The sequence below is a fragment of the Canis lupus genome, chromosome 20 (genome assembly GCF_003254725.2).
Source record: "Canis lupus dingo isolate Sandy chromosome 20, ASM325472v2, whole genome shotgun sequence".
Classification (NCBI taxonomy): domain Eukaryota; kingdom Metazoa; phylum Chordata; class Mammalia; order Carnivora; family Canidae; genus Canis; species Canis lupus.
In genome coordinates, this window is record NC_064262.1 from 12,746,755 (window position 1) to 12,818,843 (window position 72,089).

At 43.5% G+C, this 72,089-nt stretch overlaps 1 protein-coding gene across 1 annotated transcript; it reads right to left on the reverse strand.

Annotated features, from left to right (window-relative positions):
* Nucleotides 1-2,000: 2,000 nt before the first annotated feature.
* Nucleotides 2,001-34,298, reverse strand: LOC112662968 (transient receptor potential cation channel subfamily V member 5-like). Its single transcript, XM_049098402.1, has 3 exons — nucleotides 33,942-34,298; nucleotides 27,549-27,658; nucleotides 2,001-2,133 (listed from the first exon to the last, which is right to left on the reverse strand). Exons 1-3 carry the CDS (start codon nucleotides 34,270-34,272, stop codon nucleotides 2,125-2,127), a joined length of 450 nt encoding a protein of 149 aa, XP_048954359.1. The 5' UTR covers nucleotides 34,273-34,298; the 3' UTR covers nucleotides 2,001-2,124.
* Nucleotides 34,299-72,089: the final 37,791 nt, after the last annotated feature.

Consider the following 72,089-nt stretch of genomic DNA (forward strand, 5'->3'; position numbering starts at 1 on the left):
AGTTCGTTTATTATTTTACTGGTTGCTTGGAGGGGAATACAGAAGCAGTTGGGAAAATACATTTTGGTACGAGAGGTATTTTCTATAAAATGATTTGCATAATATACATTAGCAGAAGCATCTGATACGGTGTAAAAGACTTCCACCAGCTCAGGTGTGTGTGAAGTAGAAGATAAAATCACCATCCCCTCCCTCATCCCCACCCCACCCCAGCTTGACTTTCCAGAGGTCATTGCTCTTGACAGTTTGGTTAGTTTTCTTCAGTAACAGTAGTACTAGTTAGTGTCAATAGCAGTAATGATAGTAGTTTTCTTTAGTAATAGTAGTAGCAGCAATAACAAGAGCAAAAAAATGGATCACGGCCTCATTTCTGTGTCAGGCACAAGGTAGATGCTTCATGTAGACTATTTGATTTCACCCCCATATCCTTCCAAGTCGGGGATACTTTTGCCTGCTTTACAAATGTAAAAGCCAAGGGTTAGAGAAAGTAGGTAACTTACCCAAGATTGGGCAGCTTTCTGCATATTTTTATGTGAGTGCATATATATGGGCTTATTATGTATATTTTCTATTAATGAGATTTAGAATGGCATGCTTTTATGAATCTCACCTTTTTGCCCCTGAACATATCCTAGACACTTTTTTAAAAAATGATTTTATTTATCCATTCATGATAGAGAGAGAGAGAGGCAGAGACACAGGCAGAGGGAGAAGCAGGCTCTATGCCGGGAGCCCGACGCAGGACTCGATCCCGGGACTCCAGGATCGCACCCTGGGCCAAAGGCAGGCGCTAAACCGCTGAGCCATCCAGGGATCCGCCATAGACACTTTTAAATCAGGATTTATGACTCTGTCTCCTTCGACTGAGCAAGACAATCTCTCTAAATCTCAGTTTCCCTGTTATTATGAACCCAAAAGTTAACCTATATATGTAAAATACCTGGCTGGCACATAATATGTGCTCAAGCAATTACAACTTATAATGATTCACATTACTAGTTAATGTTTAGGTGAACACCCATTAAAGGAGGTGGTTTTTGTTTGTTTTACTTTAATACAATCATCCTAATGCCACTAAAATCTACTGAATTTAAATGACCTGCCATTTTTTTTAATTTAAAAAAATTTGTTTATTAATGAGAGAGAAGCAGAGACATAGGCAGAGGGGAGTAGAAGGCTCTCTGTGGGGAGCATGATGGGGGGCTCAATCCCAGGACCCTTGGATCACGCCCTGAGCTGAAGGCAGGCACTCAACTGCTAAGCCACCCAGGTGCCCCTGGCCTGCCACTTTTCTCTGGGTGTTTTGTCTTGAGGATTTGGTTGTTGTGGGCTCAGAAAGCAAAGAGGAAAAAAGTAAACAACTAGGAAAGAATAGTTAGGGAACTATTTAATGAGGCTCAGAGAAACAAATGAAAAATGCAAAACAAGCAAAATCCCAAGAAAAAACTCTGACAATAGGAGATTAAGCCTGGTCTTTCCTCTCATCTATAAATCCCTCTGGCCACTTGAGACGAATTCCTGGGTCTAGATGAGGTCTGCCCAGGTCCCATCACCAAGTGAGACTTTAACGGAAGCCTCCTTCAACAGAGCTCAATTACTAATCTAAAATAATGTGGACATGCTTATGTTTTTGTTGTATCTTTAGTATACTATTCCTTCATGAGATAGGAAATTGGCCTCAAGTCAGGGTTGCAAATTACAACCACTGATTTTTAAGTTCCAAAGGTGGTGGGACGCCTGGGTGGCTCAGCGGCTGAGCATCTGCCTTAGGCTCAGGGCATGATCCCGGGGTCCTGGGATTGAGTCTTGCATTGGGCTCCTTGCAGGGAGCCTGCTTCTCCCTCTGCCTGTGTCTCTGCCTCTCTCTCTGTATCTCTCATGAATAAATACATAAAATCTTTAAAAAAAAAAAAAGCTCCAAAGGTGGTTACTACTGTTGCAAGGGGTAGGCATTCTGGATGCTGCTGCTTCCATGTAGGAAATAATTTTGATATCTCCTGCTAATTTCTTCTTGTCTCTGATGAAATAAAACAACAAACTGAGAATCTTTTGAAATTGTAGTTTCATTCAACAAACATTGAGCACCTACCTTATGTTCCAGGCACTGTTCTAGGCAATGTGACATCAGTAAACCTGGAAAAAAAAAAAAACAAACAAACAAACAGAAAAATAGAAAAGAAAACCTAAGAAAGAGTGTCCATTCTAGTGGTCTGAACTTCAAATGGGCAGGGAAAACCACAATTCTTGATGATCTGTTTTCAGTAACAACAATCCGACTGTGGCATACATAGTAATTTAATAAAAACAGTAATTCCTTATGCTGATTTAACCAATATTAATTGCCTCATGATCCCCGGGTTAGTAGTGATTTTATGTCTTTAGTTTTGAAATTGAATTAGATCCAGCTCACAGCCTTGTATGTCAAGATTAAAAGGGAGTCTGGTATCTGTCTCTTAGGGTGTCCTCTCTACCTTGGCATGTCAGGATTCCAGAAGCGACCTCAGAGCTTAAGAAGGAGATCTGTTGGAATTTCAATAGGAAGCATCCTGAATTCTCGGTCCAGAGTTTATCTCAGGGTGCTACTGTTCCACACTACCATTTGATATTATTGTCAGAAATAAGTCATGTGTTACAGACACGACCTAAAATATTAAACCACCTGTAGAGCATGGGCATCAACCAATCAGAAGACAAGCCAACTATATAGTGCCAGTGTAGGGTGCTAGAATGCCCACCATGCCAGGCATTAGCCCTTGAATACTAGATTATGGACACTGGAGGGAGCCATGTGAGAGGGGTCAGGTAGAGGGCATGCTTGAGGGTGGGGTGGGGATGGGGTTGAGGAAAAGGCTACTTAGCGACCATGACAAAAGTATTTCAGTGTGTTGCCCACTTATATAGCCACACCTGTGCATACAGTTAAATAGCCTACTCATGACTTGTTTGTCAAGTGAGGCTGCTTACTGTCAGAGTGGGTTCTTGTTTGCCCAATTTCATGCCCTAGGCAGTGGGTCCTTTGAAGAAATGTGGGTCATGTCTGTTCTTTTCCTTTGATGCCAACCTTGACCCAAGGAGGCCTTTACTACACTCTGCAGTATTTTAACCAAGTTCTTACAACCATCCTCCTCAAAAGCTAATCCCTCCTCAAAAGGGCTGCTTCTGTGGGGGCTCAGCAGGAATTTGTTGATTTTACTCTCTTTTCTTTTTTTTTTTTAAGATTTTATTTATTTATTCATGAGAGACACAGAGAGGGAGAGAGGCAGAGACACAGGCAGAGGGAGAAGAAGCAGGCTCCATGCAGGGAGCCCGACGTGGGATTCGATCCCAGGTCTCCAGGATCAGGCCCTGGGCTGAAGGCAGCGCTAAACCACTGAGCCACCCAGGTTGCCCTTCACTCTCCTTTCTAAGCAATATCATTGGTCCCACCACAGAAACCCTTGACACACAGGTTGTGCATATGCCTTTACACAAGCAAACACACATGCACACGCACACACACCATTGGAAGAAAGCTACCTGTATTACAGGGACTCTCAAACTTCAGTGCACATAAGGAACACTTGAAGAAACTTAAAATGTAGATTTGCAGAAATTTCTCTCCCATATCCCGAGAGTTTCTAGTTAATTAGGTACTGAGTGGGAGAGATTTTCATATTTTAAACAAAATGTCGCAACTTCCCTGACTCGGGCCACCTCTCTGAGTCATGGAACCTCGCCTGGGAGCGCTCCCCATTGAAGCACTCTTGAACCTACAAAAAATAAGTAAATAAATAAATAAATAAATAAATAAATAAATAAATAAACAAACAAAATGTCCTCTGAACAGGTAGATCGGATGCAGATGGTCAGACAGAAAGAAATACCAGTTGGTTATTAGCAAGGACTTCAGTTCCATTTATACATCACTTTGTTTTTTGCAAAGCAATGACAGATGTGTTGCCCTTTCCAAAGCTCTAATGCTGAACACAGAAGTAAATTATAAACTCTGAATTTGGTTCTTAACATTTCATTCTATTAGTCTGTTTCCTTTTAAGTCATCTGTGGAAAATATGCCCAGAAATTTATTTTGAGACTGGAAGTTAGCGCAAGGATACAATGGAACTAGAAGTTGCATGGTATATTTTCCCAGCCATACAACCTCTCTATCTCATATTTTTTTTTTTATCAATATCCATGGAGATGTGAATTTCAGGAGATGAAGTTCAGGAGATGAAGTTCAGGCCATCTCCTGATGGCCTAAGTCAAGTACCTTACATTTATTCATTTAGGATATATATTTCCTATGAAAGAGGTTATGGTTGGCCAACTCTCTACCACATGAAGTAGAATGCTTCTTCTGAACAGTTTCATGCCCCATATAGCCTCAGAGGGTCGAGTTACATATGTTCAGCTTTGGCACCATTTCTGATCCAATGAGACATGGCCTGAGATGGGAGTTCATTTTTCAAATAACATGACAGCTCTTGGAAGAAAGCCTCTCATGGGACTATTTTCCTCAGAAGGGCTAAGAGCAAGGCAGTCTTTTTTTTTTTTTTTAAAGATTATTTATTTATTCAGGAGAGACACAGAGAGAGAGAGAGAGAGAGAGAGAGAGAGAGGCAGAGACACAGGCAGAGGGAGAAGCAGGCTCCATGCAGGGAGCCTGACGTGGGACTCGATCCCAGGTCTCCAGGATCAGACCCTGGGCTGAAGGCAGCGCTTAACTGCTGAGCCATCCGGGCTGCCCAACAAGGCAGCCCTTTGAACGTTTATGAAGGCCTTTTGACTTCCCTGTGTGTTCTCCCATTGACTGGGAGCATGTGGGTATATGCATGCAATGGAATGCTATTCAGCTTTTATTTTTCTAAAGTTTATTTATTTATTTAGGTAATCTCTACACCCAACATGGGGCTAGAACTCATGACCCTGGGATCATGAGTTGCATGCTCTTCTGACTGACCCAGCCAGGTGCCTCCTATTCAACCATTAAAGAGAAGGAAACTCTGCTATATGTGACATGGATATCTGCTATATGGATAAACTCGAGGACATTATACTAAGTGAAATAACCAGTCACAGACAGACAAGTACTACATGATCCTACTTACATGAGGCATCTAAAGCAATCAAATTCAGAAAATCAGAGTCTGGAATAGTGGTTACCAGGGAATGGGGGACAGGGAAATGGGGAATTACTTATTAACAGTCACCAAGTTTCAGTTAAGTAAGTTGAATAAATTCTAAAGATCTTTAGTACAAAATTTTACCAATAGTCAACAATAATACATTGGCTTTTTAAAAAATATTTTATTTATTTATTCATGAGAGACACAGAGAGAGAGAAGCAGAGACACATGGAGAGAGAGAAACAGGCTCCATGTAGGGAGCCTGTGATGTGGGACTCAATCCCGGGACTCCAGAATCACACCCTGGGCCGAAGGCAGATGCTCAACCACTGAGCCACCCAGGCATCCCAATAATAATACATTGTTGACTTAAAATTTACTAAGAGAATAGATCTCATGTTAAATGTTCTTAACAAAATAAAGGTTTTTTTCACACCTGGAACCTTGCTTTCCATCTTGTTGATTGTTCACTTCCCTCAATTCTCAGTTCAGAACTTCGAAATTCATTACTTGTGATTGACCAAAAAGATTCTCTTCATTTTTTTACAGATTTTATTTTATTTATTCATGAGAGATACAGAAAGAGACAGAGAAAGAGAGAGAGAAAGAGAGGCAGAGACACAGGCAGAGGGAGAAGCAAACTCCATGCAGGGAGCCTGATGTGGGACTGGATCCCGGGTCTCCAGGATCAGACCCCGGGCTGAAGGTGGCGCTAAACCGCTGAGCCACCCGGGCTGCCCCAAAGATTCTCTTCATTAAATTATTTCATTCCCCTTCTTCCACTCAGGTTTTTTTGTTCCATTTTGAAAATATACACATGTGGGTGCCCGGGTGGCTCAGTTGTTGAGCATCTGCCTTTGGCCTAGGTTGTGATCCTGGGGTCCTGGGATTGAGTCCCACATCAGGCTCCTTGCAGGGAGCCTGCTTCTCCCTCTGCCTGGGTCTCTTCCTCACTCTGTGTGTGTCTCTCATGAATAAATAAATAAATAAAATTAAAAGAAAAAAAAGAAAATATATGCATGTATGTTTGTGTGTGTACGTGTGTATATGTTACTTTTTCAAGACTTCTGGTCAAGCACAGGATTTGGTCTTGCAAGGCCTACTGAGAAGACAGAAAAGATTCCCTTTTTATACCACTGAAACTATAACTATGGGAGAAAACAAAATAAGGGAACCAGCAGCAAAGCTAAAGTATGGGGGAAATTCTAAAAGGTAGAAAGGAAATGGAATTTGGTGAATGGAGAAAAGAGCAGAGGGAAAGCATCTGAATAAAGAGCAATCTTTCCCAAGGAGAAAGAGAGAAGCTTGAGGGCGGGAGTCTACAAGAAAAGGTAGTTTGGAGGCTATGACTGGGATTAAGAACAGTGGTCCAGGTATCTATGGCTTGTTAGAAACTACCAAAGACTTAAAACAATGTCTATTTGTTTGGCGTACAAATCTGCAGTTTAGGTAGAATTCAGCAGGGACAGCTTGTGTCTGCTCCTCTCAGCACTGGAGCAATTTGAAGGTCAGGGCTGGACCCCCCAAGGTCTTACTGGGCATCTCCATCTCCATGTAGTTTCTCTGCATGGTCCCCCCAGTGTGGTGGCTTTAGGACAGCTGGGCTTATCACATGGCAGCTCGAGGATCCAAAAGGGCATGTCCTGAGAGAGAGCCAGACAGAAAATGTATTGCCTTTATGACTTAGCTTCGGAAGTCATGTAGTATCACTTCCACAGTAGGCAGACCCTCCCCAACTCAAGTGGTGGGAAAATAGATCCCACCTCTTGATGGAACAGTATCAGCATCATGTTATGAGAAGAGTGCTCATGATGGGATATAATTGAGTGGCCATCTTTGAATAATACAAACTGCCACAGATTGTATTTAGGCCAACTGGACCAGGTAATTAAGAAAAACCAGAAACAGTGAAGAGAAGGATCAAGATAGATATACAACTAATCTAAGAAAAAAGAAAAAACAGTACAGGTAACTTTGATTTTTTAATAAGAACTAATTAGCATAATTATATGAGACTATTTTATATTGATAAAATAATTTAAGCTAATATGAAAAAGAAATAAGAAGAATAAAAGAATCTGACCAAAATAGCCAAAATTAAATATTGAATGGTCTGACGGAATACTAGGACAGATGAGATGAGGCTGAGATTTTAACCTAAAAGATAGTCTTCAATAAATCCCCTATGATGTAGAGCAAAAGCAAAGAGGTGAAAAATACTTTTTTATTATTTGTTATTTTTTATTATTTTATCTTATTTTTATTTTTTAAAGATTTTATTTGTTTATAAGAGACACACAGAAAGAGGCAGAGACACAGGCAGAGGAAGAAGCAGGCTCCCTGAAGGAGCCCAATGTGGGACTTGATCACCGGATCCTAGGATCATGTGCTTAGCTGAAGGCAGATGCTCAACCACTGAGCTACCCAGTCATCTCGAAAAATACTTTTTAATAATTAAAGTTGGTATTTGCCCGAAGAAGTTAAAAACTTATACATCCATGGGGCAGCTGGGTGGCTCCTTGGTTGAGCGTCCAACTCCTGATTTTAGCTCAGCTTATGATCTCAGGGTTGTGAGATCGAGTCCTGTGTTGGCCTCAAGCTGGGTGTGGAGACTGCTTAAGATTCTCTTTCTCCCTCTCCCTTTGCCCCTCCCCGTGCTCGTGCTCTCTCTCTCTTTCTTTCTCTCTCAAAAAAGGAATTACATTCTGGTGAGTGATGTTGATAATGGAGGAGGCTGTGTTAAAAAAAAAAAAAAAAGGTAACATGTAATTTAAATCCACTGGGCCCCAACTTCCGTGTAGTAGGAGTATCAGAAACAGCAGAGACAACAGAGAGGAGGAAATCATATCCCCAAATAGAAGAAAATGTCCTCAAGAGGAAGAAAAGTGTGACCCTTTGGAAGTCCAAAAGATCTCTGAGTGCTAAATTGGATGAATAAAAACAGGCTCATGAATAGAAAGATTCCTTTGAATTTTCAGAATTCTCAGGATGAAATGAAAAGAAAAATTATTCAAGAACATCCATGCTCTTTGTACCTGAAAGATTAAATAGGTTACCTACAAAGCAAAGAACCACACTGGTACTAAACTTCTATCCAGCAAATGTGAATTCTAGAAGTCAGTGATGTTTTCTAATCATGAATGAAAAAGTTTTCGACCCTAGGTTTCCATACACGGCCAGCATGAATCAGACAACATGAAGATGTATCCATATATGCTAAGTGCTTATTCTCCCAATTTAAAAGTAAAATTCTAAAAGAAGTATTCAACTATGCTAAGATACTACTGTATGCATCCAGAATGGCTACGATGAAAAAGACTAAAGCTCTCAAGTGTTAGTGAAGATGTGGATTAGTTGGAACTCCGATACATTGCTAATAAGTGTACAGAATAGTACAACCATGACAGAAAAACTACATGGCATCTTTTTTTTAAAAGATTTTATTTATTCATGACAGAGAGAAAGGCAGAGAGAGAAACAGGCTCCATGCAGGGAGTCCGATGTGGGACCCGATCCTGGAACTCCAGGATCACACCCCAGGCCTAAGGCGGCGCTAAACCATTGAGGCACCGGGGCTGCATGGCATCTTTTTCTAAAGTCCAACATGCACTTATTCTATAACCTAACAAATAGCACTCCTAGGTACACACACAAAAGGAATAAAAGTGTAGGTAACCAAAAGATTTCACACAAATGTTTACAGTAGCTTTATTCTTAATAGTCAAAATCTAGGAAAAGGTAAAAAATAAAAAACTCAGCAGAAGAACGGAAAAACAAATTTTGGTGTATTCATGAAACTAATTTGTAGAGAAGAATGAACTACTGATACAACAACATGGATAAATCTTTAAAAAATTATATTGAACAAAAGAAGCCAAACAATAGAGTATACAGGTCTGGCTCCACTTAAATGAAACTCTAGAACAGGCAAAAAATAAACTGTGGTGAATGAAGTCAGAACAGAGGTACCAGGAAGGGGAGGAGGCATAATTGACTAGGAAGGAGGACAAGGAAGCTTTCTAGAGTGATAAGAATGTTGTGCAAGTATACTATATATACATTTTATATATATATATTTAGTTTGACTCTACACCCAGTTTGGGGCCCAGTGCAGGGCTTGAACTCACAACCCTGAAATTAAGACCTGAACTGAGATGGAGAGTCAGACATTTAACCAACTAGTCACCCAGACACCCCAAGAATGTTATACAACTTGATTTTGATGTTGCGTACATCTGTAAAAAGTTAACAAGCTGTACACTTAAGATTTGTGCATATTCCTGTATGTAAACTATATTCGTAGGGGCACCTGGGTGGCTCAGTGGTTGAGCATCTGCCTTCGGCTCAGGGCATGATCCCAGGATCCAGGATCGAGTCCCACATGGGGTTCCCTGCATGGAGCCTGCTTCTCCCTCTGCCTGTGTCTCTGCCTCCCTCTCTCTCTGTGTTTCTCATGAATAATTAAATAACATCTTAAAAAAAAAACAACCTATACTTCCATTAAGTACTGTTAAAAGAAAAAAAACAACAAGTCAGGAGATAAAATTCATTAGTTCTAATGATCGGATGCAAAAAGGGGAGAGAGATGGGAGAACAGAGTTTGACACTCAAAGATGATTCTCAGGAATCTTTGGTGTTGTCAGTTGCGATGGAGAATAAAGGACCGCGAGCAAAAGTCTGAGGGCTGGAGTTCTCAGTCAATGGCACAGGATGTCATGTGGGTTCTGTTACAAGTAATTCCTTCCCACTACCAATAGCTACCAAAGTTTTAAATGGTATGTTTTAATATCCTTAAGTCAGCAATTGTGAATTTTAGATTATTGCTATAATGAGGGTGTTCTTTTTTTTAATTTTTTTATTTATTTATGATAGGCACACAGTGAGAGAGAGAGAGGCAGAGACACAGGCAGAGGGAGAAGCAGGCTCCATGCACCGGGAGCCTGACGTGGGATTCGATCCCGGGTCTCCAGGATCGCGCCCTGGGCCAAAGGCAGGCACTAAACTGCTGCGCCACCCAGGGATCCCTAATGAGGGTGTTCTAACACACATTCTAGTGTATAGTCTCTGATGGGAAGTGAAGGGATGAAATTCAGCCAGCAAAATAGGAATGTGAATCACCTATAGTTTATCTATGCCAATGTGACCTGCTGAAGACATTAGAGTGCTCACATGCTTACAGGACACATTGAGGATTACTATGCAATAAAATAAACCAAAATACACAACAACAAAATAAATAAAAATGAGACATGCAAGCACAATGAGAAATAAACTCAGGCAAGAAGCCAGGGTAAAGATAAAAAAGAAGCAGTGGTGGTTAAATATGTCCCAGAAGAAGAGAAACCTAAAAAGCAATGAAGGGAAATAGCCCTGAACATTGATGCTCAAGCCATCTGCCAAGTAGCTGAAGTTAAGGGCACAGGATTACATTTCCTTCTCTATGGGTCCAATTAGACTAATTAGTTCTGTGGTAAGCAGTAATTACTTATGGTGATATTCTAACAGTTTTCTTCAGTTTAAAATTTTAGAAATGGCCCAGCCAACCAAAGAGGAACGTGAATCCTATTATATATGTGAATGTATATATCATATATATCATATATCCTACAATATAATATATAATATATATCCTATAATATATGTAATAAAAGCATTATAATCTTGCCAGTAAAAAAATTAAAATAATGAAAATTGAAAAGCCTGGTGGAGGTAAGAACTAGACGAAAATGCTAATGTATTACTTTCCACTTCATTCACTGGGGGGTGTCAAGAGATTACTGTCTAAATTTCAAAAATAAACCGAGATTGGATTACATTATTTTAGGTCATAAATATCACCATTGTAGAATTAAAAATAATACTTACGGATCATATATGAGAACTACCTCTTGGAGGGCTTAAAGGGGTTAGGAGCAAATCTGAAAGCTGGCTGCTGCCTTACATCACTATTCCCAACATTCCTTGTCCAGGATGCCAGCTAGGGATCAGCATGAGGCCAGTTTGCATCCCTATCATTGTAAAAAGTTACTTAAATAATTTACAGCTAACAGAAAGTTAATAATAACAAAGACATTAATGCTAGCAAGGAATTTCCACCTGGGTACTGTCCCTCTTGCCTCCTTTCCCCTCCCCAAACACATACATATAGCCCTCTTGTTTCCATAACGGAACTTCCTCTCAAGCAAGGCTGTCAACTCTGAGGGGTCAGGAAGTGCAAGTGGGCACATGGGCAATACTGTGGCTATTTTTTTTTAATTTTTTTAATACTGTGGCTATTAAATAAGTAATCCATAATTCAAGGATATTAAAGATCTTACAATGTATAGGACAGTTCAACCAACAACTGTCCTGCCCAATATACCAGTAGCAACCATTAAGAAGCACTGCACTAGAGTGGCACTCCTACCTCTCTGTCCCATCCTCAGCCCCAGGGAAGGAGTGACTTCCCTAATTGGTGGAATTGGGAGGAGGACTGAGCAGAGTGACTCAGGTCCTGCTGGGATCTATTCTCCTGGGGATCTGCCAGCCTGAAGAGAGGTTGAATTTGGGCCTGTTCTTTACTGGGTGGTAGGCTGTCCAGCAGATACTGGAATCCATTCATATCAAAGTCTGGGTGGGCAAAATCTGTTAATTCCAGCAAAGTATTAGCAAGCCCTTTGGGGCACAGTTCTGAAGTCATGATCTGCCGTCACCCTTATCAGTAATAAAAATGACATTTTAATCTCTATTTATGGAGCGTCTGGGTGGCTCAATCAGTTAAGTGTCCATCTTCAGCTTGAGTCATGATCCTGGGGTCTTGGGATTGAGGCACACTGGACTCCCTGCTCAGGGGGGAGCCTAGCTTCTCCCTCACCCTCTGATGCTCACTCTGCTTGTGTTCTCTCTCTTGCTCACTCTCTCTCAAATAAATAACTAAATTTTTTTTTATATCCCCATTTATCCATCTCTCTTATTTCCTAATTGTTTTGAATTGGGAAGGGAATCAAGGAATGGCATTTATTGGCTTTAAGACTTAAAAAATGAATAGTTTGAGAGACTTAAGAGAAAATACTAAGGGATATAAATGTCAATATTCTTTAGATTTTTCCAGTGATTTTAAATTTAAAAATGTCTATCACTTGGAATGATTTATGTTACTCCTGTGAATTTCAGAATTCCGAAATAGTATTTTTATTTTTAAAGTTACACTCAGCCGAACTCTAAAACAGACTTGAGACTGCTTCCTTTAAAAAAAAAAAAAAAAAGATTTTATTTTAATTTTTTATTTTAGAAGGAGAGAGGCTGACAGGGGGCTCGATCCCAGGACCCTGAGATCATGACCTGAGCCAAAACGAAGAGCCAGATGCTTAACCAACTGAGCAGCCCAGGTGCCCCCAACTTGAGGCTGCTTCTTAAAAAAATGTATACAATTGCACAAGATTTTATTTTGTGCTTAAAAATAAAGTAGGGAAAAATGAGAGTCCAATAACAAGATAAAGCTAATGAAGTGTTAGTACATGTTCTCCAGTGCTATAAAATTATTAAAGGTAGGTAGGTAGGTAAATTAAGTGCTAAACTTCCAAGTAGCCAAAGCGAAAAGGAAAATATGGTTACTTTGAAGACTGACTTTGTCCAGTGAATATAATATTAAACTGTATTTTGACTGACACACGCACTACATATACATATACACATATATACATGCAGTGACTTTGAGGAGAGAGTCAGAATTACTGACATTGGTGTCTGCAAGAACTTTCTTTAGGAGTCCTCTTGAAGGGGGTACTAGCTGATGTAATGGAGATCTCTAACAACTCTAAAGAAAATATAGTCGTGAATTACTCTCAGCTTTTCTATGGTTTCCTTCAGTGCAAGCCATGAGCATTATGCCAAAGCATAATTTAATAAATGGACTCTTTCAGGGACCAAGACAATCCAAGAAAACTGCTCTCTGATGGTCTGGCTTGATGCCCAAACTTACAAGAGATGGATTGTTTCACCACTTATAAGTATTTTTGGATAGTAGTTATTATCTTGTGTATGTGATAAATGTTTGAATTCTATACTGCCAATACCCCATCACCCTCGCGAGGACATAAATCATTCCAAATCTTGGACTTTGTTTTTTATTAAAAAGCACTTGAAAATCTAAATGTTTTTGGCCTAAGATTACACTGCTTGAATTTTTTCCCCAACAGTAATAATTCACTCCTCTGTTATTTTTTTCTTGGTTGTCTCGAATGTCTAGTCTTCAAAGTGTGAAGTCATCACATGGGGTATGGTACAGAAGAATGTTCACTGAGGTGAGACAATAAATCATGATAACTTCCTATTTATATACAGGGAGTGGTGGAGAAAGGAAAAAAGGAAGAAAGAGAAGGAGGGAGGGAGAGGGAATCAATCAGTCAAGCTTCTCCTCACTTGGTATCCAAGTGACGATGTGGAAACATGGTATGAGAGCCACTCTGAGAGAGGTCCACAGTGCTTAGAGGTTGAAAAGGCACTCTTTTGGGGGTTCATCTGCTATGATGGATGCCTCCTATGCACCACTTCAAACCCCCCCCCGGGCCCCCTAATGTGTAAAGAGTGAGCTCTGTTGCTGCGTGGAACCAGTGTCATGCCAGCACTGAGATGGCCTGTGCTCTCTCTTGTTCCTTGGGAGCCTCGCCACAGTCCAGAAGATCATGGATGTTTATGCCCACAAAGCCACTCTTGACCAGTGCAGGACAGGAGCCAATGGCTAGACGTCTGCTTCTCTTTTGTCCTGTAGGCACACAGCTCTGAAGTGCACTCCATAAGGCCTCACAAGGTCCCGGTGAGATGAAGTACCTACCTCCCTTATCCAGAACAGCGAGAGGGGCAATGTCCTAAGAGATTCTCCTACTGGTTTTCCCTCCTTTTTTTCTCCCCCATCCTGCATCACTGTGCCCTGGAACTCCATTCCCAAATGAACTAGCTGCAAGAGAGACTTTGTACCAGGCTCTATTTCTGGGGGTATCCAACTAAGACATCTATCTGCTTCTAGAGCATTTTACAGTGTTCCTACTTATAGGGATTTACAGGTTTTGTCTTTCAACTTTAATAAAATCAACTTCCACGTAATGAATCAATGCTTTTCAGATTGCAGCAAAGCTATTAACTGAAGACAAACCTCTAAGAATGCAAAGATAAGAAAATAAGAAAATATCAAAGCTGAGTCTTCTCTTACCAGATGAATTCCCCATCAGACATAGAGAACAAGAAATAAATTTTTAGCCTTAAGAATAAATTAAAATAAATAATTTGAAATATCCTTATATTTATTTCATTCTTTTAAAATTCCATCTTAGGGCAGCCCCAGTGGCGCAGTGGTTTAGCGCCGCCTGCAGCCCGGGGTTTGATCCTGGGGACCCTGAATCAAGTCCCACGTCGGGCTCCCTGCATGGAGCCTGCTTCTCCCTCTGCCTGTGCCTCTGCCTCTCTCTCTCTCTGCGTCTCTATGAATAAATAAATAAAATCTTTAAAAATAAAAAATAAAAATAAATAAAATTCCATCTTAGTTATATATGGGGTTTTATAAAGTATGTAATATGAGTAGAATGGTCCATGTCTAATTCACAAATAAATGAATGAACATATATTGGGAGCATGTACTCAAATTTTTTTGCTAATAGGGTACAAGATCAAAAAAGTTTGGAGAGCACTGGTCTAAATAAATTCAAATGAGGGGCTCCAGGGTGGCTCAGTCGGTTAAGCATTTGCCTTCAGCTCAGGTCATGATCTCAAGACCCTGGACTGAGCCCCACATCAGGCTCCCTGCTCGGTGGGGAGCCTGCTTCTCCCTCTCCTGCCTGTCACTCCCCTATTTGTGCTCTCTCTGTGTCAAATAAATAAATAAAATCTTAAAAAAAAAATAGATTCAAATGAGCACGCCTTTCCAGTGTTTTAAAAATAAGTTCTGCAGACCTGAGTTATCTGCAAAAGTTTCCCTCAATAACCTATACTGACAATCAGGGGGAAAATCACTGAGAGAAAGGGAGAAAGATGTACTGTACTGGGAATATCCTCATCATTTTATTGAGAATAAATAAATGTTCCCAAATGAACATTGGGACATAAGTGTTGATTCAAAGACATGGTATCACTATTTTCAAATGATCTCTGCTTTTGCAGGTTTCTGGATAGCTGGGAGTTGTTAATCCATGAAGACTATATTAGCTTGGATTAGATCTGAAATTTAAAAAATTAAGTATAAAGGGAAACATGGCCTTTATACCAAGGTTGGTAGAGGAGTTATTTTCAGCTATTAATAAAAGTGCTGATTACTACTTAGATTCACCAAAACCTGAAGCTTCTTGCCTTACACAGTAATTCAACATTTTCCATATTTCATTCATTCGAGTATCATCTTCATGATTTTAGCCAACCTCCATCCATGTATTAAGATTTCCATTCTCACCTTTTTAGCTTTAATACATTTATTTAAGAAAGAAACTTGTCCAATGCTTCCATAAGTGGAAATTAAGTATCACTTACCATAAGATGAAAGTAACCATATATTTTTTTAATTACAACTAAATTTTTAAAAATTGTCCATGTACCTTTAGCATTACCTTTAGTAAGTGAAAGATAAAAGCATAAAACTTTTGGAGGTAAATATAGAAGAATATCTTGAAGACTTGAGATTGGCAAAAGTTTATTAGATCACAGAATGCAAAATCACAAGAGATGATTTTGGTAAGTTGGACCTCCTTAAAATTAAAATTTTCTGCTTGTCAAAAAACATACCTAAGAGAATGCACAAGCAAGCTACAGACTGGGAGAACATCTCTACAAAACATATACCTGACTCGTATGCACAGAAATCCTACAAGACAGGAGACAATGAATCTGGGGCACTTGGCTGACTCAGTGGGTAGAGCACATGACTCGAGCTCAAGGTCATGAGTTTGAGACCCCTGTTGGGTGTAGAGATTAGTTAAAAATAAAATCTTTAAAAAAAGATTTTTACATAAAAATAAAAACCGAAACATTATTTATTTTTTTAAAAGATTTTATTTATTTATTCCTGAGAGACATAGAGAGAGAGAGAAGCAGAGACACAGGCAGAGGGAGAAGCAGTCTCCATGTCGGGAGCCTGATGTGGGACTCCATCCCGGGACTCCAGAATCACGCCCTAGGCCAAAGGCAGGCGCTAAACCACTGAGGCACCCAGGGATCCCCCAAAACATTATTTAAAACAAAGAGAACGAATCCAATTTTAAAAGGGCAAAGGTAACACTTCATAAGAGAAGATATAAGGATGGGCACTAAGTATATGGAAACAGCGAATGGTTTATTCATTCCACAAACATTCACTGAGTATTAAATATGCGCCAGGTGAATAAGACAATGACTGCGCTTCTGAGGGTTTCCCTGTTGGTAGGGGAGGCAATTGAACAGACTCCCCAAATATCATGTGATGAGTGCTGTTAGAGAGGGAAACTACTCTTCAGGTTTTCATGTACACATATAGACACATATCTATATACACATATACATTTATATGAAATGCATATATTATAGGTAATGCCTATATCAAATATCCTATACAAGTGAACATATAGTTGTTCACTGATTTAAATATAGCTTTATATTAATGAAGATTTTTTTTTCTTTTCTTTTTTCTTTTTTTTTTTTTTTCTTTTTTTTTTTGTTTAGAGAGAGCATGCATGTAAGCAGGGGGTGGGGTGGGAAGGGGCAGCAGAGGGAGAGGGAAAGAAAGAACCTCAAACGGGCTCCATGCTCAGGACATAACTTGATATGAGGCTTGATCTCAAGACCCTGAGATCATGCATGACTGAGCTGAAATCAAGAGTCAGATGCTTAACTGACTGAGCCACCCAGGTGCCCCTATGTTTATGAAGATTTTTATGTGCTCCCAAGATTAAGAGCCCTTCATGTGTTTCTTTAAACATTTATTCAACATCTAAGCACATTAATTAAACCCAAATAACTCTGTGCTTTGTCATGATTTTGACTGAGATGAAGCTCAGGGGAAAATTCTTTGGTGTTAGCATGGTCTAAGTATTTTGATTTGGGTGATTATATACGCTGATATTTGTGGTAGTAAGGTATACCTCAATAAAAAGTTTTGAACGATAAATTAAATATGCTTCTGCCCTCAAGAATATTATAATCTAATTGGAAAAGTAAGGCATGCTGAAAGTGACCACAGTAGAAGGCAAGATGTGTTAAAAGTGGTGGATTAGGGAACAGTGTAGCTAAGAGTTAGGAGCACAGGACCTCCATAGCAGGAGATCTTGGATTTGAAACCAGCCCCTCATTCTCCAGCTTTGTGAGCTGGGGCCTGTCCCTTCATTTCTGTGAACCCCTTAGAGTTTCCCAGCCCTATAAAGTGTGAGTCATGCTACTTGCCTGCCAGAATCAGAGTGAGGATTTGACGAAATCCCTTACGTAAAGCACTTAGCACGGGGTCTTGCACACAGCTGAGTCCAGCAAGTTTCAGCTCACATTGTGATTATTCCTAAAAACTCTCACAATATGGTGAGTATAAATTCTCACAACCACAGTAGTCTGCAAACCTCAGCCACCTTTATTTATCTCCAGTTCCACTTAACCTCTCTGCCTAGCCCTTGTTCTTGTTCTCCTGCCTGGCAAAACCCAAAATCTCAGTTCTAGGTTTTCTCAGATTTCAGATTTAAGCCCAGTCACTTAATTTTTTCTGCTTCCCAGATCGGGAGGTGGTTTAGGTTGTGTCATGGTTCTAGGAACGTGGCATGCTAACATCCAGTGTGATCAAGTTTGTTCCATCAGAATCCTATCTTGAAGGGCCTGGCAACATTATCCCTCCACACTGTCCCTCACCCCCTAACCCCTTAAACTCCAGCCAACTACTGAATGTGTTATCACCACAGCGGAAGATGGAGGCATGTTTTAGCTTGACATGAGCTAAATGTTCTCATCACTTAAAACATGGTTAGCATATTGTAACGCATATAATTGTCGAGTCACCATGTTGTACACCTGAAATTAATATAATATTACATGTCAACTATATTTCAATTAAAAAATAAAATAAAATTGGGGTGCCTGGGTGGCCCAGTTGGTTAAGCTCTGTCTTCGGCTCATGATCCCAGGGTCTAGGCATCAAGCCTCCTGTCAGGCTCCCTCTTCAGTGGGGATCTGCTTCTTCTTCTCCCTCTGCCCTTCCTCCCCACTTGTGTGCTAGCTCTCTCTCTCTCTCTCTCTCTCAAATAAATAAAATATTTAAAAAAACAATAATTAAAATAAACAAGGGACACTTAAAACAGATTTATTTATTTATTTGAAGGTGGTGGGGAGAGTAGACAGAGAGGGATAGAAGGTCTCAGGCTGACTTCATGCTCAGTGTGGAGCCTTTCACAGGGCTGGATCCCATCACCCTGAGATCATGACCTAAGCTGAAACCAAGAGTCGGGCGCTTAATTAACTGTGCCACTGAGGTGCCCCTAGACACTTTAAATAATGGGGAATGTTAGGTCCCACAAAGCATCTAACCATGTGTTCGCCAACATGGGATACTTCTAAATTGCTGTTCTTTTTATCACTAATCTGTCTCTGGTTGCCCGGTGTTTCTATGTTCCAAAACCGGCTACCAAGAGACTTATGAATAATAATAATAAAAAATCACAAGCTGAATTAATACATTGCTAGAGGACTTCATATCCCATATAAACAGAATCAGAAGAATGAGAGGGGCAAGGCAGTGTGGGGAGGTAAGGAAAGAGGATGATAGCGATAATAGTGATAGATATATTTGTTATATGCTAACTACTGTGTCAAGAATTTTTTTTTAAAGGGACTTAAATTTTTTTTTCTTTTGGTATTGTCTCATACAGCTTCTATATTTTTTTCCTTTAATGGGAAACGACAGCAGATTGTGGGAGGAAATATTCTAGCTCTTTTAGCACAATCAGCCTTGGTGTTACTCAGCCCAAAGCACGATTTCCCCTTTGGTCAGGAGGTTTTCATACATTAGCTCATTACATCTTCATAATACCAAAGGATGAAGTACTATAATCATCTCTATTCTAAAGATGAGAGCGGAAAAGATTTGACGTGGGAAAGAAATGCACTGCTCTCATTTAAGCCACCATTATTTTGGGTCTCTGTGTCTCACACCCAAATCTAATACTGTCTGAGCCAGTAATTGGCTGTCTTGGTTTTACTATCTAGCCCTGTGTTCTCCTTTATCTCTGTTATTCTCATGATGCCATTGTTACTCATTGTATACTCAACAGGTATACAGCAGTCATGGAAAGAGCACACTCAGTTGGAATTTTTTTAACTAATAGATTTTACTTTTTGAAGCAGCTTTAGCCTCACAGCAAAATGGAGTGGAAAATAGAGAGGGTTCCCATACACCTCTTGCTCTTACATACCCACAGCCTCTCCCATGATCAACATCCTACCACCAGAGTGGTGCCTTGGTTACAGTTACAATTAATGAACCTGCCTTGACACATTATTATCACCCAAGGCTGTAGTTTATATCAACATTCACTCCTGGTATTGGATGTTCTATAGGTTTGGACAAATGTATAATGACATTTTTTTAAAAGCCTCCATTTTCTATGGAAAAACCGTAAAGCCAGACATTGGACTTACTAATTTTAACAACCACTTCTCATTTTAATAGGGTACTCAATAACAGAATTTTCTTTTTTTTTTTAAGATTTTATTTATTTATTTATTTATTTATTTATTTATTTATTTATTTATTTATTTAAACGAGAGAGCAAGAGAGAGAGCATGCAAGAGTAGGGTGGCAGGCAGGAACCAGAGGGAGAGAAACAAGCAGACTTTACACCGAACGCGAGCACAGAGCCCAACACTAGGCTGGATCTCACAACCCTGAGATCATGACCTGATTGAAATCAAGAGTCAAACATCTAACCAACTGAGCCACCCAGGTGCCCTCAATAAGAGAATTTTCTACCCTATATTCCATGGACGCCTGTTTCGGGTGATATTATTAGGTACCTGGAATAAAAAAGTTCTTTTTTAAGTTTTTATATTTATATTATTTGTAAAAACATACATATAACTTTGGGAAACAATCCATGTGCTCTCCTCACCAATGTTCTACTCACTTGCCCACCACATGCATGCTGGAATATTAAGGATAATAAGAAATCGTGCAAGAGAGAAACTGGCATAACTAGGCTTAGCAATTCTTTTGGAGAAACCCCTATTGAGCAAATCTACTGCTGTACAGTTTTAGCTGATTGAATCCTGCCCTATACCAGGTTTGCTTGGTTCTTCTCAGTGAGTGTAGAGCCATACTCTACAGATAAGGAAGGTGGGTGCTCAGGTCACCAGCTGGCTGGCAACACCTGTCAGGATCATAACTCAGGTCTCTGGATAATTTTTACAGAAATCTTTGTGATAAAATTGGCTGAGCTCTTAGAGGTTACACATGTTCTGATATTTCACAGCTGATAAAGAGCAAGCCAGCACAACACCTGGTTCCTATGGTCAGCTCAGGTCACAAGGTAATCTTGTGGATCACAGTGAAATGTTCAGTCCCCACCGAAGAACAGTAGCAAACCCAGTCTCTTAAGAGGAGATTAGTTATCTTCAGAGGATGACACAGCTTTGCCGCTGGATCCTAAGATTCTCTGCTGTAAATCACCTATGGGGGCTTTTGCAGAGCAGCTCCAAACATCTCTCTGCAGTAGACACTTCAAGTATCATCCCATTGGCTGCCTCATCCTGTTGCTCAGTCTTCTGATATTCTAGGCTCTGCATAAGACTGACATATTTGGGGGTTACACAGTAAGTGGGTGAGGCATGAAGGTTTGGGGTCTTCCATGGGGCCACAGCCAACATGCTTGCTAAAGGCAAAGGAAATATGGAATGGGTAGAAGAAGGCAATTATAAGTATCAGCTCTGACTACTTGCAAAAACCAGGACTGTGATAGTTATGAGCATTCTACCTTATTTTGTTATGAATATATTTGTCTATATACAAGCCAATTTTCCCCTCTTCCATTGCCCTATCATCTAACATAAGATATATTAATAGTAGTAAACTTTATATTTCATTGTTGAAGTTACAGGATATCAAAGATTCCGTGTGACTCACCTAGGAAAGAAATGATTACTCAAAAATGGACAAAAGCACTCTGGATCCTTTATCAAGGAGAGATTTGGCATGTTTTTGGATCAATGAGGCAAACTGTACTATGTTTCAACCATAGCATTTCTCATTGGTTAAATTTCCAGCTATTAAAGAAGTACTAAATATGAGATGGGAATGAGACTCAAAAGAGTCTAATTCAGCTAGTGCTCATATAACTTAGAAATAATATTACATCTGTCCATGTGATGTAATTCAGCATCCTTTGAAAACCAAGTATACAACAAAGCTCAAGGAAACCGGTATCTTCGCATTGGAGGATTAATAACCAAATGCCACTTGGGGGAACTTGTTTTCTCAGACTTCTTAGAACTTAGAAGCAGAAAAGACTTCGCTGATACCAAGAGATGGGTTGGGGGAAGGGGGATGTTCTGTGTAAGAAATGGTTTTTGGTGCCAGGTGACTCATTTTTAAACAACTTCTACATTTGGCAGATGGTGATAATGCCAGCACTTAACGACAGAGCTGAGTAAATCAGGACGGCATGTTTCCACACTTCTCAGATGCTTATTTCTAAACATTATGTAAAAATCATGTCGCTGAGTACCTCTCTCCAATGACTCATGGAGCCTAAGGGAGGCTGCTGCCTCTGGAGTCCATTTTGCCCTCTCGTTGAAATGCTATAATGCACCATGTTGACTGGAACAAGGTAAAGGATCCAGATACTCATTTTCAGATGTTGAAAACATCATGCCACAGGGTATTTACCACAGACATTTTCTGTCTTGATCATTTCTTATATGAATACTGTCATATTGATAAGACCTTCAAGTCTTCATCAAATTTCCATGTATCACAGACACATTAAATTATGAAACCATAGAATCTGTGGGATAGAAGGAACTTATGGTCATTGAGGCTGGGGCCAGAAATAACAAACTTCTGACCAAATATTTTATGTTCCATCTTCCATGGTACAGAGTTGCCACTAAGAAGTGGCTACCCAGGGAAGCAGTACATTACCCAAAGGCCTTTCATTTGTGGAACGTCATGTGACTAGTACTGGCCAATGGAATATGAGCAGAAGTGATGTGTCACTTCTGTATAAGGCAGTTAAGAAGAGGGTCTGCCATTTCTTTTCTTTCCTCTTCCTTCTGGATATAGAGGTCTCCAGGTCTCTAAGAAATGGCAGAGCCATGAGATGAGCCTGGGTCCCTGAATCACCACATGGAGGAAAGTCACCAGGAACACTTTTTATCAGATTGTTATATGAATAACAAAGACATTTCTACTGTATTAAACCACTGAAATTGAGGATTTGGTCATTATAGTAGCTAGCATTTTCCTTAGTAATATAGAGGCCAACTTCCATCTCCCTGTCTAATGTTTTAATTCTCTTTACAACTCATAGGGAGTGAAGTAGGAATATCCAGAAGGAGTATATATAATGTCAAGATGATGGACATCGGTATCAGGCCAACTAGGGCTTGGATTCCATTTTTAATGCTATACTATGTGCTCTTGGTATGTTCAATTAATTTCCCAGGGCCTTGGTTTCCTAATCTGTAAAATGGGCATAATATTAGTACTTAAGTCATAATGTTGTTGAGAGAAGTAAAGGAGCTCATTCTTGTAAGACATAATTATTCAAGAAATGAAGGCTTCTGTTCTTATTGGCATCATCCTACAAGTGATCATCCTACCTATGCCAGTGGTAATATTAAAGAGATCAGTTTGTAAGTTTTTATTGTAATCAGTAAATTTCCAGAGGGCCAGAGAAACTTAGGGTTACAGATGCCTTCCCTAATTAGATGCTAGGACCTTATAAAATTGGTTAGGGGTAGTGGAATTGGAAATATAAGTCCAAGCAGACTTAGGCACCAGGAACCCAGAGACAACAAACATCGAAGTTTCTGGGCACTAATACATCTTAGCAAGGCCCAGGGCCCTTTAGTGTAGAGGAGATGGGAGTTGCTGTTTCCAAGATGTACAGGTGACGTTGTATGGGATGTAAAGACAGAGGGTCTCTAAGCACAGGGCTGTTCTCCAACTGGGCCTCAGGAAATGGGGCTCTCTCTTAAGAATTCTAAGAAAACACCAGAGATGTTCTCAGGTGACCTTGAGAAGAGGAAGCAACAATACCAGGAGAAGGTTTGGGAGGAATACTGCTGAGTACCCAGGAGCAACATGGAGGAGAACAAAGGACAGGGAGAGTAGTTCAAAGTCCACACTCTGAAAGACTCAAGCTTTCTGTCTTCAGTTCCTATACCTGCTTCTTCAGCTCTGCTCTGAATCCTGGGGCCCTCATTCTTTGTCCTTTTAGCAGAAGTCTAGAGCGAAGCCTTTCTGCTGACCCCACTGTCACCTGTGGCCTCAGGGCAGTCCTTGGTTGGGATCAGGAATCTGAAAGAAGACTCTCCCTTCTCTTCCTTTGCCTAGATGCCAAGGGTTGGAAATGCAAAAGCAGATGTTTGGCCCAAAACTACTACAAAGAAATATGAGAACAGCCTGGCTTCTGTCACCCCCCGGGAGTGATGATGAGGAGAGTGATAATTCAGACCATGTCTCTATCCAATTCCAAGATCCCTGGGACCAAGCTATTGAAGCAGACTTCAGGAACCTGGACCCACCACCTGCTTCAGACCTACTCCCTGAAGAAAAAGGAGGAAAGAAAGGGAAAAACAAAAACAGAAGCTCAGGAATCCACAGCAAGTGACACTGCTGGCCTGGGCTAACTTCTCCATCTGCTTTTCTTTTATTCCTGTTTTTGTATTGCTATTGTAATTTATAAACATTTGAGTTTGAACAGATTAATTCTGGTAGGGCTGGGGGGTGGGGGAAGGGGCTCCATAACATGAGGGAAAACCCAGAAAATTTCAGAATAATGTGTTTTCCAGATTCCTGTCTTTATACCAAAATAAAGTATTGACCATCAAGAAAGGAAAAAAGGAAGGGAGGGAGGGAGAGGGAGAAGGAAGGAGGAGTAAAAGAGGGAAAGAAAGAGGAGCTCTTCAGAGTAAATAATACTTTATCTTGTGCTTATCTTATATTCTGGTTTTCAGCACCTGTAAGACTGATGACCTTGAAGAAAATAAGGGTATGAATTAGCACATAAGTGACCATTCCCCCTAGGGCACACATCTGAGCAGCCCATTCCAGCTCTGGACCACTCTATTGAACATTTCCCTTTACACTGAGACAAAATCTCTCTGCCTCTGGTCCTCTCCCCAGTCTTAAATCCACACAGAATAAGTCTAATCTGCTTCCACATGTAGAGGTCCATAGTGAAGGCCTGTCCATGCCAGGACAGAAGGAAAGTGTGGTCTTTGTGGAGGGTTAGTTCTCCTTAGGCAGTTTTCATCTTTGGAGCAGTAATAGGCAACTTTATCCATGCTTTTATTTGAGGGATTCTAAAGGACTCTCAGCCCCAGGTCTTCCCTCTAAACTCCAGTATTGGCCTCTTTCATTGTCACCTTATTCTTCCTTAGTGTCCCTTATATGGACTGTAGTCTAGAGGCAATAACACTCAAGATAGCTAGGTTTGAAGGTGGGGGCATGAGAGGTGAATCAGTTTGTGTTGGAGTGTGGCTAGAAAGCCCTCCAAATACTGGAGTTGTGTATATTCAATCAGCACAGAGCACAGCTATTCCATCACCACCAAGGTCACCCAGCTGGGACAGGACCAGGAAGCCAGGAACACCTCCCTCTACCCACCCTATTCTGACAGAATCCAGCTTTCTCTGATCCTCTCACCTCCATCTATTGTCTTCTTTTCTAGAATGTTGCTTCCAACAACTATGGAGAAAAAAGATTTGAGAGAAGAGAAAAGAGAGGATATATATTTATTCAGGATCTTAAAGTCGGCTTGTTGTTAATTCTCCTCAGATAGAACTTACTCTTCTGATTTCCTCAGCCTTCTACTCATATCTTCTCCAAATGACAAATATTGTTTGCTGATCTGTCGTTCCTCCCTTTTCTTTTCTTACGGTAAAAGCTTTCTGAGTTTCCTCTGATGAGCTAGTCTTCTCAGTCCACATGGTTCATTCAAGACTGACCACACACAGCTCACCATCCCAGAGATGAACTGAAGACCATTAGCTGATCAACCAGAATCATGGTTATTGGCTTTGATGTGGAAACATGACAGCAGCCAGCCCAATGAGAGTCTACACCACAGCTTTTGCTGGAACTATTGGCAAAAAAGATGCTAAGTTTGCTAAGTTAATGGAACATAAACCTGGAGCTGCTGATTGTCATTGTCACCCTCTCCTGAGGAAAGCCCGCTGAGCATGAAGCCAACACAAAGGGGAGAAAGAACAAGAGATAAAGAGAGACAAATTTTGACTTATGGCCATTCAAGTTGAGTATCTCTCTGCATCCAAAAGAATTCTGAGAAATACTTGGTCCCAGTAAGTCTCAAATATTTAGGTCTCAAGACCTGTTTGCACTTTTGAAGTTTATTAATGACTCCAAAGAACATTCACTCATATAAATTATTCATATTGATACTTACCATACTAGAAATCAAAATTAGAGAATTTAAAAAATTCCTACCTAATAAAACAAATAACAAGCCCATTTATGGGCTTTCTATGTTAATAGAAATAACATATTTTGATGAAAAATAACTATATTTTCCAAAATAGTATCATTAGAGAGAAATCTGGCACTGTTTTACATTTTTTCAATTCTTTAACAATGTCAGGCTTACTAGGAGAGAGTTGAATTCTCATACAAGCTTCTACATTAATATATTGCCATATATTGTTTTTGGTTCAAGTGTATGAAGAAAACCCACCTCACAGAGATATGTATCATTGGAAAAGAGAGAGGTATTTTAATAAACTTTTCAGGGAGTTGTGGATATTCTTTTTTGATATCACCTCCAAAATTGACAAGAGGTACTTTCTTTTTTTTTTTTTTTTTTAAGGAGTTTATTTATTTATTTGTGAGAGAGAGGTAAGGGACTGAGAGAGAGAATATCCAAGCTGGCTCCCACTGAGGGCAGAGCCTGACATGGGGCTTAATCTCACTGCCCATGAGATCAGGACCTAAGCCAAAACCAAGAGTCAAATGCTTAATCGACTGAGCCACTCAGGTACTTCAACAAGGGGTGTTTTCTTAGAGATAAGTTAACAATGTGGAATCTGAAACTGTAAAAATGATCTTTTCATATGCATTCTCTAATGTATACTCATCATAGAATGGGAGTGATAAAAGGCAGAATAATACCTTAGAATTAAGAGGAAAATAGTTTTGATTTTGTGAACCTTCTGAAGGGTTTCAGAGACCTCCAAGAGTTCCTGGACTGTACTTTGAGAACTGCTGTTCCATCCTAATCCTCACCAGCTCTGACTCTGTGCATTTTTCTAATGTAAACTTCTAAAAAGACACAGGAACTGATTTAGTTCATTCAGCCACTGTTCAGTAAGAAAATCCCTGTTAGTTATTCAACAAATACTACTGGCTGCTTCCTGTGTTCCAGGCAGCATGCTAGGAGCTGGGAGTACAGAGGTGAGCAAAACAGAGCTGGAGCCTTCTCACATGTTACTAACAGCCTCCTGCGGTGCACAGACATTAATCAAACAATATAGATGTGATATAGCCACATTGTAAACCTGGTGTGCATCATGAAGGAAGCTACCAAGAGTAGCAAGTCAGAGAGAGGTAAGGGATTGGTTCCTGAATGAAGTAACTTTTAGGACATAAAAAGGACAAGTAGTCATTTGCTGGAAAAGTGGAGTAGAGGCATGGGGGTGGGGGGTGATGGTGTAAGAATGTAGCTTGCTTTCAGGTAAAGGAAATAGCATGTGAAATGTCTTAGGGAAGGAGAAGCTGCAGGAAGCCAGAATGGCTGGAAAGGGAAGGTGGAGAAGAACACATTGCAGGAAGAGTCTGGAGAGGTAGACAGATGCCATCTGTTAGAGCACTTGCAAAAGACCATCTTCTCCGCTGCTGGCCCACCTATAGAGCACTGCCTTTGAGTCAGGCACCTGAGACTGGTTTAGTTACTTGGAGCTACAGATGCAGGGTGGTAGCGCTTGGCCAAGGGACTGCTCAGAAGGGATTATGCAAGTCTGGTGAGCATTCCAAGTGGAGTCACAGTGCCCTCGGAAAATCATATTCCACATCTCATTGCTTCACAGTTACCTGACGCACACCCACCCTCCAGTTAGGAAGCCCTGAAGATCTTCTACATTTGCCAGTTCATCCATGCCTGACCTTCAGCAGGCTCACCGTCCCAGGTGGGGCTCTCTCGAGGGGCAGATTCTGAGCTGGAGATTACCAGCAGGCAGTGCTCTCGGAGCCCACACATGGGAAAGGGAACGACGGAAGCAGGAGTAGACCGAGCGAGAACTGACCTGCAAGGCAGTTTCAACAGAGGTCTCAGCCAATCCCATGGGCAGCTCTGAAGATGCACTGGCCCTTCTCAATTGTCCCGAATTGCAGCCACTCCAGAAGGAAGCATGACCTAGGAAGGAAGCATGACAGGACAAGGCTGTTTTCCTCAGTTAACATAATCCCTGACATGGGCTGATGACAGAAGGGTGTCTTCAGCCTGAAGGAAGAACTCTTCTTCCCTGAAGGAAGGCCTGAGTGGTGCGTCACCACACCATGGATCCACTCAGTGAGAATCGTGGTGGTGTTTATGAGGACAGCAGTGGCCAGGACGTCAGGAGGACCGAGTTCTAGGGCTGGCTTTCTCTGGAAAGCCAGAGAAATTTGGCTTTGATTTCTCTGAAATCAGTCACACACAAAAACTTGTAGTTGCTGACCTGGGTCCACTCTATTTGTCTCCCCACTTTATCCAATGTCCTTTCTCTCTCAGCAACCCACTCTGTTTTATTCTCAGCTCTCCAAGTTGCGTGCTACTTTGGCACCCTTGCAGTGCTGATAGGAATTGTCTCATTGGTGTGCTACACTTCAGTATACGCTCCATGAATGTAGGGACTTTGTGTTGTTTATCTTTGTGTCCTCAGAGCCTGGAACACAGTCCGCATAAAAATATTTGCTGAAAAAAAATCAGTAACTGAGGAGATGCCTGGGTGGCTCGGTGGGTTAGTGTCCAACTCTTGATTTTGGCTCAGGTCGTTCACAGGGTCGCAGGATCAAGATTCCTTCCCTTCCCCTCCTCCCCTTCCCCTCACGCCTCAAATAAATAAAATCTTTAAAAAATTGGTTACTGAGGCCCAGGCAGAGCGGGTGTATGGGTTTGCTGAGGCTGCCATAACAAAGTGTCACAGACTGAGTGGCTTAAACAACAGAAGTGTATTTTCTCACAGTTCTGCGGGCTAGAAGTCTGAAATCAAAGTGCCAGGAGGGTTTGTGCCTTCTGAGGCTTGTTTCCTTGGTTTGCAAATCTCTGTCTTCTCCGTCTTCACATGGTCCTTCCTCTACCCATGTGAGTATCCAGATTTCCTCACCATAGAAGGACACTAGTCATACTGGATTAGGGGCCACCCTCACAATCTCATTTTACCTTAATTATCTCTTGAAAGACCCCCATCTCCAGGTGTAGTTTTGTGCTGAGGTACTGGAGAGTAGGACTTCAATATATACATTTGGGAGGAGGGGTGAATGACACGATGCGACCCATGACAGCAAGGGGATAAAAGGCCATGTTATAGGCTTTTTCTCTTAGAAGCACAACATATCACACTGAAGGAGGGGTAACAGAACACGGACCAGCATGTCATCAGTCCTTATGACACACCAGGTATTATGCTGGTACTTCATAGGCGTTATCTTCTTTCTCCTCACAACCATCTACCGAAGTGGGTAGTTACTCTACTCATTTTCCTGACAGGAAGACAGGGACTCAGAGGTCTTAAGTGCTTGATCAAGGTCACACAGCAGGCAAGTGGAGAAGCTGGAGCTTGAACCTAGATCTCCTGACCCTATGCCTACGGTCTACCATTTCTAGAGAATACCTGCTGTTTGTCCTCACAGCCTCCCAACCCCATGATTTAAATTGCTAACATCCTGCATCAACAGAGCTATAATCAGCTTAATTACATGGTATTTTGTGATGTTCTCTCTAAGTCACCTGTAGGCCTCTCCAAGGAGAAGGGAATCATCTGGGAAAAAAGAACAGAAGCCCAGATGTTGCCCGCATTCAGGGGAGAGAAGCAGGAACAAACAGCTTTTTTTGCTCCCAGCCTTGTCAAGGCTGACGCTTTGGTCCCTTCCCTGAAACTTAAACCAGAATCAGAACTTACTTCATTCTGTTTCATTAGCTTGGAATAGGCCCAAGATAAGGTTAAAAATCAAAGAGTCTGAGAAAACTGCAACCAATTACCCTGAAAAATATGCTAAGCCTGAACAGATTTATTCAATGTTGCTTAGTGGGTGGCTTCACAGGATGGAGGCCAAGATTTATCATCTGCTTGGCTTTGCCTTTGATTATTCATTGACTGGGATGGCTTTCTTACCATAAGCTGATACAGTCTCCCGCCTCAGAGAAAGGGGGGGGATTACAAAACACACATTTACTGATTCACTTCAAACAGAATGTTTTTTTAAGAGAGACAGACCTGTGGTGCTAATGAATATTCTCTGTTTTTCCTTTTGAAGTCACAGCAGGAGATTAATGAAAAATCTAGCAACGAGTAGAAAGGAGCTGATAGAATGTTCTACTAATTCCATTGGGTGTTTAGCCAAACACATATTCTAACCACCTGTTATAAGCCATGCACTGTGTGCTAGCTATTGACCCAGGTTATCTCACTTTGCTAGCAAAAAACCCCACAGGGAAGTGTTGTTATCCCCATTGTACAGATGAGGAAACTGAGTCTTTAGAAATGCATTGTCCAATATGGTGGTCACTAGCCATGGATGATCATTGAAACCTACATTTAGAGTAATTAAAGTTTCTTTTTCAAAGATTTATTCATTTATTCAAGAGAAGGAGAGAATGAGCGGGAAAGGGGGTATAGAGAGAGAGGGAGGGACAGATTCTCAAGCAGACTCCCCCACTCAGCATGGAGCCTGATGTAGGGCTCTGTCTCAAAACCATGAGATCATGAACTGAGCCAAAATCAAGAGCCAGAATCCTAGCCCACTGAGTCACCCAGAGGCCCCCTAAAGTAATTAGTTTTAAAAGTCACAAAAGCCACAGTTCAGGTGCTCAACAGCCATAGGTGGCTGGTGGCTACTGCATTGCACAGCACAGATACAGAACATTTTCACCATCACAGAAACTTTTTCTGGATACACTGCCATAGGATCTAGAGGCAAAAAAAACCCTGCCATTTGCTTAAACAAAGACAAGATTCAAATCCGGCTCTCTCTATTCTGAGTCCAGGTTCTTCCCACTATTGCATCACATCCACAACATCTATGATCTTCCCAGTAGGGAGACCATGAGCTCCCCAGGGGCTGAAATGTTCTTTGGTGATCCCTGGAACTAAAAACTTTTTTTCTGCCCTGAAGGGTGTGTTGGGAAATGCCGAGAAATGGCCAGCAGGTGGTGTGCATGTCCCATGTCTTATAGCTCATACCATCGCAAGGCTGGCACAAGTGCTGGCAAAAGCCAAAAACTTGTTTGTTTTGACAAAGGACTTGTATAGATATTTTCCCCAAAACAGATGTACAAATGGCCAATAAGCATGTGAAAAGATGGTCAACGTCATTAGTCTTTGGAGAAATACAAATCAAAACCACAATGAGGTACCACTTCATACTTATTAGGATGGCTGTATAAAGAAAGAGAGAAAGAGAAAAAGAAGAAAAATAACCAGCAGAAAAATAACATGTGTTGGTAAGTAAGTGAAGAAATTGGAAATCTTGTGCCTTGTTGGAGGAAATGTAAAATAGCACAGCCATTGTGGAAAACAGTGTGGCAGTTCCTCAAAAAAAAATTAAACAAGAATTGCCAAAAGATCTAGCAATTCCACATGTAGGAATATACACAAAGAAATTGAAAGCAGGTGCTTGGAGAGATAATTGTATACCAGTGTTCATGGCACTATTACTTACAATAGCCAAAAGGTAAAAAGAACTCAAATGTCATCAATGGATGAATGGATAAATAAAATGTGATATATCCATACAATGAAGTATTATTTGAGGGCACCTGGGTGGCTCAGAGAGTTGAGCATCTGACTCTTGATTTCAGCTCTGGTCATGATCTCAGGGTCGTGGTGTGTGCATGCGTGCTCTCTCTCTGTCTAAAACAAAACAAAACAAAACAAACGCCACTATTTGGACTTTAAAAGGAATAAAATTCTGATACCTGCTACAATATGGATAAATCTTGAAAACATGCTAAGTGAAATAAACGAGGTAGAGTAGGATTAATATTATGTGATTCCTTTTATATGAGGTACCTAGAGTGGTCAAATTCATAGAAAGTAGAATATCAGTTATCAGGCTATGGGGAAGAGATAGTGAGGAGTTAATGTTTAATGGGTACAAGAGTTTCAGTTTGTGAAGATGAAAAATTCTTGTAGACAAATAATAGCCTGTGAATATAGTTAATGCCACTGAGTTGTACACCTAGAAATGGTCAAAATGGTAAATTTTACATTATGTTTATCTACCCACAATGAAATTTTTTAAAAAAATAGAACAAGGAAGGGGTGCCCGGGTGGCTTAGTAGGTTAAGCGTCTGCTTTCTGCTCAGGTCATGATCCCAGGGTCCTGGGATCGAGCCCGGCATCAGGTTCTCTGCTCTGCATCCAGGAGTCTGCTTCTCCCTCCCCCCAACCCCCACCCCTTGGCTTGTGCTCTCTCTTGATTTGTCTCTCTCTCAAATAAATAAGTAAAATCTTAAAAACAAACAAACGAGGATAAAGAACCTTTCCTCTTGCAGTTTTGTAGGTGGAGTTTGGCTACTAGGTAGGGAGAGTTCTACAGAGGTATAGAAAAAAGGGAAGGGCCAGAACCTCAGTGCCATGCCTGGCTCGTCCCACATTAAGCACTGTTGAACCATGTAGTGCCTGCCGGAGGCAGAAAGAAAGATGGTCTAGACATTAGTCTAGCATCCGTACCTCTATCTTTGATGGCCAAGTCCAACCTTGCTTGCGAAGATACCTTCTTTTCTCAAGATGTGGGACTTTTAGGAACTTAAAAGATAAGTGGTACAACAGATACCCATTGCCCATCTCCAGAAATGCTGATGTGAACAGTAAGACATGGCCTTTAAGAATTACTTAAAGGGTGGGTGCCTGAGTGGCTCAGTTAGTTAAGCATCTGACTTTGATTCAGGTCATGATCCCAGGGTCCTGGGATTGAACCCTATATTGGGCTCCTGGCTCAGCAGCGAGTTTGCTTCTTTCTCTCCTTCTGCCTCTGCCACTTCCCACGCTCATGCTCTCTCACTCCCTCTCTCTAAAATAAATAAATAAAATCTTAAAAAAAAAAAAGGAATTATCCTGTTTACCCCCTCCCATGATTAACAGGCATGAAAGTTAGTACTGCTCTACACCTAGGCCTACCTGTTTTATTTTACAGGGGTCCCCATCATAAATGATGCATATTTTCTTCTCCAACCCCCTCGCCAAGATCCAGTCTGAGATTCACGTGTCCCAGAATGTTGTGACAAAGGCTCTCCCAGCCCTGGTAATTGTTATTGCTGTGAGGTGTGGTTCAGGACAGGGAGGGGTTGGGAGGGCCAGGGAGGCTCTGGCTAGGGTCCCACTTTCAATAACAGAAACAGAGGGCTGTTTCTCAGAAAGCTGCTCTTGTTCATACTCCTTATTTGAGCCCTTGAAAGCTTCCACATCGAGAAGCACCTGCAGAGGATTTTGATCATGGTTGTTCTTGTCTTATTAGAACCCGTGGTCCTCCAGCCCATACTAGCATCCACGGATCCCAGAGCAAGACCATAGGAAGCAAGGAAGTTTCCTCTCCAGTATCACCATTTTGGCCCAACCTGGGCCTTCTGGAGCTCGTCCCACTTATGGGCCATCTGCCTCTGTGTGTCATCCTTTATGGTGATAAACAGATTGAGCATAAGCAATGTGGCGATGATGGCAAAGGCAAAGTAGCTGATGCCAAATGTGAAGAGCAAGTTCACTTCATAGTTGGCAGGCTTTCAATGATGGTGAGGAAAAGCTGAAGGGTGTTGAAGAGTGCCACAGGGTAGTCATGGACTTGTCCCAGATTGGCTGGGTACTCTGTCTGGAATATGACATAGAATGCTGAGGCAAATACCAAAATAATGAGGCTATCAGCTGGCAGAAAGGCTTCAGGTCTCCAAAAATCATCTTCTGGGAGTGTCTGGCTGGTTCAGCCAATAGAACATGCAACTCTTGACCTCTGGGTTATGAGTTCAAGTCCCATGTTGGGCGTAGATATTACTTTAAAAAATAAAATAAAACCATAAATTGTTTTCTGGATCATGATAATGAAAAGATAGAGAGCATCTGGAATCCTCCAGCGAAGTACATAACACTGCACCAGCCCAGCACCAGGGCAACGGACACAGGCACTATCTCTCCATTCATGTTGGAGAACCACATCCTCATGTTCACCAGCACCAGGCAGGCCTAGGTGATGATAATGACATGGAACGGCCCTCAGAGGACAGTCTGTCCTAAATAGCAAGAGGCACCAACACTGAAGATGCCCAGGATCTCTAGGAGTAGGATGACCACAGTTTCAATGAGGATCACCAACTCCCTCACCAGCCAGATTTTATCCTGGTGAGCCACACAGGTCTCCTGTAGTGGTTTCTGTTGGAAAATGGTGTTATCTCAGGACTCTGAGGGGACAGTAGATGCAGCAGATCGTATAGAGTGGGTACAAGGCACCTGAAACGCAGAAGTACCACTGCTCACGTTTCTTCCACCTGAAGCTCACAACCTGCTTCACTGAGGTCTGTTCCAGGATCTGATGAGCCTCCTCCTTCCTGAGGGAGACCATGAGCTCTAAAAAGGACACGTCCTCACCCCAGGAGTTGAACTCTGTGAGGTCATAGAGACTGGAGGTCAGTAGCCAATTCCACTGGATGTGCTTCCGCTTCTGCATCAGGTGCTGGAACATCACAGTGTTGCCCTCCACTCCAGCCAGCTTGAAGGGGGTGAGACCCTGGTGATGCGGCATGCTTGAGGTCCCGGGCCTGCAGGTGGTCACTGCACCCATCGTAGGACAGCAGCAGTTTGTACATCTGGCAGGTAAAGGTTTTGTTGGGCTGGAGGATGAGGATGTGCAAGATAGTGTTTCCCAGGGGGTCTTGGGCCCAGGTGGTGGTTCCATGCTCAATGAGTAGCCTCATGATCTCCTCACTGCTCACAGGCAGCAAAGGACAAAAGGGTGCTCCCCAAAGTAGATAATGTTGCAGGGGCTTTAGTGGAAAGCTGTGCCTGTAGCTCTTGCAGAGATGTTGGCCCTGTGGGCAAGCAGGGCTCACACCAAGTTCACATTCTGGTTCATGATAGCTACGTGTAGAGCAGTCTGACCTACAGATGGCTCACCCATGGTGGGCTTCTTGACCAGCTCCAGGGCAGCTTCCATCAGCACCATGGCTGCCTCAAGATTGTCCCAGAGGACTGCTGTAGGCAATGTCATCTCTCCCAGGACTCCTCCTGTACAAAGTTGCAGGTTCATTCCAGTCGAAGTTTCTTTGGGAAACATAGGTTATTTTCCTTGGCTGCCTGAATCTTCTTTTGTTGCAAGATACAGGATCTTGTCCAGAAAGCGCCCCCCAGTCCTGCTCTCTGACCAGCCCAGGAAGCCAGGAGTCTCTGGAGTTGGATCCAGGGCCCATTTGCCTTGGACGGTGGAGCCCCAATGTCTTCTCCTTTCAGGCACTGGTAGGTTATGGAAATGCGGTTTCCATATCTAGGACTATGCAGCCACTGAGGAAGAGGCAGGGTCTGTTTGGGGTTGGAACTGAGAGTATCTCTTCCATGTGACTTGTATATGCAGCTTACAGTTTGCATCTTTGGGGTGTGTGTGCATGTGTGTGTGTGTTTATGTGTGTGTGCACGCGCGCATCGGTGACCATACACTCACTTTGTTGCAAGAAATAGCCTATAGATACCATTGGAATTGTTCACTCTTTCTCTTTCTCCCCTTCCTACTTCCTTTCTTTACGTTCTTTTTCTTATCGCTTAGAAACTTTGCAATAAAGATGTTTACAAATTGGAAAATACAGACAGCTATCTTCCGATGTCAACTCCCTTGGCTTTAGATATATCTGAATATGGATAATTCTGAAATGTACATCTCCGGACAGACCCATCCCTGAACCTGCCTACTTAATACCACACTCTAGCAACAAAGGGGCATTTCGCAATGAATTTGACCAAAAAGGAATTCTCATTTCCCTGACCCTTCTGCCTCCCAAACTTGTTCTTTGCTGCCTTCCCTATTTCTATAAATAGCACCATCACCCACACGGTTATTCAGGCCCAAACCCTAGGCGTCGGTCCTTTAGTGATCCCTTTCTCGCATGCACGCACACATACACACGCACGTTACATGACTCCGTCAGCATATCCTGGAGGTTCTACCTCAGAAAGAGATCCTGAATCCATCTATTTTTCTCCATCTCCACAGCACTTCCTCCATCTGAGCTGTCACTCTCTTTCGCCTGGGCAGCTGCAATGGCTTTTAACTGGTCTCTATGCTCTGACCTTTGTCCTTCTCTAAAACTGAATCAGAACAAGTCATTCCCTTTAGAATAAGATTCAAACTCTTAGAGTTCTTGTAGGCCTACAAGACCCTTCGAGGTCTGGCCCCTGCTTATCTGTCCGATCTCACCTTCTAGGACTCTCCTGGTTGGTCACTGATCATTCCTCATGGGGCTTCTCAAGTATGCCAAGCCCATTCCTACCTCACGCCCTTTGCATGTTCTCTGGTCTTGATTCAGGGGTTATCAGCACAGAGAGGCCTTTCCTGATGATTCTAAAGTGGCCTTCTCCTTCCAGTCTCTAAACTATCAGGCTATTTCTATCTTTCAGAAAAATCACCTCAGTTGCAAACAACACAGATGCTTTTTCCTTACTTGTTTCCTGGTTTGGTGTTGGTCTCCCACACTAGACCATAAACTCTTCTTTGCACTGGAATTTGAACTCAAATCTAACCAACTCCAATGTTCCAGTACATTTCAAAAGAGAAGGAAAAATGCATCCATAAGAACTCAAATATATGAAAGCATATTTTCCATTAAAATCACCCTCTTGTCTTCCTACATTCAAAACCCTGAATTCTTGCTCTGAATTTTCTTCAGAACCAAGCTACTCAAACGCTTGATCACAACATGGTTCTAAATAGGCTGTGATACAGGAAATGGAGAAGACCACATTTTAGAATAATATTGGTATAACCCCATTCTTCAAATTAAAGGCATATGGGAAAATATCGCTCATTCTCCATGAACATAACCCCCTCACATACACCTACACATACACCTACACCTACACATATACATACACATACACCTTCTATGGATATGTCTAAAGTCTGGAAAGCGGGGATCCCTGGGTGGCTCAGCAGTTTGGCGCCGGCCTTTGGCCCAGGGCGCGATCCTGTAGTCCCGGGATCGAGTCCCACGTCGGGCTCTTGGCATGGAGCCTGCTTCTCCCTCCTCCGGTGTCTGCCTCTCTCTCTCTCTCTCTCTCTCTCTCTCTGTCTATCATAAATAAATAAATAAATAAATAAATAAATAAATAAATCCTTTAAAAATAATAAAAATAAAGTCTGGAAATAGACTCACTAAATTGTTAACAGTGTGATGAGGAGAAATTTCCTCCTAATAGTTACCTCTGGGAAATGGGATTTCCAAGAGAAGGGAGAGGGAGGAGAGGGCTAATTTTCAACTGGAATGCACCAAATGTGGGCTTATCCACTGGTCACAGCCAGTGTTCATTCTTATCGGGCTGTGCTCTTGCCATACCATCTTTTAAATGTTTTCACTGACACCCAGAGGTTTTACTTTGTTATACTACACACTGCCATATCACTTAAATTCAGTACAATACACAAGCATTTATTCAATTCTCTTACCCCAAGCTTACATCCTGTATTTGACAATATCCAGTCCAACCTAATACTGGGGATCTACTGTGTGCCCCATACTAAATACTGTGGAGGGGCAAAGATGGATAAAACACAATCCCTGCTCCCAAACCTCACAATCTACGACCAAGGATATCATCATCCAGCCTGATCACTGACCTTGGCCTCAACAATTTGTTCTCAAAAGCTGTTGGCTCTAAAAAAACAAAACAAAATCTTTTCCAATAAGCAAAACCAAAGAAAATTCTCGAGGGGTGGGATGAATAAAATCCTGCCTGCCTCTGGAGAGAGTTCCAAGAAAATACCAAAAGTCTTTGGAGAAAAAAATAGCAATAAAAAAAAAATCCTTGGTCAAAAAGCCTTGGATGGGACTATTACTTATCTGGTGTATAAATTTTGGCTCCAAAAAAAAAAAGTCATTCTCATTTCCTTAAAACTGGAGTTTTTGCTCTATCACAACTCCTTTTTCTTAAAACAAATATTCTTGTTGGCTTTACATTGCCTTTACTACACTGAACTGAAATTCATAGAGAGTATAATCTACCTACAAAACGTGTCTAAAAAACAATTTATTGCTCTAAATGTCATGTAAGGAAGAAATAAAAGATATGATTTACAGTACAATATGCATTTCAATATGAAAGTGCTCAGATGATTCAAGAAGACAATGATATTTATCCTTACTTTTAATGAATACATCCAGAATTCGAAAAGTGAGACAATACTCAACAGAAAGTTGTTGACCACTTTGCTTTATATCTGCTATTTCCAAATAAGGGCTAAATAGGCACACATAAAATTTCCACAAATGAAACTGCTATAAGTAAAGACTGATGCAATTGTGTGGCACTAGTGATTCAGATCCCAAGTATGGTACTGCCATTAATGACATCATTTTCCAAAATGGCAGACAGCTCTTAGTAAAGTGATAGGGCTTGTTTTCATTTATGCAGAAGTATCATTCCCGGGAAGTTTGGTGGCTATTAAAACCATACTGATATTTATGTTTATGTGGGGAAAAAAGAAGGAAGATCTATGGTAAGGTCATAAAAAATAAGTTCTCACCTGTGTAAATGTATGGTGGGACATTTACATTTTTTTAAGAATTTCATTATTTATTTGAGAGAGAGCACAAGTGGGGAGTCTGCTTCTTCCTACTGAGAAGGGAGCCCCATGCATGGCTCAATCCCAGGACCCCAAGATCATGACCTAAGCGAAAGGCCGATGCTTAACTGACAGTTACCGAGCTGTCCCATGGTGGCACATTTCAAATCTTCAGGGGACACAAGACAACTCTTGCCCCACAGGCTTGCCTCACAGTGGCCTGCAAAACCAGTAGGACATGCTACTTCCCCATCTCCACTTCCACACCCGTGCAATCCCTATGAAAACCAAAGTGCCCTCACAAGGAAATATCCCCTGAGGATGGGTACTGCCCCCTTCGAGAAGCACTTCCTTGAAGTCACAGCTCTTAGGAGAACTTCAGGTTTCTCAGACATTTGGGGGGAGTTACTGCAATGCCTAGTCTGTGCTCTACCACTCAGCTGGGAATCCAAGGGGTAGCAGCAGAAGAAATGATATTACCTCCAGAAAAGAAAAATCTTGCCCCTTTGATAGGCTTAACCTCAGACAGTTGGTAAAACTCCAACTCCAAAGAGCATATAGTTCTGGGGAAATACATAGGGACAGCAGGAAACTAGGCCAACAGATGACACGACCAGAAAAGCCCTGTAAGAAACAATAGGACAGTAAGAACAGGAAGGTGAGCTGTAGACACAGGAAAACATGGGGGTGTACAGCAGGATTCCACCTACAAGACACGGCCCCAGTTGCTGAAGAATCATAGTATAAAGACACTTCTAGAAATTCGCAGGAGAGAGAGAGAGAGACAAGTAGAGAGGATAAAGGGTATTGGTTAAGAATTTGGGCCATAGGATTAAGAAAGGTTCAAATCCCAGCCCCTCCACTGATAAGTGTGACTCTGGGCCAGTTGTATTATTTCTCTTTGATTCAGTCTCCTCATCGGTAAAATGGGCACTAACAACAGTTCTTATCACATGGGGTTGTTCTGAGGATGAGATGACATCACAGGTAAGATGCTCAGCATGGTGCCTGGGGGGCCTGTAAGCTGCTCAAACGTAGGACTGTCTGGTTTTGTTCCCCTTTATCCCCTGGAGTACTTGATGCTAAGCAGGCACAAATCAACACTAGTTGAATGAAATGACTGGGAAGGCCTTGTAAAAGGTACCATTCTCACTCTCAAGTATGATATAGAGAAAAGTAACAGGATACTGGAGCCAGGGTAGGAAGTGGGGACTTGGTTTCTATCCTGGGACACAAGATTACAGGCAGTACCATTCACAAGAGGAAGCCAGAAGAGCCTAGTAACTGAACCAATGCTCCTGACACCTCTGAGTGAGGATGGCACTGGTCTCAGTGGCTGGGGGTCATTGAGCTCCCGGGAGAAAGCAGTGCAGGCCCACCATGGTGGGAAGAGAACCAAGGGGCCAGACGGCACTAGGCACCATGTGCACTAGGAGGAGGCCTCGGCCAGACACAGAGGAGCACTCTGCTGGCCTGCAGACGTGTGGCCCCACAACAGGAAGGGTGGGCCTGCCTTCTCCCCTCTAGGAACTGGACATATCAAAACTAAACGAGGACCATACAAAGTAAGAGGAAAGTAGGCCAGCCCAGGCTCCTTCCCCCTACCAGCTCCATATCACGTCACTCTTCCCTTTGTGTTCTGAGCTCCAGCCACACTGGCCATTTCCTTGTTTCTCGAAAATGCTAAGCTTCCCCACCCACATCCCCACCACCCACTCTTTGCTAGGTTAATTTCTACTCACCCTTCAGATCTTGGTTCAAACATCACTTCCTCAGAGAGGCTGTCCCTGAACTCCCAGGCTGGGTGCGGGGCTCTCCACACTCCTGAGGGTAGATGCTATATGGAGTCCATTACCCCATATCCTCTGGTAGGTAGCCCAGTGCCTGGTACATGGTTAGCCCTTAGGAGATGTCAGTGGAAAATAAATTGGATGGGAAGAGGGAAGAAGCCCCAAACCTCAGAGCAGGGTTCTTGGGTTTGTCCTAAAAGGTAATCAGATCCATAACTCCATTCCACTAGACTAACTCCACTCTTGAAAAAACGAGGCCACCAACATTCCTGATTGAATATTCATTTTGCAATAACTTCTCACCCTATTTCAAGCCCTAGCTCACAGTGAAGATTTATGTCATCCTCTCCTCTCAGACGCAAATGGCTGTGGTAGCAAATACTTTGATTTATTTCCCTCTCCTCCCCTCTGTCCAGCAAGATGCCATGAGTGATGTTGGGTGTACCATCCCTTTGATCTTGCTGGTGAGAAAATATATTTGGTACGAGATCCCAGGCAGAAATGAAATCTGAAAAATAGATTTCTCTCTACTTCCTTATAGCTTCTGCTATCCCACACCACCACACAAACAAACCCCTGCTAAGCTGAAATCCACCAAGCAAGACACCTGAGCACCATTTTCTGGCTCATGGGCAAGAAATCAGTTTATTTCCAGGGATTTTGTCATTGGTTTTTCTCCTGAATCATCACTGTGGGGAAGCTTAGATCCTGGTAGATGCTTTCAGGGTGCAAGCAGAGAACAGTTGGTCCTAGAAGTCCAGCTCTTGTTGAAGGCACAGAAATGGCACTCTGCCAGCATTTGGCTTCTGATAGCATTTGGCTTCTGATTATCACCTCTAGGCACTGAGCTCCCATTCTGAGCCAGCAACTATGCTATTGCATGCTTCACTTACATGATCCTCTCTAATTCTCCCAACGGCTCAATGGGAACAGATATTTTTCTTATTTCCATTTTACAGATGAGGACAACTGAGGCAAGTTGAAGTAACTTCCCAGACCCATGTGACCAGCAAGAGATGACAGTAGGTGTCAAATTAAGGTCTCTTTGCCCCTGCAGATTGTTCTCTTAAATCCCACACTTTGTGGCAAGAATAATTTCTACATATACTTATAAATGCTAAAAAAAAAATGCTACCTATTGAGTACTTTGATGGTTAAATGAGTTAATGGAGTAACAGTAGCAACAATACCAATGAGAATCATCGTAGCTAAGTGTTCAATGAATGTTACTTGTTGTTGTTGTTGTTGTCGTTATATTATTAGCCCTGTTTAAAAATATCATCTTAAAGGAGGGAGAGGCCATCCCTCTCAAGACTCTTCTAATCTTTGGCTTCTGCCCGGGGTCTGGTCACAGAGACAGGTGTGTGTGTGACTGGGCCGTCTGTCAATTGAGGTGGCCACAACCCAGTTGCTTGGTTCCCCCTGGGTCAAGGGTATACCATCACATGAGCCCCAGAAGCACCCAAGTGGGATTTGAGATGCACCCATGAAGGTGACAAACCCCAGCTTCTATTACTAGTTCCTAGAACTAGGCTGTTTCCCCACGTAGAGTCCTGTTATGATTCATATGGAGTGAGAGCTGAATGACAAGTTCAAGTCTTTCTTTTTTTAAATATGCTGACCTGAAGAGACCTTGGAAAAGTGGATAGGGCATGTTTAATAGTAGAAGACTCCTTTAGAAAACCTGGAGTAATTTCAAAGAGAAAAAAAGTATATATGTATATATCTCAAAACCAGCTTATAATGACAAACATAATCCTTTCTTTCATGATTTTTAAAATGTGGCAATTCTCTATTATAAAGAATCTGATTATCCAGGCAGTAGTTCACTGAGGAAAGGGGATGCTGGGATCAGCAGTTCATGTACAGGAGGAGGCAATTCACACATAGAGGGAACTCTGGGTGGGGGCCATTCAGACCTGGGTTCAAATCCTGACTTCACTACTTATTAACTATAAAACTTGAGGCAAGCTTTTTGTAATTTTTCTGAACTGATATTAGGATAGTCATGTCCATGTCCACCAGGTAGACTTCTCATGGGAGTTTAAAAAAATCAAGTACTTCAACTGAACAGGGGAAGTAAGGCATAACAGTGAGGGCCATTAAATCTGCAATCAGATGTGAGATAAAATCCCAGTTCAACCACCTCCTTATGATTTTAGATGGGTGGCTTAGCTTCCTTGAGCTTTATCCATGACAGAGCCACCTACTTCCAAGGGTCGGAGTAAGGATTATGTGTGATAGTATAAGCAATGCCCTTAACTTGGTGCCTGGCACTTTAGGGAGGTCTCCAAAAAAGGTACTGCCACCTCTTAGGTGTGGACAGGATCATACCCTGGGCTTCTTTATGCTCTGGTCAGAGGTTTGAAGTGAACTGCCCAGGCAGGAGTTAGGCAGCAATTGAAGATAGGCTATGAGGTCCAGCGTGGAAGAAAGTACAGCATGTTGGTGGACGCTTCTCTGCTCTACCCCAGAGCCCTCCTAAGACCTGATTGCCCAATTTTTCCACCCCACCAACTGTATTCTTAAGTTTGGGCTCTTAGGACATTTATCAGTGTGCAAATGCTGAGGGAAGAGCTGAATTTTAAATTGATGCCAATATTTCTTATGGAGATGAGGCTAATAAAAAATTTGGTGGCGTGAGAGTCATAAGACATTTTGCCTCAACCCTACAATAATGGAGAGTTGCTTCAAAGACCACTTGGCCACACTCCTTTTCTAGGTAAATTTAGTCCTGGATATAGTTGCAGATTAGCACACCTGCTCTTTTTTCCTTGCCACAAAGTAGGCACTCTTCCTAGTTAAAAAGGGATCTTTGGTTGATGTCAGTAAGGAGTTCAGTGAGTAGCCAATTGGATCATGGAAATCCTATTTGTACCAAGACTGACGGTTGATGAACTTCTTCTGCCCTCCCCAAAGGACTTCTTAAAAAATTAATTCTGACGTTCTACTCTGTGATTGAACTTGATGGATAAATAGGTGGGCTATATAGTAAGTAGGTACTTTGGAATCTGATGTATACCTAATGCCACATTTCTGATCTGCAAAACCGGACAAGAAAGCCTGCCTTGTAAGTTTAATGTGAAGATTCAGAATGGTTTTCCCTCTTACCTCTTCACACTCAGCTCTCCCTCCCTAGAGCCTGGGGCAGCAGACAGTTTTCTGCTCAGCTGCCATCCTGTACTCCTTCTATCTCAGAAGCAGGATCCTGGTTGGGTTCCCTCTCCTTTAAGTAACCATGTTCTTTATTTGGGGGGAGAGGAGGACTGGCCCCTGAGGCAGTCCTAGGGAATGAATCTTGTTTCATTCAAGCCTGTCCCGGCAGTCCTGATCCTCCTGCCAAGCAGGTAGTTCAGACAAGAGCACGGGATATAGGTCTGGTCAATGAAATGGGGGACAATCTGCTCAGGAGACTCTGGGAAGGCTTTAGTTGTTTTTAAAAAGGGATACAAGACAGGTGTGTCTCCCTTTCTATCTCCGAGTGTTGTCATCTGAATGCAAGAACTGAAAGAAGGCAGTCATCTTCAGACCATGAGGAGAGCCATCCTACAAGGTTAAGGCAACAGAGAATAGCTGGGCAGAAAGCACACGGAACATGGGTGTTGGATGACAGTGTCTAGTCAGTGAGTGAATCAAGCCAGTGACTCCTTGATATTCGGGCTCCTTGTTATATCAAATAATAAACCTCCTCGTTGTTTTAGCTACTTGTGGGCAGTTGTTGGCAATCAAAGGTGTCCTCCATGGTGGTTGTCAGGGCTGTTTGGAATTATTTGCATTCTTTCTTTCTAGGCACATGGTAAGTTTGCACTTTCCCACCTCCTTTGACATAAGATATGAATATTTGGCTTGCTTTTGTCAATGAAATGCGAGTGGAAATGCTGTGTATCATCTCCGGGCAGAGGCTTGTATGTGCCAGCATGATTTTCTGCTCTTTTGCCCTGCCTCGGCTATCCACAAAATAAGGATGGAGTGTCCACCAATTTGGGTTCCCCGGGGACTATGATAAACAGAGGCTCCTGCAGTGAACATTACACACATAGCAAGAGCAAGAAATTGACTTGATTGGGTTAAGCAGTGAGATTGGGGAGTAGTTGTTGCTGCCTCCCAATCTAGGCTTTCCTGACTGATACAAACTGATACATTAGAATAAAAGAATAGAGACTCGGATAGAGAAGGTAAAAGGAGGTAGAGATTTACCAATAGAAGGTTAACCTTTGTGCTGTGAAGTCTGAATCGTTTCTAAATAATTCATTCTAAGACCAGACTGTTGTACAGAATTCTTATCCCCTGCCCACATTGCTTTTAAGAATCAGGCCCCATTCCTCAGTGGAACTAGACAGAGAAGCCACACGAGAGATTAAATGAAAGAAAGGGCTAGACCCCGGGTGGAAGCATAGGAGACATGACACTGGATGGATGCAGGGAGGCTGGGAGATGGAGATAAGGAAAGGAAAGTTTCAGGGAGGTCCCACTGAGCTCCTAGAGTGTTGAGATCCAAGGCCTACTCAAGCGGTTAGACATGGATTGACCAGAGCAGAGACTTGCTTCTCACTTCCTCTGTCTTTGCTTAGAATTCGCCACTCAAACCCAAAGCAGACAATTTCTTCTAGTTATGACATGCAAAGTTTGGCTAAGAATAAATCCATTCATTTATAAAGGATGTACCCGTTTCCTAGGGCTGCCATACAAAATGTTACAAACTGGGTGGCTTAAACAATGCAATTTTATTTTCTCAGAATCTTGAAGGCTGGATCATTCAAGATCAATGTGCCAGCAGGGTTGGTTTCTTATGAGGCCTTTCTTCTTGGTTTGTAGTTGGCCACCTTCTCTCTATGGGTGACATGGTCTCCCCTGGTCTCCCCTGTGCGTTTGTCTATCAGTGTCCTAATCCCCTCTTCTTATAAGACCATCAATCATTGTGGATTACAGCCCACCATATGACCTCATTTTACCTTAATCACTTCTTTCAAGGCTCTGTCTCCATACACAGTCACATTCTGAGTTAGTAGGGCTTGGGACTTCACCATATGAATTCAGGTTCTGGGAGGAGGGTGCGTACACAATTCAGCCCATAAGAGATGGTGACATCTTTCCTTTTCACAATAACAGTAATAATGCAAAGATTTTATCTGTACCGTGCCTGGCACTCAGTCATTCCCGTAAAAGGTAATCATTAATACTGTTGGGTTTCATAACAGTTTCATAAATTCCCTGAGGTCAGGCACTATGTCCTTGAGCTTCTTTGCGACCTCTACAGTTCTACATTTTATCATATATGTGGCACTCAAAAACTGTAGTGCAGTGGTTGAGAGCATGGACTTTAAAAGCCAAATACACTCAAGTTCAAATTCTGACTTGTCATTTAGGGGCTAGATGACTTCAGGAAAGGCACTGAAATTGTGTATCACGGTGTCCTCCTCAGCAGAGTAGATTTGAAATGCCTACCTGCATTAGTTTTCTCTGACAGCCGCAACAAGTTACGACAAGTTTAATGGCTTACACAACACAAATTCATTCCCTTACAGTTGTGGAGGTCAGACATCCGAAATCAGTCTCACGAGGATAAAATCAAGGTATCTGCACAGCTGTGTTCCTCCTGGAGGCTCTAAGGGAAAATTCTTTTTCTTACTTGTAGAGGCCACCTGCCTTCCTTGGTTCATGACACCTTCCCATCTTTAAATCCAGCAATTGCATCACGCAGACCTCTGCTCTTGTCATCACATCTCCTTCTCTGACCCTGTCTCCCCTATCTCCCTCTTTCACATTTAAGGATCCTTGTGACTACAGTGGGATAACTCAGGATAAACTCCTATGTCAGTGCCAGCTGATTAGCAACCTTAACTCCATCTGCAACCTTAGTACCTCTCTGCGCCATATAACTCAACGTATTTGCAGGTTCTAAGGAGTACTTCACCTCAGAACTGTCATGAAGGCCAAATGAAATAATACATGTAAAGTGTTTAGGACTGTGTTTGGCACAGTGAATAATCAAAGAATGATGTTCTTTGCTTCTGAAGACCTTGTTCCATAAAATTACTCATTGAAGGCCATTATCATTTGGGAAAATACGGGCTGGTACAAATGAGTTACTTTGAAATTTAGGCAAAATTTGTTTTGGTGTAGTGATGTCTGGGATCCCAGCATCTTTGAGCAAAAAAAAAAAAAAAGCTATAAATCATCAAAGCCAACTCTCTAATTTTACTAAAGAGCTCAATGAGGCCTGAAGGTGACCATAAGAGGCAGAATAAGGGCTAAAAGCTAGATTTTAGTCCTTATTTAGTATGATACAAAAGTTTAATGTGCAATCAGGAGGCAATATTTTAATAATATTATGTTTAATAATTTTAGTTTTAATAATATAATATTTAATAATTATTTTTACTACTTCTCTCTTCCTAATCCAGGAACACTAGAATCTGATGGCAGTCTAGATCTGTCAGCAAAATCATAATTTTTTGCATATATATGGCATTGTTTTCCTAGTAGAGTCAAAAAAACCTTATGTAGAACGTTCCTCTAGGAATAAGGGGCCTGGTTGGTCATGGATAGTGACCATGTGTTTTTTGGCCTGATGGGCAGTATTTCCTTTGGATTCCACTCTCTGGCCCATTCCATGGTAAACACTCAGCTCATTGTCTCCAACCTCTGCTCAAGGGTGGCCACATGACCCAGGCTTGACCAGTCACAGACTTTTCCCTGGGATTTTTGCAAGAGCCATTGGAAAAGATCTCTGTCTTTTGGAGTACAACCATAGGACCACCAGGAGCTGTCTCATTTATTACATAAGAAAAGAGAAGCATAGGGGCGCCTGGGTGGCTCAGTGGGTTAAACATCTGCCTTCACTCTGCTCAGGTCATGATTTCAGGGTCCTAGATGGATCCCTACATCATCTCCTCAGTGGAGAGTCTGCTTGTTCCTCTCCCTCTGTCCCTCCTCTCTCTCAAATCAATAAATAAAATATTTTTTCTTTTAATATTTTATTTATTTATTCATGAAAGACACAGAGAGAGGCGAGACACAGACAGAGGGAGAAGCAGGCTCCCTGCAGGGAGCCTGATGTGGGACTCAATCCCAGGACTCCAGGATCACGCCCTGAGCCAAAGGCAGCCGCTCAACCACTGAGCCACCCAGGTGTCCTTCAATAAATAAAATCTTAAAAAAAAAAAAAAAAAAGAGGGGAGAGAGAAGCATAATGAAATCATTTGGGACCCTCAGAAAGCCAAACACCTGGAGACACTTATTCATAAGAGCCAAAATAAATCTTTTTCTTTTTTTGCTTAAACAAGTTTCTTCTGCAACTTGTATCTAAAAGAGTCCTCACTTTTTTTTTGTATATTTTTTATTGGAGTTCGATTTGCCAACATATAGTATAATACCCAGTGCTCATCCCATCAAGCGCCCCCCTCAGCACCTGTCACCCAGCCACCCCATCCCCCGCCCACCTCCCCTTCCACTACCCCTTGTTTGCTTCCCAGAGTTCGGAGTCTCTTATGTTCCAGCACCCTCTCTGATTTTTCCCACTCATTTTCTCTCCTTTCCCCCATAATCCCTTTCACTATTTTCTATATTCCCCATATGAATGAGACCATATAATGTTTGTCCCTCTCCCATTAACTTACTTCACTCAGCATAATACCCTCCAGTTCCATCCACATCGAAGCAAATGGTGGGGAATTCATCGTTTCTAATAGCTGAATAATATATACAAGAGTCCTCACTTCATATTTTTTTAATTTTTTTAAGGTTTTATTTATTTATTCATGAGAGACACAGAGAGAGAGGCAGAGACACAGGCAGAGGGAGAAGCAGGCTCCCTGCAGGGAGCTTGACATGGGACTCGACTGGAGACTCCAGACTCCTTGCTGAAGGCGGGGGCTAAAACGTTGAGCCACCCAGGGATCCCCCAAGTCCTCACTTTTAAAAAAAAGTCTTTTTAATATGAGAGTGGGGGGCAGAGGGGCAGAGAGAGAGAAAGAGAGAATCTTAAACAGCTCCATGCCTAGCACAGAACCTAAAAGAGGTGGGGGGAATCAATCCCACAACCCTGAGATCATGACCTGGGCTGAAATCAAGAGTCAGATGTTTAACTGACTGAGCCACCCAAGTGCCCCTTTAAATTTGTAATTGAAGTATAGTTGACATATAATATTATATTAGTTTCAGGTTTATAACATAGTGATCTGACAATTACATATATTACAAAATGCTCACCACAAGAAGTATATTTACCATCTGTTACCATACAAATTATTACATTATTATTGGCTGTATTACCTATACTGTAATTTTTACACCCATGACTTATTTATCTTATAACTGGAAGTGTGTATTTCTTAACTCCCTTCACCTATTTTGCCTATCCCCCACCCTCTCCCTCACTAATACAGCTATTATCAATGTAAATAAAGCCTTATTTTTTACCTTAATCTTTAATGGAAAATTACTTATAAATTTGAAAGTTTCAGTTCTTAGTAAGTGATTCATGAATCAATACTGAAAGAATTTAGGGAACCTTTTTTTCTTTTTTCTTTTTTGATGTGACTAAAGTCTCCTTATATAAGTTGGGAATATGAATGAGCATTCAGTTATTCTAAAAATTTTTACTGTGCACTTAGTATATGCCAGGTACTTCTGGGACCAGGGAAGCAATCAAGGTTCATTCTCCTTTTCACAGTAACTTATGTTCACTGTGGTAACTTAGAAAACACAGACACAAAGAAAGTAAATTAAAATTATGTATAATCAATCATCCAAAGAGTTACTATCACTATTTCGGTATATACAGACCCAGACTTCTTTTTCTATGCACAGGTATTAATAATATTATTTATTAAGTGCCTCATCTATGCTAAGCATCAGACTCAATGCTTTCTGTGGATCATTATTTTCTGAATCCTCACGTCAATTCAATGGAGCAGTGACTTTCATTATCTTGATTTTATAGTTTGAGAAAATGTGATATGGCAAAGTTAAGGAATTTGTACAGAATCACACACCTAGTACTTGGTGGTGCTTTGTTGAATGAAATAATTTTTTTATTATTTGAATACAAAAAATAGGATAGGAATCTTTTGTATCTTGCTTTCTTTGCTCAATAACATATTTCGAAGGTATTTCCAGATAATAAACCTATCACTTCATTTTTAAACACTACAGTGTATTCTAAAACAGGTGAACTTCAAGTCACTCAACCAAATGCAAATATGGACTTTAGGCTGGTTCTAATTTTGCCACAACGGTGGTACCCATAGTGTAGGGTAGGCCTGGTGGTTTCCACGAGGGTCGTCTTCCAACTAGAAATACATAGCACTTCATAATCTGCCACTCACTGTCCCTATACCATGAGCTCTATCTTCTAGCCACCCTGATCTGCTGGTGCTTTCCTGATAAGGCATGACCTTTCACATGGCTATATCTTTTTTTTTTTTAAGATTTTATTTATTTATTTGAGAGAGACAGAGATCATGAGAGAAAGAATGAGCTGGGAGGAGAAGAGGGAGATGCAGGCTCCCTGCTGGGCGGGGATCCTAATCCTGGGCTCGATTGGAGATCACGGGACCCCCGGGACCACCACCCAAGCTGAGCTTAACCAACAAAGCCACCCAGGTGCCCCTGCATGGCTATATCTTTAACCAAAGTGCTTCTGTTATTCTTCTGCCAAGGATTCCCAGTCCTCATATGTCACCTATCCCATTTCCTGATTCCCAGCCTGGTGCTTTATCACCTGGGTTAGCCTCTTGGGATACCAACAGGATAAATAGAGAAAAGCCATGCCACTCCTCCCTAGCACATTATACTCTCATCATTCTTAGATGCGTATCTAGAGTGCAAGGCATTTCTTTTTCATCTTAGAAACCCCAATGCCTACCAATGTGCTGGCATACAGGTCAGCAATTGTTTGCTGAATTAAAGGAAACTGAATTATTAGCAATAGGAACCACAGCAGTGGTGATAGCTTCTTTCTATCAAGCATTTACTCTGCTCTAGGCAATTTGGCTAATTGCCTTATGTGTGTTATTTTAGTTAACACACATCTATATAAAGTAGTATTCTTATTGTCTCCTTTCCTAGATAAGGAAACTAAATCTCTGAGAGGTCAATTAACTCGCCCAAGATCACCCAACTAATAAATAAAAGAACTAGGATTTGAGTATAGTCCAAGTGCAAAGCCCATACCCTTAGTCGTCATACTTGAAGTCTCCTGCAACTCTATGATCGTATCCATTCTTTGAATAAATACTTCCATAAGCTGGCTCTAGACACAGAGCATGGCACCCACAGTCCTTGCCTTCCAGAAACTGACAATCTTATTAATCAAATCAAATGTGAGTAAGCATCAGAATCACCTGGAGTGTGTATTGAAAGTACAGATTTCCTAGCTTTTGTGATTCTGATTCAAGCTATTTGGGGTGGAGCCCAGGAATCTGTATTTATGTAAGGTCCCAGGCAGGACTGACATTCAGCCAGTAGGCACTGGCATAGCCCCACTGGATGTTAAAATATTGACATTATTTCCGAACCAGTTGGTAAACATACATTGCATCAGATGCCCTGAGTGTAGGTGACCAACTGTCCTAGCTTTGCCTGGGAATGTTCCAGTCTCAGCAATGAAAGTCTGACATCCGAGGAAAGCAGAATGGTTATTTACCACATCTAAGTGTCCCCTGCCACTCCAGCTAACCCTGATCTTTCTCAGATCTGCCATGGTTCAGAGATTATAGGGTTAAACCCTGGCATAGTATGGGCCTCTCTGATCGTAAAAGCTGTCAATTCTAATTAGTGGGGCTCCTTGCCTTTTCTGTTGTTAAAAATTTTGAATCTCACCTCTGGCCCAAGTGACTCTGATGCAGGTGGCATACAGACCACTCTATGAGAAACGTTAGTCCAGTTGCCTGATGCCAGAGTAGGCATTGAGAAGATTTAAAAAAATATAATGCTACCAACACTTATATGATGCTTAGTATGGACCGGGAACCTTAAGAACTCTACACAAATTAACTCATTTAATCATCACTACAATACTAAGGAGATACTGTGACTATCCCCATTTTGCAGATGCAGTAATTGACGCCTGAACAGGTTCAAGCAACTTGCTCAAGACCACACAGCTACTAAGGGGGCAGAACAGGATTTGAACACAGCTTGGCTCCAGAGTCAAAACAAACGCTCACATACAGCAGCCCTAGACTCTTCATTACAGCCGAAGCCTCAGAAGACCCCATCCCTCTGCAACACAGCTGGAACTACTATCTTGTCCTGAGCCCCCAGTGTCCAGATCTGAGCCAATGACACACTGTGCCAAGGTTCAGGGCCTGCAGGCAGCACCCTCCTTCGGATAATTGCTCCTTGCAGGAGCTGTTTGCAGAACTCACAGAGGCTCTCCTCACATGGCAGCAAAGTCTGAATATCAACCATATTTAGGAGCGAGGGATTGAAGCATATGTCAGAGCCAGAGAGAGGAACCAAGTGACAGCCTTCTTCTGGGAAGGAGTGTGAGTTTTTTACAGGCAGGGCTGCTTTTTCAGTGAACTTCTCCTCTTCATTTTTGAGTCCACCTGTTACCAGACCAGATGGCCCCCCGCTAGCCTTTTCTTTTACAGGCTTCAAATAAAATGCAACACCCTCTGAGATTTAACCAAATTCCACCCACTGACACTAGCTCCCTCTTTACCCAGGTGCTCTTAAAGTCATAGAATGTGACACCTACACAAGCTGACATTCACGATTGGGAAGAGGAGGCCCAAGTGGGTGCTCAGACTTTCATTGAGCCCTTCAATAAACGCTTGCTGGGCTCTCACTGGGGACCCAGCATCGTACTAGGTTTGCGGGTACAGATGAGCGAGGCAGCAACGGCCCTTCATGGAGTTTACAGTCCAGTGGCCACCAAAATAGGATCTATTCGTTTTTACTGAGAGAGGTGCTCTGAAGGAGAAGTAAATGTGACTTGAGGGTGTTTGCCAGAGGAGTGTGACATATTGGCTGACAGGGAGGCCCTCACCTAAAGGCAAGGCAGACAAGCTGAGACCAGAAGGAGAAAAATTGGTGTTGGCTCAGAATAGGAGGAGGGAACAGACATTCTGAACACAAGGCTCTGTGTTTGCAAAAAAAAAAAAAAAAAGCCTGAAAGCTGGGACAAGGGTGCACAGCAGCTGCAGAGGAAGGCAGACGTGCTGGAACTCGTTGGCCTTAGAGAGACATGTGGCCATTCTCCTGAGGGTACAGCAGCATTCCAAACGGCAGAATGACACAGTGAGATCTGCATTTTTAAAGGACTCTTTTGACCTACAGCTAATCAGTAGCTGAGGGGGAGCTGGGCCTTGAATTTAAGTCTCTGGTCTCCCTGTCCAGTATTCTTTCTCACCAGCCCAGATGGTGTGTCCTGGTCTTAGCATTTGTGTTTGAGGAACCTCGTTCCATTTATGTCCAAACCCTTTACGAACGTCTGCATCTTCTGCATTGTCAGAGTGAAGAAGAGCTCGAAATGCAGGCCCACACGGATGGCCTGAGCCAAACCCCAGCTCTCTAATTTCTAGCTGTGTGGTCTTGGGAAAGTTAATTAACACTTCGGGCCTCAGTTTCTCGTCTGTAAAATGAAAATAAAAATCCAGTTCAGATCATCCTGATGACAATTTAAAATGATAATGCCTCTACTGTGTTTGACCTAAAATCAATACTCAATAAATAGGAACTCTTCTAATTGGAATTCCCTTCTCTGAGGGCGAGTCAACAATTTTTCCCAAAGTTTTCTGTACATAGTCTCTCAAGGTTTTCCAAGATGAAAGTCACCTCTACATTTTGTTTCCCTGGTCATCTCTGCCCTGCCTTGGGGAGTAACCCAGGCCTGGGCAATCACAGTGCTCCAAGTCCATCCAGGATTGGGTTATTGATTCAAAGAGGGCCAATGATAATCATGGTCTGGAATCCATATATAGATGCGATGAGCACAAAATTCTCTCTTCCTCACCGTTGAGGATGCTGACAGCCACATTAACCAGAGGCCAACACGCAGGGAGAAATTAGAAAAGCAGATCTGAGAGTCAGATGAATAGAGAGGGAGTTCAGGCAGCACTGAGTTGCTGAGTCTAGCCCCTGAGGTCATGGTTGTTACAGATCTTTTTTTTTTTTTTAATCAGTTCTGTGAACTATCCCAACAGCCCTGCAAATTTCTCAAGTCACTAAATCCCCATCTTGCTTTAGCCAAGTCGAGAGGAGTTTTGACACTTGCAACCAAAAGAGCTCTGACATATTGTTCTGACATATTGTATATTTGTCAGGGTCACAGGCAATTCTGAATCATCGACTTAGAGCCCCAGTGTTCAAAGAGACCTCAAAAGGTCATCCAAGATGGCAGCTTTAAAAACAACAACAACAAAAAAAAAAAAAAAAAAGAAAGAAAGAAAAACAACAAGACAAAACACCAAAAAAAAAACCCTTTTCAGTAGCAAAATCTTCTTTTCAATTTTCAAGGACCCAAATATATAAAACAGATAAAAGAGGAAGTCCCCTTAAAGCTGCAAAAATGAATGTGTGGGTCTTCAGCCCTGCCTATCATCTCCTGATTCTGCTCACCTCTGCTGCATCCACCTGAAAACAGTCCTCTGGTCCAACTTCCTACATCTGGAATCACCTTGACCACATCTTTGACACCTGGTCCTCAAGTCTCAACTGAACATGTCCACAGCACGCAGCTGAGGAAGCCTCGAGGCAGTCCACTTCCTTTTGCAGACTTCTCTGGTAGCAGCATGGTTCCTCATCTGCCTCCTGGTAACACTCACCCATCAGGCTGAGTCATTTGGGGTGAAACAGGACTAATTAAACACACCTTTCTTATGGCAGCCCTTCCTGAAGGCAATTTTCATGTCCCACTTAGTTCCTGGCTTATGCAGCCTTAGTTACTTCTGACTATTCCTCATGGGACCTCATGTCCAGCTGGTGAGGTGCCTAAAATAGGCACACTGCTGTACAAGGTGTGATTTAAGGAGGGACAGAAAGACAGAAGGCTTAGAGAAAGTGTTTATTAAAACATGCGCGCACGCGCGCACACACACACACACACACACACAGGTTTATGGCACCCCCATTACTTCCTGTGTGTAGCATTATCCCTGTGCCAGGCACTGTGTACAGGGCTGTACACACCTCCTTCTTATCCTTCCACCCTCACAATACATCCATGAATTCAGGGATTACTTTTATCTTAAAAGATGAGGTCCTTGGGGATCCCTGGGTTGCTCAGCGGTTTGGTGCCTGCTTTTGGCCCAGGGCGTGATCCTGGAGTCCTGGGATCGAGTCCCACGTCGGGCTCCTTGCAGGGAGCCTGCTTCTCCCTCTGCCTATCTGCCTCTCTGTGTGTCTCTCATGAATAAATAAATAAAATCTTTAAAAAAAGAAAAAAAAAAAAGATGAGGCCCAGAGGAGTTAAAGTACCTGGCTCAAGTTTAAGAGCTAATATTTGGTGAGACTGGGATTTGAACTCAGGTCTCACTTGACTCCAGAGCTGGGGGTTTTAGGTGTATTTCTATTAGAAGACATGGCTCTTCTTGCTGTTGGTTACCCAGCCCTGGAAGATGATAATATGGAGCACTGAAAGGATTGCATCGTGCGGATAAATTTTTCCAGGCTTTATATCACTGTGGTCAGGACACAAGGCAGTCACCTCCTTTGCAGGTGAGCCTTGGAGAATATTCTCTTTCAATTTATGTTTTTAATTGAAGTGTAACTGATATACAATATCCTATTAGTTTTGGGTGTGCATCATAATGATTTGATATTTTTATACATAATGAAATGTTCCCCATGGTAAGTCTAGCTGCCATCTGTCCCCATATAAAGTTATTATAATATTATGGACTACATTCCCCATGCTGTACATTACATCCCAGTGACTTGTTTATTTTGTAACCAGAGTATGTATGTCTTAATCCCCTTCACCTATTTCTCCTGTTCTGTGGCTCTGCTCCCCTCTGGTCACCAATACTTTGTTCTCTGTACCTATGAGTCGGTTTCTGTTATGTATTGTTTATTCATTTGTTTTGTTTTTTTAGATTCCATGTATGAATGAAATCACATAGTATCTGTCTTTTGGAGACACTTCTTTTTAAACATAACGTAGTCCTTGCATGTTAGAAATGATTTAATCTGTTATTTGAGCAAGCAATCAAAGATATGGGGCTCTGGGGTTGGAATGATAAGACATGACTGTCTGCGTGACCAAATTGATTGCAGTTAACCCAGCTTCCCTTTTTTTCTTGTCCATAGAGAACCTCTGAGTTCATCCACACCACGAACCTCACTTGGGATTCCACTGGGCTTAAGGAAGAGAATCTGGGGAGCAGCAAAGTGAAGGAACCAGCTTTGTCCAACTTGGAGCTCATGGTTTCACCAGAAAGGGAGCTCGGTCTCTGTTCCCTGCATTCTAGCTCCCGGGTCCCATCAGCATTCCATGGCTATGTCTGATGTTCCCTTCAAATGTGCCTTAGGGATGCCTGACTGGCCCAGTGCTCCTAGTGGAGCACAGGACTCTTGATCTAGGGTTGGAGTTCCAGCCCCACACTGGGTATAGAGATTACTTGAGGAAACTTAAAAAAAAAAAAATTCAAAGCTCAAAAGTTAAAAATAAAAATTTTTTTCTGAGTGCCAGGTGTGAACCCTAATAGTAATAGTCGCAATACTATGCCTGATGATTTTATTGAGAAATTGTTAGGCATAGGTACACACATCCTCTCACTTAACACTCACAACATCCCTACAAGCTAGTACTGCTATGATCCCATTTTAAAAGACATGGTCATTGAGGTCGGGGGAAACTGAATAACATATCAAGGTCTCTTGCCCAAGGTTGTCCATTTGTTAAAGGCATGGCTGATATTTGAATTCTGATATTTGACCTACAGCCAACTATCTTGATATATTAAGTGGAAAAAAGCAGGTTTCAAAACAGTATAGACCTGTATTCAACAATGAAAAGGAACAAAGCATGTTACATGCAACAACAGGGATGAGTCTCGCAATAATTATGCGAGGAGGCAAAGAAGCTAGATAAAAATGTACAGTGTATGAGTCCATGGACTTGATACATTCGATTGATAAAACTCTAGAAAACGCAGACTGATAGGGAGTAACAGAAAGCAAATCAGCTGTTGCCTGTGGCTGCAACGGGCAGGAGGGAGAGATTATCAAGGCATGAGTAACCTTGGAGAGTGATAGAGTTCACTCTCTTGCTCCTCTGGATTGTGGTGATGGTTTCCCAGGCATATAGAAATGTCAAAACTATGGGGCACCTGACTGGCTCAGTCTGTGGAGTATGTGACTCTTTTAAAAAAATTATTTAAATTCAATTAATTAAATATAATGTATTATTGGTTTCAGAGGAAGAGGTGAGTGATTGATTCATCAGTTTTATATAACACGCAGTGCTCATTAAATCATGGGCCTTCCTGGAGTGTGTGACTCTTGCTCTTGGAATTGTAAGTTTGAGTCTCACATTGGGTGTAGAGATCACTCAAAAATAAAATCTTGGGGGCTCCTGGGTGTCTCAGTTAGCTAAGCATCTGCCTTTGGCTCAGGTCGTGATCCCGGGATCCTGGGATCGAGCTCCACATCAGGTTCCCTGCTTAGCAAGGAGTCTGCTTCTCTCTCTTCCTCTGTCCCTCCTGCCTGCTTGGGCTCCCCTCTCTCTCTCTCTCAAATAAATACATAAAATCTTTTTTTTTAAATTTATTTATGATAGTCACACAGAGAGAGAGAGGCAGAGACACAGGCAGAGGGAGAAGCAGGCTCCATGCACCGGGAGCCCGACATGGGACTCGATCCCGGGTCTCCAGGATCGCGCCCTGGGCCAAAGGCAGGCGCCAAACCACTGCGCCACCCAGGGATCCCCATAAAATCTTTTTTAAAATAAAATAAGATGTTTTAAAAGAAGAAAGAAATGTCAAAACTCATCAAGTTGTGTAGTTATGATGCATATAGTTTATTGTACAGCAATTATATCTTAATAAAGCTTAAAAACCTGTATTAGGCATGATTCTGGTTTGGTTTTTAAGGGGAAAAATGAAAACATATACAATGCATATGTCTGTAAATATATTTATATATTATTTCATGTAACTTGCAAGGCTCTGTGTGATCTGGTGGTCTCTGACTGCCTCCCCAGCATCGTTGCTCACTACTGGCCCCTGAATGCTCCATGTTGGGCAGAGTCTGACCTTCCCTCCCTCCAGCGCCCCAAGCACTCGCTCACTTGTTTTTCTCACTTGTTATTCCCTCTACTGGGGACACTGTCTCAACTCCTCGCCTTTGCTTAACTAACTCTTCTTGATTCTTTAGGCCTCAGCTAAGATGTCCTCTCCTCCCTCAGACCAAAGCACTTGCCTTTGCCACCGGGTACCCTAATTGTTGAATACTGTTCCCTGTAGTTACCTGTTAAGTTTCGTGAAGGCAAGAGACTGGTTTGTGGAGGAATTCTTAATAAGTAGCACCACACCTGCCACATGGTGGGTATTCACTAGATAAGTGATTAAATGAATGATCAAAATGATATTTTAAAATCCTAGTGAATAAGAACATCGGTATATTAACATAGTAGTGTTTAAAAGCTTATGTGGGGCAGCTCCAGTGGCGCAGTGGTTTAGCGACGCCTGCGGCCTGGGGTGTGATCCTGGAGACCTGGGATCGAGTCCCATGTCGGGCTCCCTGCACGGAGCCCGCTTCTCCCTCCGCCTCTGCCTCTGTCTCTCTCTCTCTGTGTGTCTCTATGAATAAATAAATAAGAAAAATCTTTTTTAAAAAAGGAAAAACTTTTTAAAAAAATAAATAAAAGCTTATGTGATGGAGATTCTCCAAAATGTGCACCAGCATAATGTTAGATGCACATCAACATAGCCTGTCACAGGGGCACCTCGGTGACTCAGTCGATTGGGCTCTGCCTTTAGCTCAGGTCATGAGCCCAGGGTCCTGGGATTGAGCCCTGCATCAGGTTCCCTGCTCCTCAGAGAGGCTGCGTCTCCCTCTCCCTCTGTCACTCTGCCCTGCTCCTGCTTGCTCTCTCTCAAATAAATAAAGAAACAAAATCTTTTTAAGAATTGCCTATCACAGGGACACTTGGGTGGCTCAACGGTTGAGCGTCTGCCTTCGGCTCAGGGCGTGATCCCAGAGTCTCTGGATCGAGTCCCACGTCGGGCCCCCTGCATGGAGCCTGCTCCTCCCTCTGCCTGCGTCTCTGCCTCTGCGTGTGTGTCCCTCATGAATAAATACAATCGTTTTTAAAAATTGCCTATCACAGAGCAGTTAGGAATATAATATTTAGAGTCAATCACACGTGGTTCTACCAGTTGCCGGCTAAGTCACCTTGGGCGAGTTAGTCTCTCTCTCTGAGCCTGTCCTCTTCTCCCTCTGGGGGGTGGGGGACTGCGCGGTTAGGGAGCGCCAGTGAGGCCGTGCCCGGGAAGCGCTTGGTGCAGAAGCAGCACACTAGGTGCTCGGCTACTCTTACCACAGTTGTGCGGCGCCGTGTGCGTGTGTGGGGCCGGCGAGCATCATCTGTCGGCCAACACCTCACGTCCATTCGAGTCCTCTTCTTTTACCAAACATTTCTCGTGTAGTGCCTCAGCGGCCCCTACGGGAGCCTTCCAGGGAGGTGAGGCCATGTTACCCACTCTGAAGGGAAGCTGAGACCCAGAGGGGCTAAATGACTTTGCCCCAATTACAGAGAAGACACGCCACGACGCCCCCAGAGCCAATCCCATAGCACCCTCCAGAGGCTACCTGCTGGGTCTTGCCAGCTCCTCAGACATAAAAGTGACTGAAAGCCCCGTCTACCTCCCGAGGCAAGCCCGAGTTTTCCTGGCAGTGCCCGGACTCCGCGTTCTCTCAGCCACCAGGCCGAATCCTGTTCCGACCGTTTTATCTCAGCTGCATCTCACCTCAGGCGGCTGATAACCTCTGACTGCTCCGCTCCAACAGCAGGTGGAACACGGCCTCCTTTCCTCAGGCCTCACCACAACCCCTCCAGAAACTCCCTGGCCTGGCAGAGGGACACCCCGGCCACCACCCCGCCCGGGCAGGCACCCCATCCCCCCTCCTCTGCCTCACACTTGCTGCTCCTCTGTTTTCCCACGACTGCCCTCCCTCTGGACTGTTCTTTTCCCACAGAAATACTGAAATCTCCTCATCTGATTGGGCAAGACCACTTCACCATCACACACACACACACACACACACACACACACACACACACACCCCTCAGATTATCATCTTGCCTGCAAGCTCAGCCCTCAGCCAGAGAAAGGCCCACTGAACCTGGCTCGCACTCCATCCATCTCACAATTTGGAAGCTTCAGTTTGTTTGGCTCAGCACCAAAACCTGTTTGATGGTGTGCTCCATTTTGTATTTTTTTTCCTGATATTAAAAAGAAAAACCAAAAAGGACGCGTGTCACATAAAACCTCGGTTTCAGGCGTCTTTCAAAAACGCGGGGAAGACGTGACAACACGTCAAACGTGGCCGCGGCAAGCTGACGTGAAGTAATGGCTGCCCCCTCAGCCAGGGAGACTGTTACTCTTCACCAGAATCCACCAGGATCCTGGGTTTGTGTGACTCAAGAGTCTGGCCTCTGGAAGCAGCTGAGTTGTAATCCCTTCTCTGGCGATATAACTCAACTGGCAGAAGTTTTGCGTCAGTCCTCTTCCTTCCCTTCTGTAAGTGGAAAGACCCAGTATAGAGATATTCATTTTTCCACTGATGTAAATTATACTACCACCCCAAATTAGATAGCAGAGACAGTTACATGCAGTTTGGTTTTAAATACATTTTCCACCCCAATGCAAAAATGTTATACAGCATATTTAGAATCTTTCCCCCTCTCACAGTAAAAGGTTTTTTTTTTTTTTTTTTTTTCATGACAACTAAAATTCCCATTATTCAACTGTCTACCATGTGCTTTGAGATTTGGGGATGATTCTAGCTGATTCCAGAATTGTAGCTGAAGAAGCATAATTTATATCTTGAGTAGCTTGCAGCAACGTAGCCCCTAGCACATTTGAGTTCATGCTCAATAACTGAATTGCTTTTTAGCTCACCGTTTAAAGTTCAACGCATATTTTCAAAGGTAGCTCCAATTCCTCTTAGGCCTGACTCCATTTTTGCTACCTCTCCCAATGTGCAAATATGCAGACCCTCAATTTCTTCCAATGGTCCTTAGCCTGGGGCAGAGACGAACTGGTCCCAACTGTGTAAACTTTCTCACAGCTGACATTGAATATCCATGTGATTTGTTTTCACTTGAAGAGTGCCCTGCAAACACCATCTGAGAGGGCAGAGCAATTCCTAAAGCAGCAGTTCTCAGCGTGTGGTCCCTGGACCAGCGGCATCAGCAGCATCTGGGAACTTGGAAATGCAGGCCCTCCCCTCCGCCCCCCAGACCTACTGAATCCAAATCTGAAGTTTAACAAGAGCCCCAGTTGATCCAAAATAAATAAATAATAAACAAGGTCATTCCTTCAGTGAAGAGGACAGTGAAGTAAATAGAAGAGAGGGTGATATGACAGTGAGTAGAAAGAGGCCACTTTCCATAGAGCAGCTGTTCTCAAAGGTTTTGGTCTCAAGGGGCTATTTACACTCTTGAAGATGGTGGAGGACCCTAATGAGCTTCTTTCACCTAAGCTGTATCTACCCGGAGTTGCCATTCTAGAAGTTAAGACAAATAACTTTTAAAAATATTGCCAGTTCATGGAAAATAGTAAATTTGACATATTGACATACGTTTGAGGAGAGTAGCTCTATTTTCTAAAACAAATGGAACTAATGAGCGGAATGGCACATTTTTGCAAATCTTCTTTAAATGTCTGCTTTAATAGAAGACAGCTGGATTCCCGTATCTGCTTCTGCAGTCCGTTGCAGCACCCCGTGTCTCGGGGTCTTTGGGAAACTCTAACTTGGGAGAGAAACAGCGACAAAGGCAGATACCCTCTTGCTATGGTCATGGAACTAGTTTTGGCGTTCAGACCCCTGGAAGGGTGGGCGTCCCCAGGCCGCGAGGGCCGGTGCTGTGAGGCGTGATGGAGAAGGGCCTCACAGCGCAGTGGCCTGTAGAGCAAGTTCTCAACGATCTGTCCCGGGTGGGAAGACTTCTCAGTTTAAATAACACAGAGGTTGTGCAGCGAGGGTGTCCATGTGACTTCTGGCCCCACCTTGGTCCTAGAGAAGCTGCGGGACGGTGGATAGGTCCCTTGCCCTCTCTGAGCCTCAGTTTCCCGGTGGGAGGAGCGCGCTCCCTAATATTCCAGCCCCACCCCCGCTCCCCGCCCCCATCCCCACCCCAAGTGCGTGGGAGGTCCCAGCGGGAACCTTAGCGTAATCCCGCGTTTGCCCAGCAGAGGGCGATGGAGACCGGCCCTGGCCGGACACCTTGCGCTCCGGGCCCTCGACCTCCCCACGCAGACCCGAGCTCCCCTCGCGATCGGGGCGGCCTCCTTGGCCCCAGCTGGCCCCCAGGTCTCGTAGGCGACCCGGGCCACCTCCCGGTCGCCCCCGGGGGCCAGAGCGCCCTTCAAGTTGAGCCGCACGTGGTCAGCTTGGGACGCTCGCTCGGGAAGCCTGGGAAGAGCAGAGGGAGGGGAAGAACTGGTTTAGGCAAAGACACATTTTTCATTTGTCCCCCCCCCCGCCCCCGGGCCTTTCGGTGAGGAGCCACCCAGGAGCTGTTGACTCCTCACAGGGAAAGCCGGGCGGGGCGGCCGGAAGGGAACAAGACGGAGCGCTGCGCCAGCTCTCCCAGGGGGCTGCCCGCCTGCAGGCGCGGGGCTGTGCTTGCATCAGCGCGGCCCGGACCGGGGCAGCGGCCGCCGGCGACGTCAGCCGCCTTCCCAGAAGAATTCCACTGCCTGCGGCCGGCCCGGCGGTGTGGGGGCGGGGGCTTTTGGTTTCGGAGGATGACACCACTCGCTAGCTGCATCTCCGGTTCGCGCTCTGTTGTCATGGAGACCACAGCATCTTGGCAGCTTGGGTGAGGCCAACCTGCCCGAGAAGTGACCCGGACCAGCTCAGGAAACCACCAGCCGGCCCAGTGACATGGGGCTGCAGGTCCTGGGCTCTCCCCTGGGGACGCCCTGCTGGGCCACCTTCCTTGTCATACAGGATTGTCAAGACTCCAAGCACCCTTGCCCAAAGGGCTTGGAAACAGCACCCCCCCCCCCCCACTGCTCCAGCCCAAATAGAAAGAGGAGTCCTAAGACGGAATGTGCCTGGCAAAACAGACTTTTCAATCCTCTGAATTATTGTTTTTTTTTTTTTTCTTATCTTTCTATGGAGCAGTTTCTTTCTTTCTTAAGATTTTATTTATTCATTCATGAGAGATGCAGAGATATAGGCAGAGGGAGAAGCAGGCTCCCTGCGGGGAACCCCGTAGGGGACTCCATCCTAGGACCCCTGGATCGTGACCTAAGTGGAAAGCAGACACTTAACCACTGAACCACCCAGGCGTCCCTTTGGAGCAATTTCTTAGGATTCTCTTTAGAATATTCACTGGCTTCATCCACATTCTGTGAAGCAGTGATTGTTTTAAGTCACTTAGGCAAGTTTATACGGAGCACCTAGAGTGTGCATTGAACTGATGCTTTTTTTTTTCTACTGCAATGAGACCAGGCATTCAGTCTTTAATTATGTGTTAGTAATGATTGAGAAGATCAGAGCACAAATAATCCTGAAGAAGGAATAAGAAATCTAGAATAATAATTTAAACGCAGCTGACTTTCACTGAACGCCCACCCTAGGTCAGACACTGGGCTAAATCCTCTAGAGTTACTTTACCACATTTGATAGTCTCTATTCTCTGAGGTGGGTTCCATCGTTTTGATCCACGCTTTGCAGATAAAGAAATGGAGGTACAAAGAGGTAAAGTAACTTGTCCATGTCCTACAGCTAGTAGTTTAATACTTAATAGAATCATATCCCCGTCTGTAGTAGGCATTCAATATGATTGCACTCTGCTTTGGAAAGAACAGAGAGAGGGCAGTGTACACAAACATCCCAGGAAAAAACCTCATTCATTTGTGCTGTTTCCATCTAAGATTTATTATAATATGAAAGCAGGCAAAGGTAGGGTTCCTTTTTTTCTCCAAGGAGAGAAAAAAAGTTGCTAAGCAAATATTATAAACAAGGTGAGAATATTTTTATAGGACATTTTGGAGTTTAGAAACCACTTTGCTACCAAGGATCTAACTTCATCTCCACAACACTCGTCTTAGTCCCAGTTTAGAGGCATATTTCTTTTTCCCCACAGAAAACCTTTTAACCACTTAAAAAAAAAAAAAAAGTAGACTTTAAGGACACAAACCTAAACCACACATAATAGCCAAAAAGTGGAAACAACCCAACACATGCTATAACATGGATGACTTGAAGACATTATGCTAAGTGAGTTAAACCAGTCACAAAAGGACACATTTTGTAGGGTTTTACTTTTATGAGTTACCTGGCATAGACAGATTTATAGACAGAAAGTAAAATAGAGATTATCAGGAGCTGGGGTGGTAAGAGGGAATGGGAGTTATTTTGATGGCTCTACAGTGTCTGTCTGGGAGGGTGAACAAATTCTAGAAATAGATGGTCGTGAGAGTTATACAACACAGTGAACGTAAAACAAAACAAAACCAAAAACAAATCCCACTGTGAATGTACTGAAGGCCACTCACTTGTCTACTTCAACAGGGTTACAGTGATAAATTTTATTATACATATTTTGCCACGATGAAAAAAAATTAAGAAAACCAACCACCTCAGCGACTGGCATTCTTATTCTACTTTGTCTTTTAAAGGGAGACTCTCATGCATTGATTAAAGCAGGTGCAGCTTTAACCCAAGTCCCATTTCTTGACTTTGCAAGGGTTGCTGCCTCCACTTGAAAGTAAGAAAACGTCACACCTTTAAAAATAGCTCACAATCGTCCCTTTTCGATAAATACAGGAGACTGGTATTCCCCTCAGGTATTCCAAATGAGCAAGATCTGGCAGGGAGTGGGGAGGACCGGGGATGAGTCACCGGCTTGGCAGGTGAGGTCATCATGGGGTGACCGGCTGCATTAAGCAGGCTCCCCACCTCCCACATCTCCCACCTTCTCCCCTTGGGGGCAGCTAAGTCAACAGCCAGCTTTGCTGGAAGTCTAGCTGCTCTGGTGTGATGTTCAGTGTGAAACATTCCTCTTTATGACTCCGTGACTCAACAGCCCAGCAGATGGGTTCAGTGAAGACTCCAGTAACCAAAGCCAACTCCGAGGTCGAGACCCTGGACTGCCAAGTCATGGTCTAAAAGCAAAAGAGGGGAGACATACATCCTTGGGAAGGGAGGAGAGGTTGTTCTCTGTTGGAATGCTAAATATCTAAGAAATGATGGAATTGTTCTACTTATCTTGATTATCCTGATTAAGACAACCTAAGAGAGTGGCACATGGAAGAGAACGGTAAATATTTGCTGAATGATTCTTAACTTTGGAGGAGTTCGGCCACAAGAACAATCTCAGACTACTAGTAAAACATATATATTTTTAGGTTTACCAACTCTGGTTTTCTCAAAGAAGCACCAGATTTAGAGCTTGATATATTTTTGTGGAATAGACACAGGTTTTATGTGAACAGCTTTGGTTATCAATACAAAGAATCATGTTTATTATGCAGATAACTAGGTTATTAATAAGTGGTGATGTGAAGGGACTTTCTTGGACATGTTTGTACACTCATCTAGCAACCATTAGCAGAGGTACCATGCATATAAAATGAAAGAAAGTGAGAAAGAGAAAGTTTTTGATTTATTTGTTTTGCCTTTTTCCTCTTCGGTCTCTATATTGTTGAGTCAATCTGGTATGGTTTAAGGTACAGAAGCCTGCGCATAAGACAAGCCTTGTATTAGTCAGGCAGGGACTCCTGGCTGACAGGGACATAAAATGCATTCAAATTAGCTAGAGGTGGAAAAAATCCAAAATATGGCTTCAGGCACAACTGTATCCAGGTGTCCAAATGATAATGTTGGGACCTGTTGTTCTAGACCTCTGATTTCTGCCTTCATAAGCCCACAAGATGACCAAAAATCTTCCAGTAGCTCTGGGTTTACATTCTACAGGCCTAAGACCTCATTAGACAGAAATCTTCCTTCCCATCAAAATTATCTCACAGACTGAGAACCTCACAGACTGAGAAGTAGACAGATGTTGTTTCCATAATAAAAAGCAGTGGTTGCTGGGCAGGCAAAAATAATAGGTGTCTATTCCCCTGGCATAAATGTCTACCCATGGGATAGAGGGTTTGCACGTTAGGTGCCTCTTGCCTGGTTTGTCCATGAGTCAGTCCAGTGAGGAGAATGTTTGTACTCTGGACTCAGCAGTCCCAAGTCGAAACTCTGGCTTTTCACTAGCTCTGTGGCCTCTAACAATTCACTTAGAAGTAATCAGGCTAATAATAACTCCAGTGTTGTGAAAACGAGATGGTTGCTAGGCAGTATGTGCATTAACTCGTTTACTCGACAGCTCTGCAAGGTAGTTATTATTATCCCATTTTACAGACGAGGAAGCTAAGGTCCAGAGGGATTAAGTAACCCACCCAAGGTCCCTCCAGCCCAGGGCACTCTGACTCAAAGTGGCCTCTCTGGGTCTCCTTCTCTTTCCCTGCAAAATGGGTATGAGATGGAGAAGGGGGTAGAGGAAGATGAAGAGGAAAAGGAGAAACAACAGTAAAATGCCCATAATAATATTAACTACGCCATAGATCTAGTTCTTTTTGTTTCTTCCACTCTCATTTTCCCTTGCTTCCCTTCTCTTTCTTTCTTTGGTTACTTCGTATGGTCCTTTTTTTTTTTTTCTTTCCTCTCTCCCTCCCCTCCATCCTCCTTCCCTCCCTCCATCTTTCCCTTCTTCCTTCGCCCCTTCCTCCCCCCCCCCCCCACTTCTTTCCTGGCCTCCTTTTAAAGTTCTGGCCTGGTGCAAGGTGTGATTTATGAATCACAATGGAGGCAGGATAAACACTGGGGCTTCATTCATTATTTACAGCACTCATCCTCACAAATATGCACCCCCCTAGAGGAACCGTGCTGCACTCTGGCTTGCCCAAGATCACGTTCACCGGGATGGGGAAAACCGAGGTGACTGGCACCCCTTCAGTGCCCACCTCATGCCTCCATGCTGGTGGATCTCTGCTTAAAAACTGCTAATTTGTTTAATCTGGACTCCACTCTGACTGCGGTCGGGCCCTTGCAGGAACACCCTCTCTCACTGGTTTTGGCTTCGGCCCTGGCCTGACCTCCTGAGCCCGCCCAGGGGCCCGATGAAAAGGAAAGGAAGTGAGCACCACGAGAAGACTGCCTTGGGGCGTTGAGATAAGCACCTTTCATTTGGACAAGTTGTAACTAGAAATCAAGAGGAGTTGACATTCAGCCCAGAGAGCTGGGCTGTACCCAGATTCTGGCTGCAGGGGGTGGGGGCTGGGCCTCCCAGGTAGATGCAGGGGTGACACCTAGAATATGACCTTCCTGGGAGGTGGTAGGGGAGTGGGGGGAGACACTTGGAAAACAGTAAACCTCCAGTTCCTTAATAACCATTTTATAGAGTTCTGGCCTTGGGGACAGGAAGTCCACTTGGGTGGCAGAGTGAAGAGGACTCTGTCTCCCCCCAGCACCCTCAAAATCTCCACCACTCCCAGACGCCCCACGACAGCTCATGGAGTGTGTGTGAGTGTGTAAGTCATTCTGTGCGTGCCCACAAGCCCTGTTTGAAGGCCTCCCCACCCTGCCCAAGCCCCTTGGTTTCCCTCACCCAGGCGGGCCCTACAGGTGGGTTCAGGGTCTCCCCTCTGGGGGCGCCATCGCTGGCAGCAGAAAATTGCCTCCCATTCAGCCCTCTCTGACCTAGGGGGAAGGCCCCAGTGCAGGGAAGCTGTGGGCTGGGGGAAGGACGTCTGGTGCAGCTCACAGTACTACCTCAGCCCGGAGACACAGCATTTGTAATCCCCACTTTATAGATGAGGAAACGGAACACTCCCGGGTTAGCTAAGAGTAACAGGGTCTGTTAGCCGGACAATCTTATTTCATGGACTTCAGTCGCCCCCAAGAAGCTGGACACCTGATACTGTGATTTCCTCACCAGTGCTTCTCCTGCTCTAAAGGCACTCACACCTTCCCTGGGGAACTCATTAAAATGCAAATTATGATTCAGCAGGTCTGGGAGGGGCCTGAGATCCTGAATTTCTCACAGGACAGGTGACACCATTTTGCAGTCAGGGACCACACTGAGTCCACAAGGCTCTGTTTTCAACTGCCTTTCCAAGGTGCCTGGAAGACAGTACATTTAAGCTCAGCACTCAAGCAGCAGCAATGGGAGGTGTAGGATTGTGCTATGAGAATTGAGATGTGCTGGGAGAGGGGTGCCAGGGTGGCTTGGGAGGTTAAATGTCAGTTTCTTGGTTTCAGCTCTATTCATGGGCTCAGAGTTGGAGGTGGAGCCCCCAGTAGGTCTCCCTCAGCAAGGAGTCTGCTTGAGAGTCTCTCCCTCTCCCTCTGCCCCACTCCCCTGTGAGAGTGTTCTCTATCTCTGAAAGAAAGAAAGAAAGAAAGAAAGAAAGAAAGAAAGAAAGAAAGAAAGAAAGAAAGAAAGAAAGCTTTTTAAAAAGATTTTATTTATTTATTCATGAGAGACACACAGAGAGAGGCAGAGACAGGCAGAGGGAGAAGCAGGCTCCCCACAGGGAGCCTGATGTGGGACTCGATCCCAGGACCCCGAGATCAGGACCTGAGCCACTCAGGTGTCCCATAAATAGATAAATCTTTAAAAAAGAAAAGAATTGAGATGTGCTGTGAGTATAAAATATATACCAGATTTTGAGATTTAATGAGAATAAAGTGATATAAAATATCTCTTTAAAATCTTTGGGTATTAATTACATTAAAATAATAGTATTTTGGATAAACCAGGTAAAATAAAACATTCTAAAATTTATTTTACCTATATTTTTTTTTACCTCTTACTGTACCTCTTGACCCTCTTCACCTATTTTACCCAACCCCCAAACCCCGTACCCCCTGGCACCACCATCATTTCATATGAGTACTAGAAAATCTTAAATTGTGCCTGTAGCCTGCATTATGTTTTCATTGAATAGCTCCAGTCTAGAGTAGCAGTTGTCAATCAAGCAGGGGCGATTTTACTCCCCCTCTCCCCCGGGGGTATATTTGATAACGTCTGAGGCATTTTTGGTTGTCACATCTAAGTGTGTTGCTGCTCGCATCTAATGGGCAGAGGCCAGAGATGCTAAGTATCCTACAATGCATAGGCGACAGCCCCTCACGACGGAGAATCATCCAGCCTAGAATGTCCATAGCGCCCACGTGGCAAAATTCTGGTCAGAGTCATCTCTACTGTCTCTGAAATGATTTTACCACTTGTCTGTTCATTGTTTTTGTCTCCTCTACTAGAATACGAGTCCCACGAGACCAGAGATGTCACCTACCCGTGGTCCTAGAACAGCACCTGCTGTGAGTCACGCGTGGCACTCTGGAATGTACGCGGAGGATCTCTCTAACCACCTGAGCCAACCAGGTGGTGTGAATTCACCCATGCAAATTAGCACGGGCTCACCAGCCACAGGTGGCGGAGTACAGTGAGACCGCTCCGCCCTGAGATCAAGCTAGGACAAGACAGACTAAACGTCTGGGCTGGATTGCCCTCCCGAGTGCACATGAATCAGTCCGTCAGTGGCAGGCATTAACCCAGGGAGCAGAGATAGGAATTGTCTCTGAAGGGCTGTCAGTCTTCTGTCCGCCTGCCCAGCCACACCCTGGCAGGCCTTTCACCCATCAATCTGCTGTGGTTTCCAGGGACTTTATTTACCACCTCGTGGTGGTTTCAAAGGGTTGGCTCCAGCCCATCTCATCTCCTGCCTCTCCTTCGTTGTTGGGCTCTGAGGAAGCAGACCCAGGATTTCCAGGGAAGAGTCATCTTCTGGGGAAGGCTCTCCTTTCACCAGAGGCCGGTGGGTGGGGAGGGTGAGACCAAAAGAACAACTCGGGTCCACCCAGGGCGTGCAAGGGAACAGAACCAGGGCAGATTAACTTCTCTTGTTCAGATAACTCTTTAATCTTCGGTGTAAAGTCTTGAAAGCCATGGTTCTGGGCCTTCACCTTTCCTACCCGTCACTCCCTAAGGCAGGGACCCGTCCCGGTGGGAGTCGGGAGCCCAGGTCTGGCCCCAGCACTGGGCTACACGGCCTTGGGGTGGCGGGGGGCTCAGTTTTCTCTTCCATAAAATGGAGGGAGGGAAATGTGTAGTGCTGATCTTTAAATCTTCCAGCATTTCGCTCCTGTCTTCAACGAAGAGCCCAGGCTCCTTAGCAGGAGCGAGTTTTCCTCCGGTCAGCTTCCTGGGTCCCAGCCCGCCACCCACTTCCTTGCCTGGTCACATACGCATCTCAAGCTTCAGCTGAATGGCCCACCTTCAGTCTTCGCACACGTCCTCGACCACGGAGTCTTCCAGAGTAGGGCTTAACATCACCCGCGGTCGATCCCCAGGCACGCACTGACTCTGTGCCCTTCAGCGTTACTTAACTCTCTCTGCACCTCAGTCTCTTCTGGGAAATGAGAAGGACAGAGGACCTGATTGATAGGATTATTGGGCTGGTTAAGTGAGGTGATTCTTGTACGGTTGTTAACAACAGCGCCAAACACTAGAAAAGCAACAGGGCAAAAAGCTCCAATCATCATTATCAGTTCTGGGAACTGTTCTCACTCATCTCTCAGGAATCAGCTCAGTTGTCACCTCTTTCAGGAAGCCTTCCCTGACTCCCACCTGCCAGCTGAGGTAGCCTGCTCTTCCTCTGGCTTCTGACTCACCCCGAACTCACCTCGGTCACCGCCCCTATTGCCTGTGTGGTAATGGCCTGTTTACTGGTCTTGCTCCCCTCAGTAGACTGTCACTTCCTTTAGTAGAAGTTGGAAATGGACCTCCCGCTGGCCCCAACCACAAGTGTGCTTTAACTTGGACTACAAGGGAATTTGGCAACGTTTTAATGGGATTGCTGGACTTTGAAAATAGGGTAATTCTCATAATAATAAATAATAATAATAATAATAATAAAGTTTATGGAAAAATATAGGAAAACAGGATGATTTTACATAAAATACTAGATTTCCAGCTTTTCTTGGAAAATTAGAAACTGTGCTAACACAAGCCACCATCATCACCTGCCCCCGCAGGAGTGTCACCTTCAGCAGGCTCACATGCACGCTGTTGTTTGCTGCAGGCCTCTCCCAGCCCAGTTAGCTCACACTCTCTGCCCCAGAAGTCCAGTGAGATAAGCCTATCCTCTTGATCGGGCACTTTTGAGAGTGAGAGGGGGATGTTATTTATAACCACAAATAAACTGGACAGCCCAGGAAAAGCCAGAGCATATACCCCTCCTACCCCACTCCCACGCTCCCCCATCGATAGGGCGGGGTCTGGGGCATCTTTGGGTCCCACACCACATACTTCCTGACACATAAATGCTCAATAAATGGTAAAGGCAAGAACTGGCATTCTTGAGCATTTGTTCAATGTGTTAACTCACGCAGTCCTCCCAAGCATCCTGTGAGGTAGGGACTGTTGTCTGCATTCTATCAATCAGTTGGGGATACTGAGGCATGATCAGTTGGCCACCTCAACTGCACAGCTGAGGAGTGGGCAACCAAGGCAGTCTGGGTCTGGAAGACCCTGTGTTGGCCAAATGAACAAGCAGCTCTCAAGGTCCCTCTCAGCTGTAAAAATCTGTGGTTTTTTCTGTTTTTTTTTTTTTCCTTTCCTGTTTTCTCCTTTCTGCCCCCAGCCTCTCCCTCCTTTTGTCCTGTCCAGGCTCTTGTATTCTCTGTATTCTTGTATTTCTCTGCCTCTTGTATTCCCTTAGCTCTCCCACTCTCTCCTTCTCAGTGTTTTCCCGTTCTTGTTTTGCCTCTGTCGCTGTGTCTCCTGGGGGGGGCTCCTGGGTGTGCTTTCTGTCCGGATTTCTCACGCTCCTTGGCTGCTTCTCTTGCTGGACTCTCTCACCATCTCTGGGCTCTCCCTTTCTCTCTTCCTCCTCCTCCTCCTCCTCCTGCTCTTCCTCTCCCTCTAGCTCTCATGCAGTCTCATCAACCATGACTAAATAAACACTTTTGTGGTGGAGGAATATGTTTTCAGTAACTCCCCGTTGGTCTTGGCTCGCAGGGATCCGCCAAGCCGGGCACCCGGCCTCCAGCGCACTTTGCTGAGAACTGCGGACAGAGGCACGTGGGCCCGGAGCCTGGAGACTCAGTCTCTGGGGTACGTGCCTCTGTCCCTGTAGGAAAAGCCACTGCGGGGCTCGTGCCTTTCAGCAGCCAGCCTGCAGAGAGCCAGGCTGGCCTGGGTCCGGGTCTTCCTTTCCAACAGGCTGACAGGCAGGTAGGATCAAGGCTGTGCCTTTCTGATCCCCAAGAGCTGGATAACCAAAGTACGGGGGTCTTGAAAGCCACCCCTCCAGTGAATGGGATCAAAGCACCCCCAACGAATGTCTTTTGAAGGAAGAAGACAGTCTTGGGATATTATTTCAAAGGCAAGGAAAAAGGCAACTTTTTCTTCACAAACCAGAAGGAAAGGTATAGGGTGGGACAAAGTGGTTCTCCTCACCTGCTACGTGTGCAAGGCATGAAGAGGAAGGCGTAGCCAGAGAAGAAAGAGAGAAGGGAAATTAGACAGCAGTCAGTCGGTGGCCAGAGGAGAAGTTGGGGGAGGGGGGAGGAGTGAGAGGGGTGACAGAGATTTTAAAAAATTCAAGGTGACCCGTCAGCAGCTTCAGGCTGAGGCAGCTGCTGGGTTGGCTCTGCTCGAATGCACGAATGCACGAATGCACGAATGCACGCGCGCCTCCTGAGGAGGGAGGAGGAGACAGGGACAGAGAAAGACCACACAGACATCGGTGCCCAGGCTCAGATCCCAGACGGGGCTCCACCCTCTTTTCACCTTGGTTTCCAAATGGGTGTTCTGGTGCGCTGGAGGGGAAGTGTTCAGACAGAGCTCTGTCG

Excerpts from the sequence above, each read along its gene's own strand:
- LOC112662968 (XM_049098402.1), bottom strand. The coding sequence starts at position 34,272 with ATGGGTGCAGTGACCACCTGCAGGCCCGGGACCTCAAGCATGCCGCAT. Across the intron at positions 27,659-33,941 it reads GTGGTACTTCTGCGTTTCAG|GTCATGCTTCCTTCTGGAGT; the intron begins GTGCCTTGTACC and ends CTTCCTTCCTAG.